The sequence below is a fragment of the Strix aluco genome, chromosome 2 (assembly GCF_031877795.1).
Source record: "Strix aluco isolate bStrAlu1 chromosome 2, bStrAlu1.hap1, whole genome shotgun sequence".
NCBI classification, from domain to species: Eukaryota; Metazoa; Chordata; class Aves; order Strigiformes; family Strigidae; genus Strix; species Strix aluco.
In genome coordinates, this window is record NC_133932.1 from 14,520,798 (window position 1) to 14,592,886 (window position 72,089).

General features: G+C 39.4%; 1 protein-coding gene across 3 annotated transcripts; it reads right to left on the reverse strand.

Moving 5' to 3' along the window:
* Positions 1 to 2,492: 2,492 nt before the first annotated feature.
* Positions 2,493 to 40,494, reverse strand: GUCA1C (guanylate cyclase activator 1C). Of its 3 annotated transcripts, none has more exons than XM_074816819.1 (4): positions 40,216 to 40,494; positions 10,151 to 10,300; positions 5,987 to 6,074; positions 2,493 to 2,913 (listed from the first exon to the last, which is right to left on the reverse strand). In XM_074816819.1, the coding sequence occupies exons 1-4, from the start codon at positions 40,417 to 40,419 to the stop codon at positions 2,783 to 2,785; spliced, it is 573 nt and encodes a 190-aa protein (XP_074672920.1). In that variant the 5' UTR covers positions 40,420 to 40,494; the 3' UTR covers positions 2,493 to 2,782. The 3 variants fall into 3 exon arrangements, with proteins under 3 accessions (XP_074672920.1, XP_074672922.1, XP_074672921.1); XM_074816821.1 differs by lacking the exon at positions 40,216 to 40,494 and adding an exon at positions 34,322 to 34,562; XM_074816820.1 differs by lacking the exon at positions 40,216 to 40,494 and adding an exon at positions 27,128 to 27,367.
* Positions 40,495 to 72,089: the final 31,595 nt, after the last annotated feature.

Below are 72,089 nucleotides of genomic sequence, written 5' to 3' on the forward strand. Positions count from 1 at the left end.
GTTATTTATAAAGTAAGGTTGAGTTGGTTTTAGCCTAGTTTCCTAAGAAAATGAGGCATATGTGATCATGCCATCTGCAAATGCTTTCCCTGCACTCCTAACAACTACCACCTTCAGAGACAATTGCAACCCAGTTTGAAAGAAGGTAGAAGTCTCAAAGAGACTAAATTGCTAAAAGCTTTCAGCCAGGTATCTGGGCAGGGAAAAGATACCAAAATTAGTACTCCCTGCCAGGGAAAGGCAGGAAGAATTCAGCTGTTAAACAGTCTGTTTGGCAGAAGCCAGCAGTCCCATCAGCAGGGATGAGTCACGATACCTCTTACCTTTTGTCTCACGCAGCTATGGCAAAGAGCGAAGTGAAAACAAATTGCTTTGAAAAGGAGGACATACAAGTCAAAGGACACAGATCTCTGTGAAATCAGAGTGCTTTAAATGATTTGGTTTTAGCTATTCTTTGAACTTCTAATTTTACTCTACATAGATAAAAATTTCAGCACTTCTATAAAAGGTTAATTCGAAAGAACAGTAGCTGAACCCTGCCAAAACCAACAAAATATCGCATTATTTTAATTTACAGATGTAATAAAACCAGGAGTGGTAGACAGCTTGTTAAGGAGCATGCACAGGAATATTATGATGACTGAGGTGTTCCCCAGAGAATTTACTCCAATTCTAAGTACTGATTAGAGCAAATGTTAGGTTAATGCAAACCAGGCTTCATTCTTAACTAATCCAGATAGAACCTGATCCTCCCTAGAAATTTATGTCCACACTTTAGATAGTAGATTAGAGAGCCCACACAGTATGAGTGTAGGTATAGAGAGCCAGAAGACAGAGACTCGGAGAACGACACCCCCACAGTCCAGGAGGAGACAGTCAGTGACCTACTGCATCACATAGACATACACAATTCTATGGGACTGGATGGGATACGCCCAAGGGTGCTGAAGGAGCTGGCTGGGGTGCTCGCCAAGCCGCTTTCCATCATTTACCAGCAGTCCTGGCTGACCGGCGAGGTCCCGACAGATTGGAAATTGGCCAGTGTGATGCCCATATATAAGAAGGGTCGGAAGGATGATCTGGGAAATTACAGGTCTGTCAGCTTGACGTCGGTGCCCGGGAAGCTGATGGAGCAGCTCATCCTGAGTGCCATCACACAACACATGTGGGACAACCACAACCAGATGATCAGGCCCAGTCAGCATGAGTTTATGAAAGGCAGATCCTGCTTGACAAACTTGTTCTCCTTCTACGACAGGGCGACCTGCTTATTGGATGAGGGAAAGGCTGTGGATGTTGTTTACCTTGACTTTAGTAAGGCCTTTGACACCATTTCCCACAACATTCTCCTGGCGAAACTGGCTGCTTGAGGCTTGGATGGGCACACGCTTTGCTGGGTAAAAAACTGGCTGGATGGCCGAGGCCAAAGAGTGGTGGTGAACGGAGTTAACTCCCGTTGGCGGCCGGTCACGAGTGGTGTCCCCCAGGGCTCGGTTTTGGGGCCACTCCTGTTTAACATCTTTATTGATGATCTAGACGAGGGGATCGAGTGCACCCTCAGTAAGTTTGCAGATGACACCAAGTTGGGTGGGAGTGTTGATCTGCTCGAGGGTAGGGAGGCTCTGCAGAGAGACCTGGACAGGCTGGAGCGATGGGCTGAGGCCAACTGTAGGAGTTTCAATAAGGCCAAATGCCGGGTGCTGCACTTGGGCCACAACAACCCCCAGCAGCGCTACAGGCTTGGGGAGGAGTGGCTGGAGAGCTGCCAGTCAGAGAGGGACCTGGGGGTGTTGATTGACAGCCGGCTGAACATGAGCCAGCAATGTGCCCAGGTGGCCAAAAAGGCCAATGGCATCCTGACTTGTATCAGCAATAGCGTGGCCAGCAGGGACAGGGAAGGGATCTTACCCCTGTACTCGGCACTGGTGAGGCCGCACCTCGATGACTGTGTTCAGTTTTGGGCCCCTCACTACAAAAAGGACATTGAATGACTCGAGCGTGTCCAGTGAAGGGCGATGAAGCTGATGAAGGGTCTGGAGCACAGGTCGTACGAGGAGCGGCTAAGGGAACTGGGGGTGTTTAGTCTGGAGAAGAGGAGGCTGAGGGGAGACCTCATCGCCCTCTACAACTACCTGAAAGGAGGTTGCAAAGAACTGGGGATGAGTCTCTTTAACCAAGTAACAAGCGATAGGACAAGAGGTAATGGCCTCAAGTTGCGCCAGGGAAGGTTTAGACTGGACATTAAGAAGTATTTCTTTACAGAACGTGTTGTTGGGCATTGGAATGGGCTGCCCAGGGAGGTGGTGGAGTCCCCATCCCTGGAGGTGTTTAAGAGTCGGGTCGACATAGCGCTGAGGGATATGGTGTAGTTGGGAACCGTCAATGTTAGGTTAATGGTTGGACTGGATGATCTTCAAGGTCTTATCCAACTTAGATGATTCTGTGATTCTGTGAAGAAATTTATTAACTCCGTGTCTTCTAGAAAGGTTGCATTTTGCGATATTTTCATTATTTTATTGATTAGTCTGAACAGTGTTCATAGAGACCAAATAAGTTATTTCTAGTGCATCAGATAGTTTTTCTATTATATGTGGGCAAAGGTTTGTGGTCAGTGCCTGCCACAGTCATTAGCAAGGGAAAGAATAAAGGAAAGTAAAAGAGAGATATGGAGTCAAGAGCAAAAATTGTTACTCCTGGAGCAGATACTTCAGATACTCTGAATGTATCAAATATTATCTTTCTTGAAATGATACCACAGATGCCACATCCATCATGGGATCCTTCAGATGCTGTGTCTCCTGCCGCTCTGTATGACTTTGAGTACGTTGGAAAGGTCGAAAGTTTTCGTAATCAATTCCATTAGGCCCTCGTCTTTTTCCACACCAGTGATAAACTCTTCTAAACTCAGTTGCCCTAAAAGAAAGTCAGATACTCCTTAGGAACTGAGAAACCCAGCAACCACTCTCAATCCAACACAAGGCCATTCATGCCAGATTGAATCCCGCAGGAAGCTTCCCAATTCTGTGATGACAGGCAAATGCAAGAAGAGTGTTTGCTAGTGTTTTCCCACTTTGCATCAGATCCTAGAACTCAGACTCATTTTTTTTTCTGTTAAAACAGATCAAACATAGCTTTCACTGAAAGTTCTAAGACAGCTATGAGTCCTTAGTATCTATGGTGACTTAAATGTGCGAAAAGATGCTCATGAAGCCTGTATCAAGGCTGAATTTAGATATATGGACCAATTTTCACTGAGCTAACTGGAATTTATCTTACAGCTATTTTTAACAGAGATTAGGGTGTGATTTGTTGAGGATTACCGGGCATACTCCCCGTGTTGACTACTAGGATTATTTAGACATGATAAGATGTAGTAAAAAAAAATCGGTTAAGTGGTTTGATTAGATAAATTCTTCCAAGCAACTGAAATGGTCATTTAGAGTGTGATTTTTTGGGCTCATGTCAAAATCAGATAATACCTTGGAAGCTGAAAAACTACTATAACATCTCTTTTATTGAGGAGCAGGAATATCATTTAACATTATTCCTCTTTTCCTCCTCTCTTCCCTGTCAGCAGAGGCAAAGGCCAGGCCTAGGCATGTGTGTCTGCTTGCATAGTACACAGGAGCGTTCACAATTCTCTGGTTAGATGTTACTCCAGTGATACTGTTTTTCTCTGAGGGGAAACAGACCTTGTTTTAATAGGAAGAGCTTGATCCTTTCCTCTGAGAATGGTTTAAAGTTTCTTGTTAAAATCACAACAATGACTGGTTTCTCACTGAAATAAGAAATGACAAGAGACCAGGCAAAGAGGAAAATAGCTGGATGACTTTGGGCCCCAGGGTGCAGGGGAGTAGCAATTTAACTTGCATGCACTTCTGGTGAATACTTAGCTAGGTGCCTTTTGGCTATTTTCAGATTTAAGTACTCCCCAGAGGTTTTTTTGTGTTTTGTTTTTTGTTCATGGCAACCTTGGAAACTTCATCTGATGTGAAAAAGGAAAATGATCAGCATTTGAAAAATGTGAAAACCCCTTTCTACCCATGGGCAGTAAAGGCTGATTCCTCTTTAGTCATATGGGTCCTCGCTGCACTGGTGAGCAGGCTCCTATACATACCATTAGAGTGGAAAGATGTCATTCGACAGAAGTCCTGGTTCTTAGGCTTCAGTGAGAGGAGTAAGATCCTGTCCAGGGCCTGGTGTGCAGTGCCCTGCGGATGCTCGTGCCTCCTCTTTCAACCCTCGCACCCCCTTCCATCCCGGAAGCAGAGACAGAGCACACCGTCTCTGTACACTTGTCTGCGTCCTCCTGCTTTGCCACTCATCCACTCGCTTCCTTCGATCTCTCCTATCCCAGGCACCTCTCTTACTTCCCATCCCCTTCCCTCTGTATTGCCTTTGACTGAGGTCTTTGAGTGGGTGGGGTTCCTGGACTCGTCAGATGGACATGCTGCATCATTTTCCTGCTTATGCAGGGCAATTGGTCTTGAATTCCCTCCTCTTGATCCCAGGCTGTATATTTCAAAGTATGAATACCAGCATGCAAGCATACCAAAACCACTGCAGTTACCACTGAGATGTGGTTACACTGACATGTCCACACTCACTGCAACCCTGACAGGTCTCAGATTTCCTTGAGATAATGAAAATTGCAAAGACATCAGGAGATTTGTTTTAAGAATTGTTCCTTACAACCATGGGATTATTTCTTGTATTTTAACATGAGAAAGGACATTGAAACTTATTTGTCTATCTGCCCTTTTCTGTAATAAGAAGCTACAAGGAGGTACCATAGCTTAAGCTAAACTTGGTAAAATTTGTCCCATTCCTCAGGTGGAGCTAGTCCTGCTGCTTTGCAGCTATTCAAAAAAACAACTAACTATGGAAGGCAGTTTGAAATGGGAGTATTATGAAGATAATTCTGAATAATTCATGTTCTGGCATTTCAGTGCTAAAACGTAAGACGCAAAAGTTATTTTTTCAGCTGAGGGTCTAGCTCAGATACCATTATTACTTGCAGTAAACATGGTCAAAGCAGGGGCCAAGGTACGAATAATCATAGAATTTGATTTAGATTCTAGAATATGACTATGTGTTATTTGGAGTCCTTTGGTTTGCCTTCACCCAAAAGATAGGCCAAGCAGGTGGTGAAAAAATCCTCTATGAGTTATTCACATGCATCACGAGATCACTGTTTATGCTCTGATTATGTATCGCAAACAGCTTTTTTAAAAAGTAACCTTAATACACCAAATAAGACCAGAAAAATGAGCAAAACAAATGCCCACAATTCTGGACTGGCACCTGATTTTGCTCTGCAATGCTTTCTCAATATTCCTAATTTGTCAGTGATTGCAGTAATTGATGTAAAACATAATTGCCAGTGGAAGGAGGATCTTCATGATTAGAAGCGTGAGGGAAGACATTCACATGTGACAAGTTTTCTACTGGAAACAATTCTGAAGCAGTGAATTAAAGTTTTAGTTTCCAAATGCAAGTCCCAGTTGGCTTAATCTACCTATCTTGAGAAAAAACAGTAGCATATGTTTTAGCATGTGTTAACAATCAGCCTTTAAGGACATCCAATATGCTGTCCAATCTTTACAACATGCTAGAGCATGTGCAAACATGCATCTTAATTGGTTTTCTTATCCATTTTAGGTAGATTAAACCAACACAAATATAGTAAGAAAACCCCCTCGGTCACACTTTTATTTTTCTGTGCAACCAGAGCACTGACATTTTGGATGAACAGTGCAAGACCTCCATGCTTTAGCCCCTACTGCATGTAATTTCCAGGTCAGCTTAAGCAACTCTTTACACTTCACAGTAAAGCTGAAGTAGTATGGGTAAAGAAGAACAGATTCAGGCTTTCTGTTAATCTAAACCAGTCAGTTCTTCAGTAGTGTGTTCAACTCCCCTCTTGATCCCATGCTTCTTCATGGAGGAAAATCCCTGCCAATGACAAGAAAACCTGGATTCTTACCGTCATTGTTCACATCTACCTTCTGAAATACCATGTCTGTGAACTCTTCAGGAGACGTGCTGGTGTAGCCATTAATAGCCTGGATAGCCTGAATGCAGAAATGCAGAAAGTTCTTTCAGACTTTTTTCCATCAAGCTGTGAAAACAATACACTGACAACTGCAGTAATTGCAATGCAGCTCTTTAGTTCACCAACATTTTCAAAAAAATCTCTAAATAAATAGCTATTTCAAGTAAATCTTCAGTAATGAGGATTGGAAATTTAATTAACATAACACAGCCTGAAGATTACAGACTAATTTACATATCTCTGAAGGTCTTCTGAAACCATGTGACACCTCTGCTCTGCAATACACTTTAGATTCCACACCAGCATTTTTATCTGGCCCTTGAGAGTTCTGTGTCTTCAGAGAGTGCCCTATGGTCTGTGTGATTTAAATATAGTATAGTTTTTCACAGCTGAAAGCACATGACAAGAAAGCCTAAGTCATTTTCCTATTAAGACATGTTTAATTTAGTAATCACAAATAAAGTCAGACCAGCAGTCCTGGAAGTTGGCAGAATTTACTCATCCTTCAAAGAAATTAAGAAAACCAGAAGTCTCCCCTCTACTTTTTCTGTGCCAAAAGGACCCAATATTTGGAGTAAAGGTATAAATGAATATTTTTTCAAAATTATATCCCATTCACTGGGACACTAATTTTTGCATTATGGTCATCATTTGGGTTAATAAAATAGGAGCCTAAATTTAATAGCCAGTGTCTCAGATGCAACAAGCATGTGTTTACAGAGTTGGATTCAAACTCAAGATCCCACTTAGTAAGTGACTGGGAAAATACGTGCATATATATTTATAAATACACATACATGCATGTTCTGTAATGGGCATACTATAGAATTTGTTTTTCTGCACCTGAATTATCTTGAGATGAACTGTGTTGTGTACGATAATTCACCATATGTGCCCGTTGTTTCTTTCAGTGTTCCTGATACTATATTAGAACTCATTATATTTAAAGAAAGTGTTAAGTTCAGCTGTTCAGCACTGATGTGGAATTCTTGACCATCACTGTCTTTATCTTACTTTACACAAATGAGTTCCAAAAGGCACCAAGAATTTTACAAAAATAGGTGCATAAACTTGTTTGTATTACTAATTCATACTTTAGAAACTTTTGATGTTTTATATGTCTGACCTTGATGCAGTCTTCATAAGAAAGTTGTACCTCTGCCACAGTTAAATTTGTCATAGTGCTAAGAGTAACGCAGTGGTTCCTGAAGTACTTGAATCACTGACTACCACAGAATCACCTTAAATATTAACATAAAATAACTGGGCTGTTAAAAGGCATTGAGAGGGTGTGTGGTTTTCTGGAAGGAGTTTTGATGGTTCATTATGATCTGCTGAGCCAAAGTTTGCATAGCTGTAGGGACAGATGAAGTTTTAATAGGACTTCCGTGATTTAAATTAAAAGTCATATAATTTAAAAAAAGTCATATCATTAAAAGTCAATGGACAACCAGGGGATCAGGCATAGCCAGCATGTGTTTATGAAAGGCAGGTCTTGCCTGACAAACCTGATCTCCTTCTATGACAAAATGACCTGACTATTGGATGAGGGAAGAGCTGTGGATATTGTCTACCTGGATTTTCAAAAAACATTCGACACAGTTCCCCATAGAATTCTCGTAGAAAAACTGGCTGCCCATGGCCTGGATGAGCAAACAGTCTGTTGGATCAAGCACTGGCTGACTGGATGGTCCCAGAGAGTGGTGGTCAATGGAGCTAATTCCAGCTGGCAGCCGGTCACAAGTGTGTTCCTCAGGGCTTGGTGTTGGGACCATTTCTGTTTAACATCTTTATTGATGATCTTGATAAGGACATAGAGTGTATCATCAGTAAGTTTGCAGATGACACCAAGTTAAGCGGGAGTGTCAATCTGCATGAGGATAGGGAGGCACTACAGAGGGACTTGGATAGGTTGGATCGGTGGCCAACGTCAACAGGATGAGCTTCAACAAGGCCAAGTTCCAGGTCCTGCACTTGGGCCACAACAACCCCCTGCATGGCTACAGGCTTGGGGAGGTGTGACTGGAGAGCTGTGTGGAAGAGAAAGATCTGGGGGTTCTAATTGACAAGCAGCTGAACATGAGCCGGCAGTGTGCCCAGGTGGCCAAGAAAGCCAACGGCATCCTGGCTTGTATTAGAAATAGTGTGACCAGCAGAAGTAGGGAGGTGATAGTCCCCCTGTGCTCTGCACTGGTGAGGCCACACCTGGAGTATTGTGTCCAGTTTTGGGCACCTCAATACAAGAGAGATATTGAGGTGCTGGAGCAAGTGCAGAGGAGGGTAACGAAGCTGGTGAAGGGCCTGGAGAACAAATCCTATGAGGAGAGATTGAGGGAGCTGGGACTGTTCAGTTTGAGGAAGAGAAGGCTGAGGGGAGACCTCATCACTCTCTACAGCTACCTGAAAGGACATTGTAGAGAGGTTGGTGCTGGTCTCTTCTCACAGGTGATTAGTGACAGAACAAGGGGGAATGGCTTTGAACTCCAACAGGGGAGGTTCAGACTGGACATTAGGAAAAAATGTTTCACAGAAAGAGTGGTCAGACAGTGGAATAGGCTGCCCAGGGAGGGGGTGGAGTCACCATCCCTGGATGTGTTTAAGGGTCGTTTAGATGAGAAGTTGGGGGATATGGTGTAGGGGAGAACTTTGCAGAGTAGCGCTGATGGTTGGACTCGATGATCCAAAGGGTCTTTTCCAACCTGAATGATTCTGTGATTCTGTGATTCTGTAAATTAATGTCTCAGTTATGATGTATCTTTTTGGACAAGACCTTGTTTACTGATGCTTAGTATAAGCAGGGCCCCTAATAGCTGTGAGCCTGTATTTTTATTTTTGTTTAGAGCCCAGCAATTTTAATATAGACTAGGTCAAATTACTTATGTGGGTTTGAGTTAAAGCTCTTGTACTCCAAAAGAGAAGAAAACACATGGAGGTTTAAACTGGTTTTAAAACCAGTTAAGTTGAAAAAGAAATCTTTACATTAAAAGGATTTTAATTCTCTGTTCAGATAAAGCCCAAGAGAAAACACAGTCACCTGGGTGAAAAATGATGGAGAATATCTGCAAAAGAAAGATGTCATTAGTCTTAAATGAGAGAAATCTGGGAGATGCAGCCTCTCCTTCTACCTGTAGAAAGCTGCTCTTTAGAAGGTGATGCATCTTCTTTATTGGTTTGACCCTGTGACTCCATCTGGTACCAGTTCCTTTTAATTTGGGCAGCAGCTCTTGAAAGTCTCTAACAGTTACTAGCCAGGCACCAGCAGTAATACAGAATCCAGGAAAAGTGTATTCCTTGTTTATTATGGCATTAAATCCCTGCTTAGATTTTATGCTCCCTGCAGCAAAATCTTAATCTGTAGCGAGTCCTGTACATTTAGGGAGCAGTGTTAAGTCATTCATATTTGCAAAGAAACTTATAATGCCTGAGTGCAAAATATTATTTCACTAGAGCAAGTTGAAAAATACAGAAGTCATTTTAAAGAAAGAATTGTACTGCTTTGGCTTTATGGGTTTGAAATGGACCCATTTTCTGCAAAATTTTCTACAATATTTGTATCCAAATGTCACTGCATGATTTAATGGTAAAATTAAATTTTCCCACTTTAATTTTAAAATAGGGGTAATGGCATTTGTAGTAAACAAAGCTGAAAGCCTTTAAAAAAATTAAAATATTGGAATATTTTGATGACATCTAGATTGTTTCTTGCAGCAAGTTCAGTTTGAGAAGCCAGTTTTCCACAATAGACTGGCACAAACACTTGTAACCAGCTGGTTTATTCATTATGTTGCTTCAGTTCTACCCTGCCTTATAGTGTAGTTTATCACAATAATGTCTCTACTGTTTCTACAGTTCTTCACTTTCAGTAAAGCATTATATCTGTAGAACTATGGTTAAAGTAAAATACTACTTAGTTATGTTTACTTCAATAAGCAAGAAACTAATGGCAGGAGTGTCACTAGCCAGAACAATTCTGGTTTTACAACTGTAAAACATTAGGTAAAGTACAGACAATCCATTTACAACACATGATGAACCGCTGTTTCAGGGGCAATGCACTATGTCAGATTCTCTTGCTGTTGGTCATAACTTGCTTACCGTGAATATGTTTAATAGTTCTTTTTTGTCAATACATCCGTTTCCATCAGCATCGTATAGCTTAAAATACCATTTCAATTTTTGGTCAATTTTCCCTCGTATAACCAAGTTTATTGCAGCTATGAACTCCAAGAAGTCTATAAATCCATCCTAAGAGAGAGAGAGAGAAAAAAAACTCTTTAACAATGTTGATTTTCTGTTCATTCTGGCGATTTCACGGAAACAGGTCATCGAATTCACTGTAATACACAATGATTTATAAAGCACCTTAACATAGAAATCTCCTGTGGTGTTTAAAAAGGATGCACTCATCTGAAAGCACTATAGGAAAGGGCGTTAGCACAGACAGTTTTGTTCTCTCCTGAAAGCTGTAGGCAGTGGGGGGCAAATCTCTTCTGAGCAATTGTTACTGACATTTTTTGAGAAGAGAAACAGTTTTGTGGTAGACTTCCACATGCAAAAAAGGGGAGTCTGGGATATCTGCTTTGGTACTAATGAGATGTCGACAGTGGAATCGCTTATATTCATGTGGGTACTGCAGAACTACGGGTGATTTCCAGTGCAGTAGAGCTGTTCCAGGCATTCTTCATCTGAGAGATCATGTAGTAAGTGTTGTACATGGTAACCAGTGACCTGGCATGAACTCCAGCTACTGTAGTTTGTCTGTATAAACATCAGGTCTCTCTGACTAATACATTTTGCATGGGATATAAAGCCTTCAAGTCATTAACTAGTTTCTAAATAGTGAGGATTGAGGGATATTCATAGGGAAAGAGCATTTCAGATCGATTTAATTCCATATTTTCTGCTTCCTTCTCTGAAGCTGTTGATGGAAACCTGTCAAGGACAGGCCTTCATGGTCAGGTGGTCTAAGCACTGTGACAGTTCCTCTGTTTCTGTAAAAAATGTGGTGAGGATGGAAGAAACAGTTGCTGAATTTGGAGTGTACTTGCTCCAACTGTTTCTCATGTGCATATAGAAAGAATTAACAGCTGGGAAGTTTAATCTTGTGATCTTTACGTTGGTCAGAATCCAATTGCTTGGAAAACCTTGGAAATGCTGTCATCAGTTTCAGATGGCCTGTGATTTCAGAAGAGAAGGTTGTATGAGTATCCAGTAGGTATAGCATGTTACTTATTTTTATTGTCATATGTCAACACACATCTTTCCAGTTGGTTTTTGCAATCAGCAGGCATGAATCTGTCCTTGAGACTGTACTAGACTAAAGGAAAAGAAGTCTTGTAAAGGTACGGTGCGACTCATTGCCATATTTGTGGTGCTTGTTTTGATTTCTGTGCAAGGCTGTTCGGCAGAGACCTGAGAGGTAAATCCAATGTTTCAAACACACTGAATTCAGTGTACTTGTAGAAACGGTGCATGCATAACTTGTGCAGACTGACCATTGCTTCACAGACTCTGTGCAGGTTCTGTTGGGGTTTCTGGACTTACTCTAGTTGCAATCACAGCAAATGCAGCAAAGGCAAAGACACTATTCAACCACTGTTTAGGATTAAATGAAGTTTGGCAGTAACTACATGTAGTTTTCAAAGCAGATTAGGTCCAGGATTAAAAGCAGATGCATTACAAAGAAAAGATACATCATGTACCACAAACTTTATGCTTCTTTTTGGCACACCAACTTGAATTTCCATTTTGCAAGTATTATTTCAAGAAGTGTCTCATCAGGAGTCTTTCTGGAGGGCAGAATTTATTTTGCTGATTACATTTCCATTATCTGATTTGATAGATCTGTTAAGAATGTGGTTAGATGCATTTCACATTGCTGCTTTTTTATTGCATTTCATACTACTTACTGAAACTACAGATTAATTTTAGACTTGCTGGATGTCCGTGACCAGATTAATTTTCTTCTCTCTCCCTTAGATTTCACTTTGGATTTTGGAAAATAGTATTTTGCTTGCTTTGTTGCTATGCCTTGGTGTCAGTGTTGTTGCTCTGACAAAATATCAGAAGTTTGGACAACATAATAATCATCCTAATGTGTCTGGGTATGTAATTCTGATCTGGTGGATCGTTTGACCTGTCCCACGCAGGAAGGCACTGAAGGCCAAGGTCAGAAATGTCCCACCTCTGAAAAACAGCTGAGAGAAACTGTAGTTGCTAGGAAAGGCCCATCCCCGTTCTGGAGAGATGCAAAGATCACTGGTGACACGTTAACCTCAGCAGCCAGTGCATGAGGAATAAACATACTTAGAAGGCAGATGTGATTATCTCCGTGATGTGGAACCAGAAGCATTGCACAGAAACATTGATGAGAAATGTACTCATTTTCCTTCCTACATCAAAACATACATTGTAGGTAGAAAAGAAAACATTGATGTGATGCAGAAGGCTATGGTGATCTTGTTACATATATACAGAGCTTTCCCAGAGAAAGAGAAATACTGTGCTTTTTACAGTAGCATCCAAGAGCCTCAGAATAGTACATTAAATAATGAAAAAAATCTTAACAGTAATCTATGTACATCATCCTGTGGTTTTGTGAGTACAACAAATAATACAATAAAAGTGTTATGATGTTATTAAAAGAATACTGCTGTGCTGATTTATCTATCTGCTGCTCTATAACCATTCACAATACAAGTATCTAGGTAGGTCCTTACGCATTTCCAGGCTCTGGAAAACTTCACTCTGTGTAGCGTGCACAGTAAAGTGTCTGATACTTATGAGGATGTCAGTAATTCACAAGCAAAGGGCTACCGTAAAAATAATAAATAATAATAAAATAAAATTATAAAAAGACCCCCAACAACATAATAAGCAGACCTGATTACCAGTGGTGGAAGATATAAATAATGTACTTCTGGTGCTTTACTCTGTTATTCCAAAGGGGAAATTTCTAATATTTTTATTAAATGGACTTAATGCTGGTGAAGCCTGCTTATTTGGCAGCTTAGGGTACTGGACAGATTTGGATGACAAATGCATTTCTTGTGTGTGAAGGCTTATTTTCCGTGTCTGTACGGCACTGTCCCTGCCTTCCTTGGCTACAGTACATTACACTGGGAAACCATGGGCATCTGGAGGGCCAGTGAAGTCCTGCACCCTTCCTTGCTGGAATGGGCAGAGCCAGCTGGGGTAAGCTCACAGGATACCCGCTCTGGGTATGGTGTGAAATAGTAGGGCAGAAATCTCCTAATGTGGTTCTGAGGAGTGGGCCAGAGAGACACCAAAAAAATGGGTTCAAAACTTCTTTTACATGCCTCAAAGTCTTCTGGACTTTCTGCTTAAGATAGTAGACTTAATAAAAATATATACTTTTTTTTCAGTCTCTTAACTGCTTGACCAGATGAACTAGAAGCTTAAGGACACATTATGGTTGTACATGTGTTTGTGCCCTTTGATGCTGTGTTTTTGTAGCTTGTTTTGCTTTCACTGATGAGTGATTCTTTAAGTCACTCGGAACTGTTTGATTCACAAAACAAAGACAAAAGAAGGGTCCAAAACTGGAAGGAGAATTTACTGATGATGTAAAATTGGTCATCACAACCCTGAGGGCATCACCAGTCCTGGCTGCCCCTGCCCAGGGCCCAGGCCCCATTTCAGTTGTTCATTAGTTACTGAATCTCCTGAGGAGAAAGCAATTTAATTTTATCTTTTTATGAGATGTTTTTGCTTCAGAATGTCAGCCTATGTGCAGTTGCTGGAGGCTGCTCACTTTTGTTCAGTGAGTATGGGGATGTGTGTCCTGTGGGGGCAAAGGCGGGCAGTGGGGGACCATAGAGTTACACAACAGCAATTAATACCCCAGCCCCGGAGCTGTAGGAGGGCATTATCCTTTGGTTCCCAGAATAGCGTTGCTAATCTTCACAGATCCTTAAAAAACTCTCACAGCTTCAAACTATTTGAATACAGATTAAAAATAATTGACTTGTCCGCTATGAATACGCAGCTGATCTTAAACAGCACGGTAGTTCAAGGTTGGGCCGCAATGATCTGAAGTTGGCCTTTTGGCTGGCTGCCTAGCTCTTACCTGAGAGTGATTTTCTAGCAGCGTTGATGCAGTGCTACTGGGATTGCCATCCATCTCCTGCCACACACCATGGCTATGCATGTGGGAAGGGACAGTTTCCATCCCTGCAAAACCCTACAATGAGTGAACTCATTGTCTTTGAACACTAAGGACTCTACTAAGAGTCTACACACAATAAGCAGTGTCTTGTTTACAACATTTGCTCCTGAAAAATCTCTAAACTCAACCTGACACCAGGAGAATAGCTCAACAGGCTTTATCAGGATTAACAAGTGTGCAAATACAGATGGTCTAGGTATTTCGAACCTTCCCTCCCACCCCCTGTCTTTCAGTATACTACTTAAACCTCATAAGGCAGAGGGAGGAGGCACAGGTTAAGCAGCAGATTACAACAGCTCAGAATAATTGTGAAATTTATAGCTAATTGTATGTGCTTCTCTTTCTCTCTAGAACCCATTTCAAATATAGTGATGCTTTCTCTGCCCTCAGAAACCTAAAGGAGGATTGTTTTCACTCCATTTCATCTTCCCCCATTTCCTTACTTTCTTTTTGCTTCTGAAGGCATTCATCTGTTCCTCAAAGGTTACATATGCATTACTGAAGAAATAACAGAGCTACTTATGACTCTATTACTTTGACACATGCCTAAGGTCTGATATTAGAGTTTGGGGCTTGGAGAGAGCTACAGATCCCCCACAGGCTATGGCCAGAATCACCGGTTTCCTGAGTAGATAAAGCTGGCAATTGTCATGGAGTGGGAGGAGACTCTTGGCAAGGAAAGGCTATTAGATAAGGATGAAGAACAAAGCAGAGAATTAGGAGCTGTAGATCCTTAAGTGGTTTTGTGATAGTTGAATACCCACTGTTATATAAAGAGAGGAGGCTGTATTGACCAGACCGTTACACAAGGTTCTGCTTTGTCCAGACGAAGTGGACCTGTGGTATTTGGGGACTTAGAAAATACCAGGACGTTTGTGTTAGAGGAGTTGGAAACGCAGAGCCAGCTATGTGTCTTGGCTCTCAGGCTTGTAGGCTACCCTGGTGAAATCCAAAATGTTAAGATGGCAATTTTATTTCTTTAAAATTAACAACTACTCCCCAACTCTTTGCCATCACTCACAACTTTCTTTCAAGGTTACTGGAGAAGCCAGGAGACAGGGAAATCACCAAGGCATCGGGCTGTGTCCGGCGCTCAGCCTGCAGCACGGCACAGCAGTGTCCAGGAGGGCTGTATCGAAGGAAGGCATGTACTCAAGGACCTAACGCTCTGCCAGCTTCTCCTGGATGGTGGGGTTCAGCTTTCTGCATGCCTAATTTTGAGCCTCTGCCTGTGCTTTTAGAAGCATCTTCCCCAACAGAACAAAGCAGTGGGCAAGAGAGAAAACTGAAAAATGCAGCCATGACCACATAATACATTTTCCAGCAAATTTCTTGCTGACAATTGAAGCAAATTTTTCTTGTTTGACACACCCAAGAATGTGGCAGGGCAAACCTCCAGGAAAAGCACTTTGAAGATATATGTGTCTTCTAGTGACAAAGATGCTCTATTTGGCAGTTTATCTTGGGTGCTCCTAGATAATATTTTTAGGAATTAATGTCTCAAGGGATGTATGCAAGAAGGCTCATAAAAGTTAAACACATATGCTATAAGTCCCTAATCTACTTGGTATTATGTGGTTAAGGACTTCAGGGAGGAAAAAGTTAATACTCTACCTTCTTTACCTAATAACATTTTTTATTGCTGTAAAAAATGGGAGATTATAGATCATGTTTTGTCACAAGAAAGCAGCTACCAATTTAGTGTCATTACATGAGTTTGCAGCCAAGTTAGTTAAAACAGATCACCCAATTTCTGCTGCATTTTTTTTTCAGTTATTATTTCCAAATCATGGTTTACCAGCACTGTCACCAGCAAATGTGTGATTCATGATTGCATATTTTTGAATGTTTCAAAGCAAGACTTAAACAATCTCAAGGGGAAAAAGGAAATGTAAACCTGGAGTAGCTCTAACTTCTCTATTAGTAATTAATAAGGAAATAAATAGAAAAAAAAGACAGTTGCACTTTTAAAAAATACTTGATAAACAAAAGAAGCAAATTCCTGAACTGTTTCTCATTAAAATTACTTTCTCCTTTATCTACGTCATAATTTAACAAGTAGTATTTAAAAGTAATTATGATTAATCGTACAGTTAACCTTCATTGCCTATTCACATAATGCGACAAAATTACAGTGTTAGCTGGTAATGGTAGTAATATGCTCCAAGTGCTTTTTAAGCTCAGTGAAAGCTGCAGAGTACATGCTAATTTGTTTACACTTAAATGAAAATTTCAAAGAAACCCTGCACATGTTGTTAGAAAAGTGTAATTGCTTCAGTTTGATGTGTAATTTTGGTCACTGAGTCACTGCAGAGTAAACAACTCTAAACCCTTTCTTTTGTTTTAAAAAGAGTCAGGCAGTGTAAGAACTCAGGTAACACAACTCAATGGGAGACTGTGTAGATGATGAAGATTATTTTTAAATAAAACTGAACTTCATCATTCTTTCATATTCCTCCCTTTCTATACTGACTCACATTGAGTTTTGCTACATTTGCTTCTGCAGAACATTCATTAAAAATGTATGTGACACAAATTTAATCTGTGTTAAAGAAAACAACAAGGAAAAAATGTTAAGCTAAAGAATCACTTGAGCAAACCTCCAAGTGCTTGATTTTTATTGTCAGTACTTTTTGCCACTGATTTCTCTGTATCCAGTGCAGTGATTTATTTTCTCTATGTCTCTTGTGCAACGTCGTTGGCAGTACAGCTTCATACAGGACCCATGGGCTGGGCTATCTTAACCTGTGTGTCTCGGGTGCTGGGCCCTGGTGTGGAAGGGGGCTGCTGCCAGCCAGCTGCCAAAGCCTTGGTGGAGGTGGTACATCTGGCCTTGCACCATGCACAAACCGTGCCTTCGACCCGACTGTGATCTACAGCGTGATGGACCTACTGCCCAAGCACAGCAGATCTCTACTGCAAACACAATGAGCCTGGACATGCTGTGCACAGATCCAAGGAAGGGGCTCTTCAGTGAGGGGGGAGACTCCGTGGTGTGCACTGTGAGTACCCCTGCCCCATCGTGTAGCTTAATCCAATCTAGCTAAGCGTCAAGGCTGCAATTCAAGGAACATTCAACTGAAATATTACTTAATAGCACTTGCCTACGTGAATATTTTGAAATTTTGTTTTTAAAGAGAAAATTTCTTGGACGTTCAGATTATTGTTTTTGAAATGCAAACAAAAGCCGCTGAATTCTGCAATGCTGTAATAGAAATCTGAGACAGATCTCACTTTATTATCCCATGTAGAGAATCGAGCTTTCCACGCTTGATGGTGCTGTGCCACTACTGAGGAATTACCTCTGGTCCAAAACTTTTAGATCATAACTCATACCATCAAATCCTATAGTCAAGAATTCAACTGTACTGACATTAAGCAAGTGATGATTTTAATGATAATGCTAATGTAGGCTTTTAGCTGGTAATGACACATGATTATAGCATGTTAGTACTATCACAGCAGTAAGTCCTTTGCCAAACCACTAGAAAATAAAATTAAGATTGTGAAATTGCACCAGTAATTGTGGGAAGTCTTTACAAAGTAATAGATTCCTTTTTGGAATCAATATATAAAATTGGATGTAAAAAAATTCTGGAGGTAGTTAAGAAGTAGAACAAAGACATTCTTTAAGACAGTCTATAATTAAATGGAGTAGTGTTTCATGGAATCAGGTGAAATATTCATAGAACATTGTTTCTATTCCATAGAATTTTTTATAAGAGTACAGTATCTTTCAAAGGCACTTAAGCGTGCTGACAACAATGATGTAACTATGAACACAGCAAAGCATAATTTAACCTTCTCATTATTTACAGTAATCAGGCTAGTTATTTTACATTTGAGATAATTTTATGCAACATTACTCCAGATTAAGGAGAAACAAATGGTTTGGCTTTGTTCTTTTTGTTGCTTTTCTTGGATTGTGTCCACAATTAATGGGGAAAGCGTTTGTACATGTACATGTCAACTCTAAAAAGCCCAAATATTTCAGGAAGTAAGAGCTGTAGGTTTTTGTTAGTTCTGACAGAAGAATTCTTTCTGGCTAAGAGATATCTAGATTCTTATTTTATTCTAGCCCTTGGCTTAGAAGCTGATTAATTTTTTGACACACAGGCTTTTATTGCTGACTCTACAATATGATAGCTTTAACTGTCATGAAAATAAAGTAAATTTTCTAAATATTTCTTGTAGTGGAGACTAATTAGAGGCAATTGTGAGATTGAAAGAGGGTTCAATACCAGAAAAATCAAGAGTTAGACTTCTATGAGCAAAGTGGTAGTGCTATCCACATGTGTTGGGCCAGCACATGAACCATGGAAAAGGACTAGCATAAAACATAACATGTCTTTCCAACCATAATACCAGTTTATATAGCTCTAGGCCCCATAGTGTAGTATGTAATGCAGATGTTGCTGCTGCAACCTTACTGCCTGGGTTAAGCTAGCTGGTTAGAGTAAGCTAAGAAAAGTGTACTTGTCCAGAGAGTCAATTCAGCTTGGAGACATCCCTAAAATTATGTGTGCAGCTGAACTTATGTTTGCACAACTACTTGAAGACTTAGGATACACAAGAGGAAAGTTGTTCAGGAAAGTTTGGGAAAATATTTCCTTAATTATCACCCTCTCTTACCCTGCTTTGGATAACTATTAACTATTAACTGTGTCTAAATTGGAGAGACATGGATTTGATGGATGGACCACTTGGTGAATAAGGAATTGGCTGGATGGTCACACTCGAAATGTTGCGGTCAACGGCTCAATGTCCAAGTGGAGAGCAGTGAGGAGTACTGTTCCTCGGGGGTCGGTGTTGGGGCCAGTGCTGTTTAACATCTTTGTTGGCAACATGGACAGTAGGACTGAATGCACCCTCAGCAGTTTACTGATGACACCAAGACGTGTGGTGCAGTCAACACGGAGGGAAGGGATGTCACCCAGAGGGACCTGGCCAGGCTGGAGAGGTGGGACTGTGCAAACCTCATGGAGTTCAACAAGGCCAAGTGCAAGGTCCTGCACATGGGTCAGTGCAATCCCACGCACAAATACAGGCTGGGTGAGGAGTGGATTGAGAGCAGCCCTGAGGAGAAGGACTTGGGGGTATTGGTGGATGGAAAATGGACTATGAGCCAGCAATGTGCTCTCACAGCCCAGAAAGCGAACTGTATCCTGGGTTGCACCAAGAGAAGTGTGGCCAGCAGGTCAAGGGAGGGGATTCTGTCCCTCTACTCCGCTCTCGTAACACCCCACCTGGAGTGTTGTGTCCAGCTCTGGGCCCCCAATGTAAGAAGGTCATGGACCTGCTCAAGCAGGTCCAGAGGAGGCCATGAAGATGATCAGGGGGGCTGGAGGACCTCATCTATGAGGACAGACTGAGAGAGTTGGGGTTGTTCAGCCCAGAGAAGGCTCTGGGGAGACCTTATAGTGGCCTTTCAGTACCTAAAGGGGGCCTGCAGGAAAGGTGGGGAGGGACCCTTTATCAAGGAGTGTAGGGATAGGACAAGGGGTAACAATTTTAAAATGAAAAAGAGTAGATTTAGATTAGAGATAAGGAAGAAATTCTTTCCTGTGAGGGTGGTGAGACACTGGCACAGGTTGCCCAGAGAAGCTGTGGCTGCCCCCTCCCTGGCAGTGTTCAAGGCCAGGTTGGACGGGGCTTTGAGCAACCTGGTCTAGTGGAAGGTGTCCCTGCCCATGGCAGGGGGGTTGGAACTAGATGGTCTTTAAGGTCCCTTTCAACCCAAACCATTCTATGGTTCTATGATTGCACCCAATTCTATTGTGTCAACTTTGGTAATGCCTGCAAACGTGTAAGGATGCAGCAAACAGTGTAGTCAGCTCCGTAGGCAGCCTGGCAATTCATATCACAGCAGCTATTCCTGGTCCTGAGGACATATCAGAGCAAGACAATCTGAGAAAGGAAGCCCAACTGAAGATCACATTTTCCAGCAAAGGAGAGTTAGCAAAGATGCCCCGAGCCATTATAATTAATCCCACAAGAAGTGGAAACATTCAATATTTACGTTCCAGGTAATGTTTGAAATATTGCTCACTAGGAGTAATTTTATTCCATCTTTTAAGAGCTCTTCATGCCTTCAATAAGAATGTGGAAGGCAGCTATCACATAGCGCTAAGTAACCGTTGCATAGTTGAGCCATGTCAATCTTTAACAAAATAATGTCTTCAGTAGAATCTCTAGCACTAATTGCCTCATATATATGTAAATAATATTTCTCTGTCCCTCAATTCTTAAGAAGGGAGAGAAAGTTGAGGTAGAAAACAACTGAAAGTCAAATGAAGAATGAGTTACTTTAATCATCAAAACATCTCTGAAAAATATTACATCTTTCTGTGAACATTTGCATGTTTTTCTTGGAGTGTGAGGTGCCAACCACTGCTTTCAAAGAGAATTTCATGGCCAAATGATTCGCATTTTGTATTACTACAATACCTGAGAAGATATACTTGGCTAATCCCATTCATGTCCCTATAACCAGAGAGGATAACATCTATATATAGCCAGAACACAGAATCAGATGATGAAAAGTCTACCTAAAAATTGTAACTATAAAGACACAGCAGGATAGTGGGGAAGGAGCTAGGGTGAGGAAAAAAGGAATGGTGGTCTGCCTCCCAACAGTTGTCAGCATTGTGCAAAGTATGAGTGAAGGGAAACTCTCATTCTTCAAGGGAAAAAAAAAAAAAGAAGTTACAGTTTGAGATTTAGTTTACATTGCTGTGTAGTCATTGCAACACTCAACAAAGTTCTATTGAAGTAACACATTTTTGCATTTCTTATTATCTGTTCTACATTGAACATCCTGTTTTAACTTTCTTCTTTAGATTTTAAAATGGATTCCTTTTAAAATCTTTTTTATAGTTCTAATCTGCATAATGATGTCAGATGAACTCTAGTTTATCACAGAACTACTTTAAATTTTAAATGAAAAAGCACAAACTAGAAAGACGATTAAAGATTGACGGTGGCTCCTTATCTAAAGATTTCTTAAACTCTTTGCTGTGGAGTGTCCATTTTTCTACATCTACCAGCTTTATCTCTGCATAAGAAGTGTAGCAGAAAATACTGTTCACTGTTGAGGACTATCCAATGCTTTATAAAATGTTAACAGAAAATCCTTGAACTTGCATAATTTTCCTTTGGTGCCACATAATTTTCTTTTCTTTTCACAGTATATCCTATCTTTTAAAATACGATTTTCTTACAAAGCAACAGACACTTATTCCTGTAGCTAGTTTCAATTAATGCCCAAATAAGCAATAAGGGAACTACAATAGCAACATCCCATTTTCGGTGCATTGCTTCACACGTTAAATGTCTAGACAAACTTTGTCCTTCACAGGTCATAAGAACCCAATCAATCAATCCTTACAGTGTTCAGTTTTTATTTGTAGTGGTGGCAAAACCTATCTGTAAGCCAGTGGAAGTGGATGACAATGATCTGGGTTTCTGATTTAAAGAAAGAAGATTTTTTAAAATAAGTGTTAAATAGCAGTGCTGACTATAGAATGTTTCCTTAGTTCTGTTTACGAGCAAGGAACACTTCCAATATATTATGGAGACAGCAGACATTATTTTTCTAGATATGCACTCTCCTTCAAAATTGATTTAAGCTCATTTTGAAGAATATAATCTCTCTGAAATATGATACATATTCTCACAGAAAACCAAATATACATCAGTATACTTGGCAACTACTGAAGTATTTTAGATAAACATAACAGTTTCCTCTCTAAAATTTGTCAGTAGGCTGCATGAACTAGGTCTGCATGACAGTTATGTGTGGACTGAAATGCAGAGGGAATAAAAAAGGAGAAATTCAGCTTACTTGTATGTGGTTGCAGCTTTTTCATTTTGTATTACAAATAGCTTAAGGGTGAAGAAGACTGAGTCAATTTTTCCCTAAAATGACCCAATAAATGGAATCTTAAAAAATGAACTCTGTTGCACTTGTATTTTAATAAAAACATTATTGTTGAAGGTTTTCATTGGAAAGCTGTGGCAAAAGATAAACCCACCATTTATTATACTTGCAATGCCATTGTATAAATAATTCTTGCAAGTATTAATGTATGAGTCATGAATAAAATGTTTGCTTAAATGCTACCTCCTGCACTCCTCGTGATAATCTCAAGGAAAGTTAACTTTGCAATTACAGTTCTGAATGTTCAGCATCTTTATTTTTCACTGGAGCTAGGAATGATGAAAAACAACTTTCAAACTTCACTAGCATATTTATTTATTTGTTTGTTTATTTTAATTATTAACAAAGCATCCCATAGAGGTCAAGGAAAGGATGAAAGTCTTGACATAGAACCCCTGTTTTTAAGAAACATGGAAAAATTAAAGACATCTGCATACTTGGTGTAAAAGGTCATTTAATTATGAAACAGCTGGTGGTCTGCACAAGAGACACACCAGAAATGGTTAGCATTTATTTAGTATGTTCCTGAGAATAAGGCTTTTAGGACGTAGCCTATGTCACTAATCTCCAGTATAAACAGTCACTGACTAGAAACAGCTTTTATATATTGAACTCTGTGGAGGCAGAGGCGTGAATACCTGTACAGTACTATGCTCTGCCATGTATAAACATGCCAGATAACGGAGTCCAAGAAGCCATACAGCCACAGTAGCATTGCCTCTTTGGTTAGTGCTTACTCTGAGCTTACATGGTCTGCCTGCTGCCAAGACCTGAGGGAACCTCAATCTCTACAGGACATTGAATTGTGCTGTGAAGATGTACCCCTCGCTGTTGTACATCCACTGGCCACAGTCATTTCCATGAGTGGGGACTGAACTCCTCCAACCGAAGGAAATGCAGGGGTTTGGCTTGAAACTGAACTCCTGTTGGTATTTGTATGGATGACTTGAGCGAAACAAGCTTCGACTGGGCTTTCAGTCTATCACAAATTGTCAAAAAACCTGCCACGCTGCCATAATTCCTCTTAACTGTTTCCAGTTTGCTGGCAAGTTGTTTTTTTAAAATGGAAATCCTAAGTCGGAGAAGGATGTCTGTAACAAACTTCAGCTGGAAGCAGCAAGGCTAACAAGGAGGTGAAATGCAATTTGCAGCTGTAATTATTGCTCCCTGCCCCAAGTCCCATTGGCATCCTATGAGGTTAATATTCCACACTGGCTTTACATGGTAGAGGTTTTAAACTGGGCATATGTGGAACACAGAGAAGAAAGTCTATGCACCTTTTAAGAGTGTTTTGTCATCTTATAGACAGAGTACCTCCAAGCATGGATGACCCCAAGTTAACTCAAGGAGCATTAGGCTGCTGTAATTGGAATTCTAGATTGATCTCAGGCCTAACACTTTAGCACAGCTTTCTGAGCAGATTTGTGAGAAAACAGAAGCCTACATGGGAAAAATACATTTAATGATGAGACTAGAAGTCCTTAATAAATAACTTAAATTTTCCAGAATGTATTTCTTTAGATATAGATAAACTGTAAGCTAGTCCCCAAACTATATGCTTTTATATATAAGCTTCAGCAATAGAAGTCATAACAATTTTAAACTGTAAAAGCCCCACTATTAAACCATGATATTTTCTGGCCACAAAAAGTTAGATAAGGAAAAAAACAGGTCATATATCTATAAGAGTCAGCTGGGGGAAGCATGGGAGAAGGTTTAAGTTTGCTAGCTGTCTAGCTAAATAGCACTTCTATATAAAGGGTACTATTAAGAGAAAGGAAATAATTTCTATCAAAAAGTTTTGTATACTTCACCACTCACTCAGATTTATTAGAAAGCAAAAACCAGACAAAAAGAAGTTGCTATGGTACTGAGGGAAACTGAATGTAAGCAAAAACTCAAATGACCAAATTCTTTCTGAATTCATGCATTATGCACACAACCACTTGCATCCATTAACTTCTGTGGCTTGGAGAGGAAAGATTATCATCTGTGTAATATTGCACAGTGCCTAAATGTTCTACATAAAGTCCTGGAAGGATAATGACCCCATATTTGTACACTCATAGCTGCCATTTCAGAGCCCACAGTGTGATGCTCCCAGTCAGTCATCCACAGGGTACTCTTCGTGCATCGGTACTTAACTGAAAGCACTTTCCAGGATCAAAGCCTACATTTCTGCTAAAAACCCCGGGGAGGAGAAAAAGCTGTAGAAAGGTTATAGGACAAAAAGTGGACATATGGAATAAGGAGATTCTCTTATTTTACTTCATCAATAACATAAAACATTCCTTTCTTCTGCCCTGAGAGCCTGGTCTGTTGTCACTTTATTCCCAATTTAACCCCATAAAAAGCATCGCAGCCATGTACTTGAAAAATGTTTGATTGATGCTTGTTATTTCTAAAAGTAAACCTTAAAAATAGTTGTCATTAGTCTTGGTAATAAAGGAAAAATCATAATTAATCTTATGAAAACACAGTGCTGTTAACAATGTTAGAAAAAGAAACAAAGGCTGTATGGTAACAGAAATTCAGTTATGCTGAATAGAGATTAAAATACAACAAATCTGTAAAGCTCTGTTGAAAGTTGTCATGGGCTCAGGATATAAATCTTACGTCTTAAATTGTTTCTTTCCATTTTTAGTCTGAATAAAAATCTCTGCTGGTCTCAAATATGCCAGATTTAGTTTTGTTTGCCTGACAACCTTCCCTAGCAAGGCTGATCCTCTCAATACCTTACATGCCTTTACAAATGCTCACAGGCTAGTGATCAGCATAGATTTCTGAGCTTTGCTGCACTCTAGCTTGGTTCCCAGCTGTTGTATTGTTTAATACCCATTCCTCTACCTTGTTTTTTCTGTTGTTTTTTGTTCCTCATTTTTCTTTTAGCTTGGAAGCTAATCTACAGGTTGGGATCTCCTCGCTGTAACCTTATCTCAACCCCACATTACAGAGAGAGCTGACATTTTCAGCAAACCTAGGTACGAAACACCTGAAAAAAAAAAGGATATCTATAGGGACAAGGATCTATGTGGTCAAGGATCACAATCTCTGTCAATGGTCATGCATGTGATAGTTTGGAAAAGTCCTTAGCTGTGAAGGCTGGCAAATGCATAGATTTGCTCTACTTGAGTGGCCCAGTCCTTGTTTGGCAGATGGTGAGGTGCTGGTGCTGGACACACGTGGCCCTCTCTGGTGGAGGGACCACTGTTCCAACCTGCCCAGTTTGCTGTAATCAAGCAGGCCTGTCCTTGTTGGTCTGCTGTCTGTGACCCCGAGCATTACAAAATAGAGACATGGGAGAAAACAGTAGGGAGAAATGCTTTCTCTTGTGTTGACTATACAGCCAAGGATGTGTTCCTGAAAGGTGTGATGGTTAGAAATATGATGGGTGATGAAACAATATTTGTGTGAGACTGAATTCCTGGTCATTACCCTGTTTTTCCATCCTTTAGCCTTGATTGATCTTGGTTCATCTGAGGAAGATGAGGATAAAGACAATGATAAGGTAAAGTTCAGAAAGATGCAGCAAGAAAGTTCCTGGTAGAAGAGAGAGTTCAGTCAAACAGATGAAGCAGCTGAGATCTTTCAGGATGGTGATCCTGTAAGCCATGCTGAAAAGACAGCATGTTCTCCAGCTGACAATCCTGGTGCAGCTCCTCCTGCCTCTCTGTCCTTCATGTTATACATACTGTCCCTCTATGTTTAAAACATTTGTATTAAGTCCCCCCTAAAGCATCTGCCCTCTACTTCTTACAGGAAAAGTTGCTTTACTACCTGGCAACTTGACTGCTTCATATATGAGAGTGATGACAGCCTGCAGAGCAGGGTGACACAACTCTGCAACACCAGATAGGGAAACAACAATTAGCAGAGGATTCTCATTTTGTTTTGAGTGTGTTTGGCTACTGCCACAGCAACTAGAAGTGATCAAATGCTCTTTCTGAAACCTGCTTTTATTCTACTCTCCTCACTTTTACATTAATTCAGAATCCGAAGGGCTCAGAAATCTGAGGGTTTCACAATTCTGCAGAGCTTGAGCTGGCAGGCAGTGTCCTGGGACACTCCAGCATTGCACTGAGCGGAGGGCTGGAGGTGGCCAGCTCCAGGACCTTATGAGCACATCCAGCACTCAAGACAGACCTAGAAAACAGCCCACACTTGTCTGCCACTCTGTCAGTTGCTAGATCCCCTGATGTCTTCTGCCCTCTCCCTCCACAACCACATGGTCTTAGGTCTTCTAGTAAAAGGTGCTACACACAACTACCAGATGACCATGGCTTTGGCCTTGTCTGTACACCTAAGGAAAAGATATATTGTCTGTCAGGGAGCCAGCTACATCACAGAGAGCTGACTGCAATCACAAGCAGTTATTGCAGTAGCAGAGAGGGTAGATCAGAAATATAGCCTGGAGAAGACGCTTGACCTCTTCATTCGGTAGTCTCTTTGGTCTTATAACTTAGGCACTGCGTGTGATTCCCCTCATCTGAGTTACATTTCCTCTGTGCCACAGGTTCAATACAGTACTTTGGGCAAATCTGTTTATCTACGCTGCACTTCGCCATTGGTTAAGTGCAGACCATATTTTCCCGACTGTCTAACACTGTTGTAAAAACTCATTAAGTTTGTATTTGAGCATATCAATATTTTCATATGCTTATATACAAGCACAGGATAAGCAAAGGATAGAAGAATAATCAGTGAACTGAAAATTACATCTCATTTTCAGACATTTTTTTCACTGACATTTTTAAGTGCCCCTGGAACGTACTAATGAGTCCTACTTAAAGCCCTCAAAGCACAGTTCCACTTCCTTGTGCACCATAATGGCAACCCTGTCCACAATAGCAGTTCTGTGAGCAGAGCACAGAGAAGAGCCTGCAGGCTACAACTCACAAACAAAGCAATAGTATGAGGTTAAAGAAATAAAGAAAAGAAGGTTTACCTGGTTCAGATCAAAGATATCAAACACTCGTTTAATATACATATCACCCTGTGGGTCCAGCCCTTGCAGATCCAGGAGTTTCTTGAATTCGTGCAGACTAAGCTGCCCAGATGGGCATTCTCTCATAAATTTGCTGTAATAATGGTGCATCTCTGGGGCAGGGCCATCACCTGTTAATGATTCTTTAGCGCCCATGTTATTACGCAGAAAGTGTCTCTTTTCTTTCTGTTCACATTTATGCTTTTCAGGTTCAGAGTCTTGCTCATGACCAGAACTCAGACAAATACTGCATTTAAATGGCCACGGTAAACCTCTTACAGCGTAAGTTTCTATTTTTATTTAGTGACTATCTATACTCATGTGAGATTACCTTTAATGCCCAGTTCTAAACCAGATGGGATTTCAGAATGTGGCTAAAGTAGAAGTAAAGATAGCCGTGCTTAAATTATAGTTCATGAAAATCCAGACTCTCCCACTGACTACAAGCATGCATATTAGAAAAAGGAAAATGAGGGGATCCTCAGAGTGGTTGGCACTGAATTATATGCAAACCATTAGCAACACATAAAAGTAATCCTGGATTGACTGTAAGAAGTATCTACAATTTTTGCTGTAAATAAGGATGGAAAAGGTTAAGAGTGCAAACAGACATGCCCGTTATTACATTCTCTCTGTTGTAGGTGGATTAAGCCTTTCTAAAACCAGAGCCCACTGGACTTCTTGAGGCACTTCTTATCATGAATATTCTGTGTGGCATCTTTTATTTGTGTGCAATTGCACCCTATTTGCTCCCTATCAGCATGGATGCCCAGATAAAACACACAATTTTGGTAACCAACCTCATGACAGAACTTGAACGGAAGAGGAATCTTTTATAGTAACTTCTTTAACAAGAATCAACTTGGTCTCATAATTGAATTAAATGCAAGTTTCCATGCTGTTGGTCAGTGCTGTAGTCCTGCTTTTTATTTTACAGCTTTCAGGAGCTGAATTCCTTCTTCCTCTGTAGGGTCAGGGAAGGGGTTAGGTATCAATAGTACTTCTGTACTGATTAGCTTCTATACAAGGACATGAGCGGCTCAGGAGCTTTACTACAGCACAGACAAATTTGGAGCTATAAATACTAGTGTAAAACTACAGGATGTTAGAACTGCAGGAATAAGACATTCCCACTCACTTAGCCTTTTCATTTATGATCACACGGTGAAGATAAAGAGCACTGTCCTGTGAGGTGCTGAGCACCTCATGAAAAACAGCAACCTCTCTCCAGCCAGACTTAAGCCAGAGAGCAATCAGTATCTTCCAGGATCAGGTCAGTTTTTGAGGAGTCCCATACTCTTAATGGGCTGTGCTACAGCTCTCTCCACCAGGACATAATTAAATTTAGTATCATATACTTCAAAATGTGGCATACAAATAAGAAAGCTTGAACACTCCTCAAGTGCCCGTGAACTTTTGAAGATTAAACAGGAAGATACAGACACCCATTGGTTTAGCCAAAACTGGTTCAGTAGGCAAAGAACATACAGCAAACTGGGTAATCGATGTGTTGTGTTTCCCCAGATACCATCTCTGGATAGAGCTGCTGCGTGATCCCAATGACTGAGGGAGAGGGGGGACACATCTCATGTGGGAATCTTGTCTGCAGGCGAGTGCCGGCTGGAGCAGTGAGGGTGAGTGAAAAGGCAGTGAGGACAAGGGATGTGAAAGGAAATAAGCAGACAAAACTCTTGGGTATGCACAGTCTGACAAAAATCCTGAATTATCTTCTTTAGCCATCATGACCTGCTCTTAAAGCAATGACCACTCATTGTGCCATCCACCAGAGACAGACAGGGCACTAGGAACACAACTTAAGCTGGCTACAAACTTTACATGATATGATTAGGTTAAGAACTGTCCCTCAGTAACTCACCCAGTGCTAGGCATCCTTCCTCTTTTATCTCTTCCTCTTGGACAATGACAGCTGTCTCGCATCTCTTCACATGACCCTGTGCAAACACTGTTCACAGGATCCCACGTAGGCATAGAGAACTTGGGAGTTGCTCACATCTACTGATCCCTCTCCCCTCTGTCCTATTTTCTTCCCCTGAAAAACTACACTTGTTTCCAAATAGCAAGTCTTGGGGAAGTGTACCCATGGTGACTGAGGCACATGAGAGACACCACTGCACTGACTAAAAGATGGGGTCTTAGAAGTCAGATTTTTGTCAGATTTAGTACATTCTGGTAAAAAACTTACAAGAGAATGTTAAATTAAAATTGGAATAATTTTAAAGTAATAGCTGTTTTCAGGATCCCTTTAAGTTTAATAGCAATAACTAAAATACCTGTAAAAGACAGCAAAAATGCCAGGGGAAAAAGTGATCTGATTTATAGTTCAGTCTCACGACATCCCTCACCCCTAGTAGGGGACTGGCACTGATAGCTGATATTACACCTGACAAAAAAGAAAGCTGAGTTTTATGGGGCACAAAAAGGCTAAAATTTATCACCTGCTGCATAGTTTGACAGCACTTAATAAACTTGCAAAGCATGTGCTGAAATAGAAATTTTATAGAAATCACCTGTTCCAGAAGCCAGTGACAATGAAACATTTCTACTTTTATAAATAAAAATAGAAAAATTCATAACAATGTGGAGCTGAACTAAAGAAATTAATATAGCAAAGCCATTTCAAAGAACACCGAAACAATGGGTAGAGAGACTTGTTTGTGTATAAGAAGCTCAGTGAAGCAGTTCCAAATGAGCTATCTGTAGCAAGCTGAACTGATGCTAAAAGGTGAAGATAAAATTACAGTAGCTATTGAGATCTACATTAGAGATGCCAAGAAGCTTTCTGGAGTCTGTACAATATTCTGGGAATTAAGAAAAAGGTACAAACAGGCAACAGTGGGACTATGTACTTGCACTGAAGATGACAGTCCTGTAATAAAGAAGATTGCTGGTTCAAGGACAGACTGTTGCTAAACTACAAGAATATGGGGCACACAGAAAATGCACACTACAGGTAAAGCAAAACTGTCTCTGTAGGGAAACATGAGAAAAAAATCAGATTCATTAGTCCTGCTCTGAAAATGGGATAAAATCTCATCAGTTTTGGAAGGGATGATGTAATTTAGATTTCTTTACAAGTGAAACAGAGGTAGTCTTTTGACAGAGTTTGAGAACAGCGGTTGCTCCTTTTTAAAAAAAAAAAAATCCAAACCAATTTCAGAGCAGGATGATCAGGAATGACCTTGATATGAAAAATGGCAGAAAAAAAAAAAATAAAGATGGCATTCCCTTTCTCTTGGGTATTGTGAAAGCAGTGGTAACTCAGCTGTAGGCAGCAGATACTAAATCCCTGTGTTGTGAAAAAAGGAGGTCACACATCTTTCCACTCTGATAGATTCAGCTGAATGCTACCTGTTTGAAGTGTGAGCCAAATAAGACAACTGCCAGTGCTTGAAGTGGCAAATGCCAAGTTTTAAATGCATTTGAATAAAAAGCTTATCTACAAATTTTTATCTAAATTTGTGTCACCTTTGCCAATTAACTTTTTGTCTTTTCCTCTTGATTTTTTAATTCATTCCTGCTCACTCCAGCCCCACTCGCTTTATTCCTTCCTTGGCAATTTCTACCTGCTGTTTGCTCTGGAAAATACCATTTCTCTCTCCTGCGTGACTCAGCTCGTGCCTATGGGCTTTGCCTCGTCTCTCTCTTCTTCTATCCCCTTTCTTCCCTGCACTCCATTGCTATCAGAGGCTGGATCCTACAGGTGTTAAGTGCATACAGAGATCTGCCACTGCTCATTTCAGTTGCAGAGAGGAGCTGCATGGGTGGGACCAGAGAAAGCACCACTGAGGGCTTTCCCATGTCCCTGTCTAGTCAGCTGACTTAAGAACATCCTGCCATTTCCCTCTATTAACTTAATTGCCAGCTCCCCACAGGCACATGGCTACTGCTCATCTCTAGCCAGCTTCTGAGTCCGTTTGTGTCTCTTAAGGTAGATGCAACCTACCTCCCAGCTCAAGCAGACCTGGGTGAGGGGTTTTCAGAGGGACTACCTAGGCTGCCCAAATGAGAATCATGTGGACAAGATACAAAATTGTAGAAAGAGGAGGTTATCCTCCAGGAAGAGCTGGAATGGCCTACCCTGGTCAGAAAATTTACCCTATGAAGGCTTTAACCTTTTTTTTTAAGTCCCAAACTGTGAGGTCCCAAACATCACCATCTTCTTCCTATTGCCCACCCTACACTTTTCTAACTATTTGAATGAGTGTTTAGCTTCTAAATTCTGCTTTCCTCCTCCTGTGCATGTTACAAGGAGGAGGACTGAGCTAGCCTTTCCTTCATCAGAATGCTTATAAGGAGTGCTTTCCTCTCCTTCATAAACCAGGAAGCTTTTGCTCCAATAAGGCAAGTTTCTAGTAGGACGCAACCTCTAATCTCCCTGTCTGAGAGGAGAGAACTCACCAAATTCTTGCTAACTCAAGCACAGGGATGAGGATAAGAGAGTTCATCGCTACTTTGTACGGCATTTTAACCATGGCATACACAGCAAAGTGTGTGGGAACATACACACAATTGCTTAGTTATTCTCTCACTGATCAAGCACTGGCACAACTTTGGAGTTCACAGTCACAGTCCTGGTGTGCCTGCTACTATATTTCTACGAACAATGATCTCCTTGGGTTTGTGTATGGATTTAAAACTGAAACAGAAGTCAGTGACAATTTAAAAATAAGTCTGTAGTCATGTTTTTTTCTGTACCACTGCTTCGTTATTCCTGACGTGGAGATTGTGAGTGTCACACAATGATACATGTCCTGGTGATGAGATAAACGATTATGCTTACCTTAGTTGTGCACAGTCTAGCCTAGGTTGTTGGGGGTTTTTTTTTGTCATTAAACTAACCATTTACAGATGTGATTTTTTGGGGGGTGTTAGCCACACATGCTACAGCACACCTGTATCTGTAAATAACCAGCAGACGGTGCATAATGAAGTAACAAGTGTTATACTTCCCACAGAACCATTTGTAGTGCAGTTGCCTTCATTTTAACGATTATGAGAAGTGCTCTGAGATACCGACTTTATGTTTTCCATTTGGAGTTAAAGACTTAACACAGTGAGGGCCCACTCCTCAAGCTGTTCATCAAGGTTTCTAGCTGCCAAAGAGATGCATCCTCCTTTGTCAGGAGGATAAGGTCAGGAATACTTTCTTTTGTAGCTATTGCAAATTCACTGATTTTCCTGAACTCAGGGTTGGCAAGAGCTTGGTCTGGGCCTTGCCTTGTGGGCATCAGGGAACTGCAAGGGGGACTAACAACCTCTGATTAAGGACAGAGATGCAGCATAATGACTGTTCAACTGTTACTTTTAAGTGGTCTTATTAGAAATGAAGGGAAAGAGTCCACTCATCCAGGGAAAATCTGAGGCCAATGAAATGTCCCATCTTCAACTGGGAGAAATAAAAAGAAAAGAAATCCCTGAACTTTTAGATGCTGATAATCTAGGGAGGAAGGAGGGAGAAAAAAAAACCATTAGTTTAAATTTATAAAAAGTAATTTAAGTTAATAAATTCTTGTTTCAAAAGTCCCTACAATCTTTGTGTTAAGGGTAATATCTCTGAATTAACTCCCACCCCAAAATCATTTTGATGACACAGGCTGTTTTCATGAAGGATTTCAGTTTAGACAAATTGTATTTTTCCAGTTAATAACGTTACATATAGATCCTTAAAGACTCTTAAATCCGAGCTTCCTGTTTTTATCAGCCTAAGCAGCACAGCTATTTGGAAGAACTTTGAATATTAAAGCATCTTTAATTTTCTTTTTCCCCACCAGCAATAAAATCCACTGAGTTAAGCATTTTGGAAAAGGGAAAACCAAGCCAATAAGAGAGAGACATCAGAAAACATTTAATTAAAAGGAGAGGCTGTCTTCCCTAATTAGGTACCGTTGTTTTAGTTGGCAATGTTCTCCTCCTTGGTGCTTGCAGACTTTCTCAGACCGAGCAGACGCTGAGCAACTTGCATCTCCTAGTGGCTCCAGTCAGCAAGGCAAGGGGTTGTTGTGGTAAAGAGAGCGGTGATATTTGTGTCTAGTAATCCCCGTCCAAGTGTTTTTCTGGGCCAGTGGGGAAACAGGCCCTGTGGAGAAACACCCGAGGGGCTGGATGTTGTGGCTGCCATTGCCAGCCTCTTCTCCTTCTGACTGCAGCTGAGCAAACGACCACATTTATTCCAGTACATTGTTTGTGTCCAAATGTCAGCTCTGTTTCTGATGGAGAATGACTCTCTCGTTAAGATTTTAACTACCTTTTCAACACTTTTTCTCCACAGCTTGCACTTCAGTTCCACAAGTGTTTCAATTAACGTATGAAGGGATGAGACACTATTTCCTCCTTCCACTCTTTGAACATTTATTTCCATCTCTTTATAATTGTGCCTTAATTTTGTTAATTTTTTGTTTGTTTGTTAGTTCAACATTTCACTTCTTCCCTCTCCTGGAAAGCTGATATCTTATTCCAGCCTATTCCTGTCTTTTGACTGTACTTTTTCCACTGCATTTCTTGATTCTTTCCATTTATCTTTTAGAAGGAGTAACACAGTTTTCTGATTTCTGATCTATGCAATAATTCAAGTCTACCTTCCCTCCACTGCTCAGCTTTAAAAGTTACTTTTTTAAGGGGTGAGTAGGGAAGTAAAATGGCTATATTACTCTACAAACTTTCCAAATAAGAATAAAAATGGTGATAATAAAATAAAGAAAAGAACCATTCATTGTAACTGTCCAAAAATGCAGCTCAATAGATCTGAACAGACTTCGCTTTGGAAATGGTGGGGAAAATAATTTTTGAAAAGGAAAGTGAAGACAAAAATATTTACACAACCTTCCGTTAGTAAAAGGAGGAAACATGAAGGTTTTAAGACTCTCATCCAGACCCACCTACAAGGAATCAAACTTTTTTAGTAGATTTTTGAAGAGCTCTTCTCTTAAACAACCTAAATAACATTGAAGAGAGTCCCACAAATCCAGTTTTCTCAGTTTAAGTAATGCTGCACAACTGCTAGAAATTAATGAGGAAAAAAAAAACCCAATTCCCAGTTATCTACTGCTTCCTATGGATATCATTAGGCCAAAGTTCTCTACTGTTCATGCTAACACATACATTTCATAACAAAAATAGTTCAAGAAAATTTCTTACCTCATTCAAGTCAAAGATGTGAAACACCCGCTCAACATACATGTTTGCCTGAGGGCTCATATCACGTAAACCCAGTATTGTCTTAAACTCATAGAGAGACAGTTGCCCAGAGGGGCATTGGTTCATAAATTTCTGGTACCATTGACTGTTATCCATTGCAGCAAAATCATCAGATGATTCCCCGGCTCCCATAGCACCCTCCAGCTTTCCTCTCTGTGCACGCTGCGCTGTTTGCCTTAGTACAGTGCTCCTATGTTCCCTAGCTCACCTCCAGTGAGAATTCAACCACAAACCCAGAGCTGTAAAACTACCGTAAACCTCTTAAAGATCCATGCAGGTCTGGATTAGGTAAAAATAGAAACTCCACGGGATCATCCTTCATGACCTGTTTGAATACAAGTAGGCTTGTCAATAGGTGGGTCCTTCTCTCTGGCCGGAGCTATCGTGATGTGTTCCCAGGGCTCAACCTGCTTCTACAGGGGCTCTCTTAAAGACAAAACATGACATTTGGGCTCATGTTGTGTAAGATCCTATGTCAGGTTTGCAGCCTTGGTAGTCTTATTAAACTTGCAAGGCTTTGCACTAAAATGCTAAGATGACTTTGAATGCTTCCCAAACTGTGAAATGGTGTTGCTGTGCTTTGTTTGGAGGGCTTTGCATGCAGCTCTTCGGAAAAGAAGGGGAATCATAAATCCTGCAAAATACTAATGTGTATGGTGACTCTGGTGTATGCCAGTAAGTGTTCATCCAGCTGAAGGAAGATAAACAGACCATACAGCATTGTAACATTAGCATTGAAAACAAACGTCCTGATACTCTCTCACAGGAAACATCAGTTTATTTAAATACAAAACCTGGTGAGATTCACACACCAAAACCTGAAGAAAGGACATAAATGAGAACTAGTGAAATTCAGGAAGGGAACTGTTTAACTGAAGGCAGTGTCTTCATGACTCTCCCATTAACACTACATACTTTGGATTTGACTTAACATCCCATCTAAACCAAGCACGTGATAAATACTTTTCATATAATCTTAAGGTAAAAAGAACTAGGAACATGTCCTTAGGTATATAATTCTGAAACAGTAAGAGTGTGGGGAGACACTAAAAAGTAATCATATTGCTTAATTTGCATAATCCGCTTAACACACACATTCTGTTCACATAGTCTCAGTGATGGGTTTTCAGATAATACAGTGATAGAAATTTGAATACTTCAAGCATGTCACTTTCAGTATCATAGAGTCTGGAAGCTGATAGAGGCACCTTCAGCAATTTCAGGTTCAGGGAGAAACTTGCAGCACACCAAAGTCTGTTGTTTGCTTGGAATCTCACTTCCTAAATGCCAAATGCATGCTGCAAGAGATTAGATCCCAAATTCTTTTCCTCATCCAGTAATGTCAAAGATCTGGCAGCGATTTTTACCATCATGGCAGTAGACAAAATCAGATCCTCTAACAGAAGAAAAACAACATATAGACTTCAGGGAAAAAAAACAACAAAAAAAGAAAACTACTCCTACAGTTTTCAACTTTGAAATATAATTGCACTGCAGAGGGCAAGACAGTCTGAACAATAATGATTCTCTACATCTCTAAATGTTATGCAACTTCAGAACCTTGACTTTGTGTAGTTTCTTTCACAAACTGATAAAATATATCTGCTTATTCTGTTAAGAAAGAGTTAAATAGTTTCTACTGACCAAATCAGGTAGGTTGTTATTTCACTGAAGTATGAGGGAGGGCAGAGAGACTTCGTTCATCTAACTTGCAAAAAGCTGAGTCATCTTGAAATAAGATCCTTTGGCTCTGCTAAGCATAGAAAGAGTCTTCAGCTGGATTTCTGTATTAAGGCCAGGATCCAGAAGAAAATGTTTTTTGATTGTACTACCCATAAGTCATGCTCTTGTTAGAGAAGTGTCGATATGGTCAGAATGATCAAGAACAGTATGAGGATACTGTTACTGAGAAAGCCCGTGCCAAGCTATAAAAATCCCATATGTGTTACTCTTGGCAAGCTGGTATGCCAACAGCTCATTCTTCTTCTTACGTAAATTGTTACCCTAAGCCAGCCTGAAGCCCCATAGAATGACTTCACAGGAAATGTACATTGCAGCAGATAAATATACACATCATATCAAACTAAACAGATGTGGTGTGAATCCCAAAGGGGAAGTTTATGAAATCTTGGCATGTGGCTTGAGAGGTCCTGGTCCTCGTGTGCCACAGGCTTTTCAGTGAGGCTCTTGCAAGACTTTATTCAAGGCAAGAGAAAAATAACACTGAGCTAGAGCTTATCTAGATGTTATGTGTTGTATCTGAACCTTGTAGTTATACTGTTGCCTTTTCATTAAAAATTATACTGTTGTTATTTCATAAAAAATATTATTTTTTTCTATTATTAAAAAGTAAAAAGCAAAACTTTCAGGTAAAACATGATGATTCACTTGATTCATTTCACTAAGTGTTTAAGCCTTTCCAGCTACTAAATTATACAAATAGATTGGACAAGGAGAAAAACTTGCCAGCCTTTTATCTGGGAGTAGATGCCACATTCTTCATATTATTTCCAGCTGCAAAAGGATACAGACAATACAATCTCATGTATATGACTATTCCAAATGTGCCATTCCAGTCCTGCCTTCTAAATAACTTTCCCTGGGCCTTTTGCTGCCACAGCTCAATTAAGAAAATATACAATAAAATCTATGCCTCAGATTACAGTAGCTAATGGAGGATCGTTACAACATCTTGCAGAACTGGAAATGAATATCAGATCTTTAGCAGGAGCTCATTATTAAATAATGAAGTTATAAGCCTAGCATAAGCAGTTTTATAGTGGATTTTATGAAGCCCTAAAGGCCAAATCATTGTTAAATTTCATTAAAATCGGGGGAAGACTTCCAAACAGATAAAACATTGAAACATCTTTTTCTTTCTAACATGGAACATTAATTAAACAAGCTCTTCTGGGAACAGCAAAACAAAAGCCTAGATTTGTACAGACTCTGTCTTTTGTCCCGTAAATCTCTCCACCCTGGTACCCCAGCTCCACCCTGTATCCTGACCAGGCAAAAGGAAACAAGTGCCTGATTGTTTTGCTGGCCAGTTTTTGCCTTAAACAATGAATAAAAGCTGAATTCTGCATGAGTGGGGCATTCATTCTGTGTGTGTCTCTGCTACCCAGCTGCCAATTTTTATGAAAACTTTAGGAAATAATTGGCTGAAATGCTTACTCTTTGAAATTTCACTGAAATATGCCAATTTATTAAAAAGTTATGGGGAAACAGGAGAAGGGGATCACAGATAGGATTATGTAACAGTTAAACTCTGATGTGCATATAACATGACAAGTTTAAGGCAAATGTCTTAATATTCATCAGATAACTTGAGCAAGCTACTCCCTGGGTGCTAAGCTATTTGTACTGGGAGGAAGGCCCTGTGATTACTAACTTGTGACAAAACAACCAACAAAAAGATAACACCACTCCCCACCCCCACCCCAGAAAAAAACCCCAAAAAGCTCCCCACCTTTTTGGTTTGGAGCTCTCTCCCTGTTTAGACAGGTCTCAGGTTCACATAAGGCTTGTCTTAATACGGAACGACTAGCTACTTTTGCAAAATATTTTTTCCTTACAGAAAGACACTCTAAATAAACTAGATATGGAAAAGTATCCTTCACAAGTATATAAAACGCAAACACCAGCATCTATATGCACATTCTCAATACTGTAAGCAATTTAAACAAGTAAAGAAAAGTGATAGTTTTAATTACAATTAGTATTACAAGGACTACAAATGGTAAAGAAAGCTGAATGGAATAAGGTGCTAAAGAGCAACTGTACCCTAAAAGTTTGTATCTGATTTATTCCGCACTCTCTGCTAATACTGGATTCACCATTTCCTGAGTACAATAGATATTTTCAAAGGTATAGGTCAATACCAATAGTAATGGCAAGTTCTCCTAGGCGATACTGTTGATGCAAAACTATTTGAAGGGTATTTTCTTCTTCCCTCTTCCCACCCTCAGTTATCTCATGACAAACACTCAATTTCCCCATGCCAGTGGTTGCTCCTGCGCTGGTATGTTATCATCTTGACAGAAACCTGATTTTCAAGAAGTGTTCATTTCACATGCCAGTTTTCTGAAAAGTAACTAAAAAAAGCTGCATGCTCAATTTTCTGAAACATCCTCAAGTCACTAGTTGCTTTAAAAGTATTTGTTTAAAATAAATTTTGAAAATTTTTCCAAATATCTCTCAATAGCACTGAGATGTGAAGGGCTTTTTGCAGTACACATTAAAGCTAAACTGAAAAAGCTCTTAGATGAGCTCAAACATTGTCCATGTGCATTACTCAAGAAAGTTAGCACTGATAAAAGCTTTACTGGGGAACATAATGCCTTAATTTATTAATTGAAAAGAACACAGTAAGCTGACAATTTCTGCCAGTCAGATTTCATGTTGATAGACTTGAAGTTTGCTCAGCAACTGTAATTAGCACATTTATTGAGTTAGGTGATTCTACTTAGTCAAATTCCATTATATTTAACATGTGTTAATTGGCAGGGGGAAAGAAAAGAGCATGTGATAAGCATGATCTTATAGGAATAGTACTTGAAGACTATGTAAGAAAGAGAATTGCATAATACCAAAAAAGCCAGCTGAGTTGGGAGTGGAGGTGTGTGTAGAAATAAGTGTAACAAGAAAATGGTGGAACTGACTCTGGGAATTCTTAGTCGACTGGGCACCATACAAGGAATTAAAGATTGGATGTAAGAACACACAAGGTACCTTATACTCTCAGCATTTTCTGAAGCAAATATAATTAATTTCATAATAAAGAACAGAAAGGCCATTTCTGGAAATTGAACTGTCTGGAGAAGTTCTGGCTGCAATTTGGACCAGTTTTAACCTGCCACTAAAGTCATTCATGTAATGTAATAACACATTTTTCATTACATCTCTGAATTCATTGAGAGCAACGACGTGGGTAGAGAACACTAATGCTTTTTTTTTTTTTTTTCTTAAATAAGTTTTTATACCATGATTAGCCCATCTGTTCTATTAGCTGGAGGCAGACTTTGATCGTGTAGTATTGACAATTCAGCCTAAACCTTATTTCAGTCAAGGACAAACACTTTTGTAGGAATTAGAGATGACTCTCCACCTCTTTTGTAGCATTTGATAGAAAGTGTTTTTCTGGCTTAGGGGGAAAATAACAAGGCATAGTCTTCTGGATGGGTCTCATGGCTAGAAGGAACCTTTATGAACACCAAGTTGGAAGAACATGAGAGAGCAATGCAACTAACAGCTGCTGGATGCCTTTGGGATGACCTAGGTTGTTAAGCAGTAAAATTGGGATGATGAATCAAAAGCAGACAGATGTGTCTTTGGAAAAGGGGATTGACTGATACCAAACTAAGCCACAGAAGGTGCTCAGAAAGAATCCAGCAATATTTTATTTGGTGACAGAGGAATCATATTGTCTCTGTGTTGCATATTCTTAAAGCATTAATACCTATGGACCCAGCCAAACACTTACTGCTTTAAAATATATTTTTTCAAGCAGAGTTATATAAATAAAACTTCCAATTATTAACACACACTGAAAATAATAATAAAAATCCAGGTTTCAAATATGAGAAACTATTCAACACGTATTAGAATGACTGTACGCAATTTTCAAACTGGCAAAATGTATCGGGAACAGAGCATTCAAAATTGTTTGCCTGCCACTCATGTTTATTTGCCCGTAGTTTTCTATTGAATCACCTCTGAATTACTTCCATTACCTCTGAAAAGTCAGCACTGCCAGCCCTTTGAGACATGTTGCTGAATGCATCAAATGATATAGCCATAAGAAAGCCAGCAAGTTAAGAATGAATTCTTACCTTATTCATGTCAAACGTGTGAAAAACTTGTTCAACATAGCTGTTAGCTTCTGGAGTAAGCCCCTGTAGATCCAGGACTTGTTTAAATTCATGCAGACAAAGTTGTCCAGATGGGCACTCCTTCATAAATTTTGTGTACCATTGGTGAATTTCCATAGCATTAATGTCATCTGCTGATCCAGAAGCACCCATAGCATCAAACATACCAGGTAACCTTTTTCAGTATTTATGCATCCAAATGTTCATTCTTGTTTCCCAACCCCAATCATTTAAACACCAATTCTGCCTTTGAGAGCTACTTTAAACCTCTTACAGATCACTACCAATATAGACTAAGTAAATATAGCACCCTAGCAAGATTACTAGCTCCCACTTTTAGTGCACCGTGGTTTTATCAGCTGATTACAGCCTTTGTGCACAGTCAGTTGCAGAGCCTCAGCAGGACATGAGGAATGATTATGCTGATTCTCATCTTACATTGGCATCTGTGGTGCTAAATCTATGTAAACTGGATGAATATTGAATAAGTAACACATAGGGACTTTGAGACTAGTTTCTAAACCTTTGTTTTAATAATTCATGGGGTTTTAAACCTTCAGTCCCATTTTAATATTTGGATACTTTTTGTGCAGCTGCCTTGTAGCAACTGACTTTTCATTTTTATTGCTTCTTTATATACTGTGGTCCAAATCTTAATTTATATGCCAAAACTGCAACATGATTCGACTTGGATAACCTGAAAAAAAATGAAAGCAGCTATACACTAAGCACAAAAAACTTGCCATTTTCTTTAGATAGCAGTTCTACAAGCATCTGAGTCTTGCATAAGCCAATGTTGTCCTAAAAAGTGCTCCCCCACTGCCACTGCTTATTCAATCCCAAGCTTTCCCTTCCCTTAGGCCAGCATGAATGTTTGTGGTTGCACTTGGGAACAACTGTAAGAACAGATCCAGGCAAAAGCTTGCAATAAAATCAAATACTAATAAATATAGTTAGCTTTAGACAACATTATTTAAATTTTGCATTGCCCGGTCTCACAAAACATTGGGTTGTACAAGAGAACAGATTAAGTATGGATGGAAAAGGATGTCCAGCAGTAGAGGGAGCACAGGACTGCTTCTTTTGCCAATGTAAATTATTTGTGGAAACTTGTAGAGTATTGTCACAATGTCTGTGCTGTACAGCAGGACTTAGCAGTTTGCTGTTTTACAGTACTTAAGCCTTACAGTATATACTATGGCATACAGTAGTTAAACACTAAACTGTTGGAATGTAAAAATACAATTGTTACACTTACGCCTACCGTAAAGGTGTTGTCTCACCAACAGGACTCTAGTGGTGTCTCACAAGAGGGAAGGTGAGCACTACCCGAGCAGCATTTCTGCTTCACTCTGCAGAGCAGACCGCAGCCTGGCTGCCCCTGGAGCGCCGTACAGCTGCATGAGATGAATTTTGCTCTGGGCCAAGGTTCAGGCTGGTTCAGTTGCAAAAGCAATATCAACAGCCATGAGAGGCAAAGAAACTGAAGCTACTGTTGGACACGTCACAAAACCTCGTTTTCTGGTGACACGAGGGATGAGCGGCGCTGCATCTGTTGGGTGCGCACAGTGAGGGTGGCATAACCCAGTCCGGGTAAGCTGCCTCTGCAGCAGAAGGTTTAGGGCAGGCTTTGTGTCACAACATACAGGATCATGTAGTCAGTCCAGTATTTTGAACTCTGTTTATTTCTTTAGACAAATAAAGAGCTGGAACACAATTACCGCATAAAATTAGAATTGAAAATATTTCTCAAATAGGTACAGGCCTTTACTGCAAAAGGTGACAGGGGTGGAACAAGCTGGGCTGTGACTGGAACAGGCTTTTAGCACGTATTTATAACTACATTGCATAAACCAGAGTCTGCAGTCAGTCAGGGCAAGGCTGCTGAGGGGGGAGAGAAGGGGAAAAAAACCACACCTGGATGCCTGGAGGACTTCAATAATGACATATACTGTAGCTATCATTAAAAGGTGATTTTTCTAATCTCTAGTCTTTCCTTGCACTGCTTTCAACAGTCTCCCCAGAGCAACAATAGCTGTCCACTAACATACTGTCAGTTATAGGATCAAGGCCGTCAATACTGAGGAGCAGCAGGGATTACCACTGTGAAATACTGAATAAAACCAGAATAAATCTGAAACATGTGAAGTGGTATTTGGAAATACTCCACTTGAAAATATCATTAGCAGGCAAAGAATGCTGTATTTGTAATAAACAAGAGCAGCAAGCAAAAGAAAGGTAGCTTGAATTAACAATCTTCATATCTTTGTTCATCAAATCTAAATTTTCAATAGCTAGCAATTACAAATGCCAACACAGAATTTTCCAAAGCATATAGGTAGGTATATACCTACCGAGATTCTTGTTCAACAAAAAGAGGAGGTGTTTTAAAACTCAAATGTTACTCAGACTTCCTTTTTTCAGAAATAACAGCAGTATTCAAAGGAAAAAAACCAAAGGTTTCAATCTCAGAAGCCAGAGACAATTAGTTTTTTTTTGTAAATATGGGAGTCTAGAATAATTTTTTGTAGATTTTAATTTTCAAATGTGCTTTTGAAAAAAGTGACAGCATAAATGTGAGTATCAAAGACTAAGCCATCTCAGTCTTTGAAAACATGCATATTTCTTTCATATGGCATGGAAGAATCTCCTAACTCTGTTGTGTTTGTCCTTACAGAAGACAAGGTTAAACTGCTAGAGAAATCCATATTTTATTTAAGTAGCTCTTCAAGATAATCATCAAGCTGTTCTAAATTATCTGGTTGAGGAATCTGAAAAAAACTTTAATTTTACACTGCAACATTTGACAAAATAAGCATATGAGCAAGCACGACATGCTTATCTGCAATGGTCATAAATAACGAAGAAATAAGAGAGAACATCCAGAAAACTGGAAGAAGCAGTGCAATAGCCCAGAATAAAAGGGAAACACAGAAGCTAGAATTAAGTGCAAGTGGAAGAAACTGCTTTTAAAGGAGCTCTTGTAGGCCATGTCCCTGTTAGATAGCTTTACTGGGGTATTATAGTGATGAAGTGCATGCAGATTAGAAGGGCTATGCTGGCAACACTGTTCTTAGCAATTTAATACTATCCTCACTTTCACTCTGGGGAAAAGATACTTCTCTAGTTAAAGCACAATTTTCTCAGACTTATTGTATCTGCACATTCAGGTTAGTTGGGGATTATACTTCTTCATGTGTATGACCCTACAAAGCAAATTCCAGAAGTGGAATGAGGGAGAATGCAGAAGTCATGAAGAACTTGCATTGTAGGTCTGCAGGCAATATAATATAAAAGGGAGGGAAAGGAGCTAGAAGAGAAAAAGAAACACATAGCAGAGACTGACAGGACTTAGAGAATGTAAGGCACTTCAAGAAAGGATGAAAAAGAATATATAAAATTCTGCCATAAAAGAGTGTGAGGCCTGGAAAGAAGAAGCTGAATTTATACATCAGAGTGAAACCCAAAATTTAATTCCAAAGACTTAAATCCAGCATTAGCAGTCATACATAGAAACCTATTGCCTGAGTAGTGCCTGTATGAAATATATACCATGTGCTTAGTTTCCTCTGAACATGATTGGAAAAAAACCCCAGGTCACCTGGAGTCTCTCAGCACTGTACCAGATGGCACCTGCGCTTAGACCTTCATATGTAGTGGAAGTGACTCAAGGCTACTCACACAGCTTATGAAATAAAGGCCCTTGGGGCTCTGATAAACTGTACCTAGGAAATTTCAAGTTTCCTATGCATGATGCTATGAAATATAGGGGGAAAATGTAATGAAGCATTTGAAACATAAAAATCACAGACAATGAGGACAACAATATGAGAACAGAGAAATCAACAGCTATTTTATGGAGAAGCTTCAAGGGACTGAACTTTGACCCCAGCATTTTCCCCATAGCAAAATTCTCACTAAGTATCTCTCAGTGTTATATATTAGCACCATCAGTCTCTGCAATCCACAGGAATAAGATGCTTGGACTTTAAGGACATAGGAAGACAGCGCCATTTAGAATTTTTATCTGATCCCTTTGCTACGGTGACAGGCAACAATCTTAACTGTGGCCATAAAAATTGCAGGTCACTGAGCTGAAAAGTCTTATTTTCCTTTAACCTCAAGACAGCCTTTCTGTAATTCTTTGAAAAATTCCTTGCAAAATAATTTGAGAAAGGGTTTCTCAGATTTCTTCAAAAAAGCAAAAAGAACGTTTGTGTAATTGTACGGTGGAACTGATTACCACAAGGTGGTATGGAGGCTAAGAGTAAATATGAGTTCAAAAAGCAATTAGACAGTTTAATGGAGGAAAAGCCCACTAAACACATGTATTGAACTTGCTATTTGATTGAGTGGCCACAGGCTGCTGGAAGCAGATAGGGTGACTGAGGGGTACCCATTCCCTAGGCACATGCTCCTGGCTATTGCCAGAGACAGGAGAGTGGACTAGAAGTACTTGTGGCCTGACTAGTGAAGTATGGCTATTTTTATATACCAGACGTGCTCTAAAGAGTGTTTAGTTGGCTTATCTTTATCCAGCTAGTGGTCAGACTGAATGAACGAAGAACAATCGTTTTGGAAAAAATGACACTATTTCGAAGGTCCTACCTTAGATGGATGTCTGGGTACAATGCAGGCAAACCCAGTTCACTTGTAATTTGCACATTTATCATAAAAGCATTGATGTAAATTATTTTTTCTGTACAGTTTCTATTTGTATCTTCCCATCATTTTTTCACACAGGCTTAGTGCTTCTTTGTTAGGACCATTTCTGTTTTCATTTGCCTGTAAGCTTCTCAGGGTGCTTCTATGTGAAAATATGCAACTCTGAATAATCAGTAATAAACCTGTAAATCAGTAGCTTATTATCATGTTATGTCTTATATCTGTTTTCTTAAGTGACAGCCAATACATATACAGAAATCTGGCTGCTACCAAAGTCATGATACATACAGGGACAAAACAGGGTTTTACTGATATTAGCTAATAAGAGAACAAATATCAGAAAGAGTTGTGACAGTTTACACTGAGGAGATGACTAGGTGGCAATTAACCTGTAATTCTTCCTCTTCTATTGTTTTTATTATGATTCATTAATTTGCAGTGGGTCTCATAAGCTTTATTAGATGCTTCTTAAAACCAGTTTTGTAAGTTGTTTCTAAACTGTTGGTAAGGTTACTTAAGTAATATTCTAATGCTACTAAAGCCCTTTATAAAGTATTAAGGTGACATCATGTCTTTCTGGGACTCTTATACAACACAGACACTATTTTATCTTAAAAAAAAAAAAAAAAGGCAACCGTCTCCTTCCCCCCACCCTAAGTGGATAAAGGAGATAGGATAAATAAAAGTTATTCCTCTTTCAGAAGGATATGAAATATCATAAAGTTCACCAAAAGGTATTAATAGAACAATTTAACAATTAATATTTGTAAAGTGATTATACAAATTTAAGTTGAAGAATGTACGTAACATGCTTAACACCACTAGCCTTGAAAAAACATCTTGCATTTAATAAATCATAATTTGATTTGACAGCAGTAATTGCATCTAATCTGTCAGTCCTTGCTGTGGTAGAGTCTGGGATTATCTAAGCAGCCAGATTAGTGCTACGTGAATGGGCACAGGAACTCACAGCACATGAAGCATCACGCGACCTCTGAGCACCTGGGTGCAGAGGGACTTGGTGGGAAACGGGAGCAGATTCAGCTCCAGTGCACCAGGGCATGGCTCCCAGGCTACAAGTAATCCACAGATGGACATCTATGCCATCGATACGCATCTGTGCTTATAGATGGACATGCAACTAACTTTGGAAGACCAGGACAGGCCACATTTTTATTCTTTTGTTCAATAACTAGAAATACTTGAAATTAAATGTAATTTACCCCGTGAAGGCACTTTAATAATTCTGCTGTCTTTCCCCTCAGTCTAATAAATTTTCCTTGAACATCTGTGTTTGCAGCTCACAGCTTTGCTGCAGTTTGCTAGCGTGCTCTGCTTTGTAGATGCAGCAACTAAGGGACAGAATTTTTTTCTCTTTTTAAACATTTTTAAACAGAATGAAATAGTCTTTCAAATCTAAAGAGATTGTTTTGGTTTATATCCTGGATAAAGGCAACCCTTCACTCCCTTTAAAATGTATTTCTACTGAGAAGTCCTATAGATATTCATCTGCACGTAGAGAATTACTAGGTGGTAACCCATCATGGCTAGTGACTGATAACAGAGGACATGCAAACGATGGCCTGTAAGGTATATCTGTGGTTCATGTCTGGTCAACAGCAACTGACACAGCATGGACTCAGATGATTATAGTAACTTAATTTATAGCATTTCCAAAAAGTTTTGTCTGAATCTTTACCAGCCTGTTGGCAGCCACAATGTCAGTTTTTTACATTATTGAGGTCAGACTGAAAAACCTTGTAAACTTTGTTTTCTCCCTCCTCTTTTTGCATCAGAATGACCCCAAATAGTTGAGAGCAAGATCTGTTAATAGGATAGACAAAGAAAATGAACAAAAACATGATAAGTTTTTACCTTACTATCAGCATTTGGCATTACATCCTGAGAGGCAATACACAAAAATAAAACCAGCATGGAATTGAATTTAAAAGAAAGATGTGGGAAAATCTTTCAACCTTCTCCAGTTTATATTCCTCAAGAGGAATTTCATCACCACTGTGCTATGCAGCACTGGCTGTGCTGCAAAGTTGTCTCACACCACCACAGCAATCTCAAAGATAGTGCCTGACTGCTGTAATTCTTGACAAATTTTAAGATATGAAAAAATATCAGTAGGCACATCATTTATTCAATTTTTTCTCTGAGTATTGACAAAGAGTATTCCTCTGTGTTTCTGTCTGAAAAACTGACAAAAATACATGCTACAGAATTTACTCTTCACTAAGAAGTTGCACTCTAATAGTAGGAAGGCACGACTTTGGTGCTTTTAGAAGAGGAATGTATGTGCTTAATCAGCACGTGCAATTAAAATAAAGGCACAGGAAATCTGGTAGGGTTTAGAAAGTAACGATCACTGTTTCCAGACAATTCTGCTGATGTATTACAGATTTCTTTTTTTGCATTTTTAAAGTATTTTCATCATCATGTAATAGGTCAGCATATCAGCATTCACTCTTAAAACACTTGAACTTTAAACTCTGAAAAACTGGATTCAGACTTGCAATCAAAATTTGAAAAGAGACAAAGAGGGAAAAAGTGATTGGGATTCCAAAGCTGTTTGAAGGTTTAATTTCATGAAAAAGTGCTCTCTAACACTTTTTGAAATTGGAGGTTACATATTCCGTTTGTGGAACCAAGTAGGTTCCTCTCAGCTATTGTACTCAGGTGGAAATAGAGACCTCAACTGATCTTCCAGTTTCATGCGATGATATTTTAAGAAAGTCTCTAATCTGTTCCAAATGTCCATTTTCTTAGAGAATACAGTATATACTGAACTGGTAGAAAGTCCCAGGAAGATATGAGGTCACAGGAAAAAATTCTCTTTCCTTAAAAATCACATGTTCAGCATGCAACAGCAAGTATGAAGATTTTACTAAATTCTTTTCCGTAGCGGATGCAAAAGGGGAAAAATATTCTAAGAACTCCAAGTTAATTTACTTACTAAAGCAGGCCTTGTCCTTGAAAAGCACATCACAGTGAACTATGTGAACTGTTCTTGACAGCAAGTGCTGTTTGCCTGAACCTGGAAAACTGACCTTTAATAGACTAATATTGCTTCTCTCACAGTTCTTAAAAATCACCACGTTGATGTGATTTGTCTAAGACACAAGATACACCTCCTAGAGAAATTCCTCTAACTCTGAAGACTCAAAGACAACCACCATGATTTTGCACTAAGTTTGAGACCAAACTTTCCAGCCCATTTTCAAAGAAATTAATGTATTCACACACACCCCAAATTCACAAAAAACATTTAAGTGAACTAAATTCTTTCTGTATTAATCTTTTGATAGTCTTGACTGCCACAATATCTTGCAACAATAACTGAAAGCTAAAGCTGAGCTCAGGTTTTCTGAATTAAGCTTAACCTTTTTGTCTACCTCACATAATTTAAGAAGGCTCTCTGGAGTATTAAACATACATAAATTCAAGAATATAAATCGAAGAAATGCTCTTTTCCTTGGAAAGTTGCATCCACGAAGAATAATTACACTTATCTAGCGGCACATCATCTTGGAATACAAATGAATTTTAGATAATATTTTTTACCTGAATGCAGCATGATTCTGACTTCTTTAATTGTTCATGAGGGGTTTCTGGTTATTGTTACTTGGAAAGAAAAATAATTAGCATTTACATTCAGGAGGTGAGTATTGTGTGTATGTATAAAAACAGTCAAGAGAAGCTTGTAAAGGAACAACTGGACAAAAGCAAATAGAGGAAAGAGAGAACACCAATTAAATTCTGGAGGGTATGGGAGCCCTAGATGAACAAACTAACTCTTCACCAGCAGCTGGTGAATAATGACATTTTCACAGCTGAGTTACCCTTCTATGTCTTAAAGGTGACATTGGAGTATTTTAAAATAATAAGTCTACAGTACTGGAGAAAAAGGCCAGGACAACTGATAAACCTGCCCTCTGATACTCTGATAAGTTTCAAATCCTTTGATCTAAAATGAAGCTCACCAGAAGAACCATAACAGACTGTTTAATTCTGCAGATCAGTTCCTGGAAAAACTGAAGTTTGTTGCTGCGACAAAGCTCAGAAAATGTGAACATGCACTTTGGACAACCAACCACTGGCATCTTCCAGTAACACAACCCCCCAGTAAACATGCATAGGTAGTAAAATCTCCTGATGCTGCAAGACAGCGTAGGACAAAATATGAAAACATTCCTGAAAACAAATCTGTGTTTCTTGGGTCCTTGATGGGGAAGCAATTCAAACACTGCATGAAAATATCTGATCTTAGCCTTTCACCTTAAAGGTATCTGGAAGCTCTTCCCTTTCTAAATTGCGTTAGCAATATACAGAAGCTGGAGGAAAGCAGCTTATTAATGGGAGCACAGTGAGCTTCAGCTTCTCTGAGTGGTGGTGCAGTCCTGTCTTTTGAGTTCATTGTACATCAGCAAAGTTTTAGAAACAAGTGGGTAACAATTTGTCCACAGAGGCAAAACAGCAGCTAAGCACATGTAATGTGGATTGGTAAAAATAGTCAAGCTGAGCAGCTGTACTTACCAAGGGTGATTCCTACAGCATACCAACTTCTGTTGTAAATGATTGTGGTGGGTTGACTGTGGCCGTCTGCCAGATGCCCACCCAGCTGCTCTCTCATTCCGCCTCCTCAGAAGGATGAGGGAGAAAATAAGATGAAAAAAGTCATGGGTTGAGATAAAGACAGGGAGATCACTTACCAATTACTGTCATGAGCAAAACAGACTTGAATTAGAGAAAATTAAATTATTTCCAATTAGAGTACCATGCTGAGAAAGAAAGACAAACAAACCCAACACCCCCACAGCCCCCTTTTTCCATGCTCAACTTCACTCTCTCATTCCCAACTCCTCTACCTCCTCCCCATTGAGCAGTGCAGGGAATGGGGAATGGGGGCTGTGGTAAATCCATAACAGCTCCTCTTTGCCTCTTCTTCCTCGGCACTCTTTTCCCCTTCTCCAGTGTGGCTCCTTCCCATGGGCTGCAGTCCTTAAGGATAAATCTGCTGCGGCATGGGCTGTCCATGCTCCTTGAGGGCATGTCTACCTGCTCCAGTGTGGTTCTCCCCACGGGCTGAAGTGTGGACACCTGCTCCAGTGTTCCTCACAGAGGCCACCCCTGCAGCCCCCCTGCTGCCAGCACATTGACACCTGCACCCTGTAGGTGGCTTCAACCAAAATTTCAGTGCAGCTGAGGATGGGGATAAAAGCAGACACTGCCCACACTGAAAAACAGGAGAGGCCAATCACTTCCCTTACAAAACTCATTGGAAAAATTGTGTCACTTCACGCCTTGATACCAATTCTGTAATTTCTTCACACATCTATGTGTCAGTCAGTGTCACTGCAATTTCCAGTGAAATAGGAACTCTGTCTGCATCTGTATGTCAGAAGTGCTTAAGAGAGCAGGATATTCCCCCTATTTAGAAAGCATCATTTTTAAAAATTATACCAGTGTGGACCTTTTATAGTGGAACATACTCTAATTCTGAGTGAATATAATCAGGCAGCTGTAGGTTCCCATACTGTAAATGTAGATGTAAGATCCCCTATAGGTGTGCAGGCAAGCTGTTCTCTTGATAGCTTACATCTGGCAAAAAAACTACAGCAGGACTCTAAGAAGTTAAATGACAATAAAAGCAAATTCACATCAGTGATGAAGACTTCTAAAGAATCAAGGCCAGGAAAGTCACATCCTGGTTGCTCAGTCAGGGCATCTTTACTAAGGACCATGGCTTGTAGTGAAGCTCTTCTCCGGTACAGTGGAGGGAGGGAAACAAGCTGTGTGCAGCAAATGAAACTATGCTTTTAAACACTGCAAAGCTTTAACTTCTTGTAGCTCAGTCAGAGCTTTTATGAAGAAAGATTAATATTATACACACAAAGTGTGCTTACAAGACTTCAGTGCATGCCATTCCATTAGAAGAACTAGCAGAAAATTTACTTAATGGGCAGTTTCCAATTTAGTACACTTTTAAGTAGCAGAAAACTTCTCAATTTTATGAAAATTAATTCTATTTTCCAACCAGCTGTATAAGATGATACTAGACCATCTGGCACACATAGTATGTAATTTGCTGTGTTTAAAATTAAAGAACTGGACTGCAGGCCAACTATCTGTGCTATCCAATGCGTCTTCACTATGTGTCTGTGGTATCTGATGCCATCAATGTGTCTTCCACGCAGTGCCAAGCAGAAGAACAGAAAGCTTTTATAATTTTAATTTTACATCAGTGACGAAAAAACTCCATGTTTTACAAAACACTTGCTTGTATTTCAGATAAGAAGCTGCAGCACAGAAAGTGATTTGTCTCTGCACAGCAGTGAAACCATGCTGGGGTCAGAAATAGCACGTGCAGATCTGACACCTGACTTAGTCACTTGGCATTTCAGGGATGAGGTTCCCTCCCACTCCACTTGCTCTGTCCTTGGTAGAGGTGCAGAAGAGCTGCCTTCTGCTGCGGGGATGCAACAGCTTCCACTGACCAATGTACGGTGTATTTACTCACGTCACTGCATGCACAGGCGTTGTGAGTTCGGTAAGGAGGGTAAGAGTAGCAACAGAGAAAGGGGGTGAAGGAGGACCTTCTTTCAGACAGAATATTCATGTTGCTTAGTCTGCATTGCCTAATAAGTCTGCTTGAATTATTGAATGCCTTAAGATGATGCAAATCAATTGTGGATTCCATGTCAATAAATGAAGTGCAACCCAAATCACAGAGAGAGGCTTAACACACCTGGAAACTGTACTGCAAGCTTGTGTGAGGCCCCACCTTATACATTCAATTGCTGTGTCACTGCACTTAGAGAGTAAGGGAAGCCAGCTTCTTACAAGCTTAATTTTTCCTGCAAGGTCTGACTGTAAAGGCTCACACTGGTGGCATTTCAGATGCCTGTACTTTTGGCCTTAAGGCAGTCATGTTTTCCCACAGAACAGTGTTGAAAGGCTGGGTTTAATGCACTTCTCCCTTTTAGCAGAAAAGTCACCTTAGGGAACCGCTGGTACTTCTGGCAATTTTACTGGACATCTGCTCAGTTTCAGGCACATAATAATAATAAGGTTTATAACACACATTTGAAGAGACTGTTTAATGCATGGACCAAAATCTGACAGTTCAACTGCAATGTGCTCATACTCTTTTACAAACTACATCTACTAAATCAAAGAATAACAAAACAGCAGTTTTTCCTCTGTCAAAGTTATTAAAAGGTTTTTGAGTGATTTCAACATTTCTTCTAATTTAGGAATTGTTTTTTTCCTCTGAGAAAATGACTTAGAGCAATTATATTAACAATCTTAATGATGTAGCTGACCACAGCAACTATATTCACTAAAAGAGAAATGTCATAATTTTGCTAACAAATAAATTTAAGGCTTCTTCATATCTCTACTTTTTAATTTCAGAACTTGATATCCTTAAATAAGAAGCCTGATTAAGTTTGTCTGTTTAATCTTAGTTCCTGCCTATATTTTTAAATTTCGTTTCGGAAGAATCTACTAAGCTATGCTTTGTCCAGTGGTTGTTCAATGTAAAAGACTCCTGGAGAGCAGAAGCCTGCTAGGGGACCAGGTGCTCTTTACACCTGACCTAGAGCTTCTTAGTTTTAATGATTGGTGTAACAGGAATATGGAATATGTCCCTAATTCTGTCATTTGCTTAGTATGTTACTCCTTTTTGTTTCAGGAGATAAATTGTCTGAAAATACCTAAAACGTTTTGCTTCTGTCTTCAGAACCTCACATAACACTTTGGTTTTTAGTACAAGGCAGGCTATCTCAGAAGCTGAATCTGCAAGTGAATTGGTTTGGTATTTTACTCCCTATGTGAAACACATAGTGCATGATGAGCCAAATTAAAAGTGCAGTAAAAAGTGAAAGAGAGTTGCAAAGACAGCTTAGATAGCACTGCTGCCACAATGCATCTTGTTTAAATTCTAAGCACAGTGTTTCAAAGTTATACTCCCAAACCCCCCATTCCTCCTCCAAATCTGCCAAAAAGTTACGTAATCAATTTAAGCAATTTCCTGAGCACTGAATTCAGCACTAAACCAAAAGTTTCCTCCCTCCCTCATCCAAGGACAAGCTACTTGCAGCTTCACTTTTAATTCAATTCACTGTCCAGAAGAAGGAACAGTCTGTCACTCCCTGAAAAACAGTCCTTAACACCTGCAGGGAGCGTGGTTATTACTGCCTTCAGAGAGAGACATAAGAGGTAGTAAGAGATGAAAATCCTTATTTCACCCTGCTAAATCCACCATTACACCATGGTGATGTGACAGGAGAAGAGCCAATACTTGCCACTTTCAACCCGCTGAAGTGCTGAAACCAGTATTAGAGTTACACAATGTCGCAAAACGGGAATTCAGCTTGAGAAGGGAGGAATACCTCAGTTCCCTTCCTTATTAAAACTGCTGCTGATGCAGCTGAATAGCATTGCCCCAACATGAACAAACAACACAGAGAAGCCAAGTCCTCAAAACTGTAACTTTCACCCAAGCGTAGTCTTACAAGAGCATACTCCAGGTGATCTATGTACACCTGAAAATTTTTGCCTAGAGCAAAACTGCAGAGCACATGTTCTAGACTGGTGAAACCTTGATCAGATGTTTATTATGTTCTGGGTGTTCTGTACAGTGCTCAAACTTTGTTTATATTTCTGCTTAAGGCTCTGAAGCACAGACTAAAATTGAGTTCAAAGCTGCCTGTGTGCAAGATGAGCACAGCAGGATTGCTCAGGTATGCACCGTAGGAAAGCTTACCTTAAATGAGAGGTTGGCATTTCCCATGTCCTCCACACTCACACACAGGGAAGATCCTGTGAATATTTTCGCTGCACCAGCTTCCCATCTAATGGTTCAGACTTCTTCAGGACACTAAATAAGCAGAGAACAGAATAAACTTAAAGGAAGCCAGAAGTATCCTTCCTATCACCTTCTTAAGAGTTAACATGTTAAAGCTGCCACAGTAAGTGTCAAACTAAAACTTGAAATCAGGGAGACCACACCATCCTTATTTTTGAGTCAAGGTTGTGGAAGCAGGTAAAACCTCCGCTGAGCCGAGGGCACTGGCCCCAGGGCTCTCTGGATTGGGGAACTCCAGTTTTCTCCAACCCTGCAGCACAATCCTAAAGTCCTCTTGGTCCTGAAAGCAGGGAGTAAAGGATGGCTGCACCAGCCTCTTCAGCTAGGAAGCAGAAAAAGTGCATTTAAAGTTGTAAGAGCAAAGTGAAAGCAAAGGGCTGACAGAAAAGCTTGCAAATAGAGTCAAGTAGGTCTGAGCCCTTCCAAATTATGGCAGTACCAATGCCTCTCAGGAAGAGACACGGCTGGAAGAGTTTGGAAGTGGAGTGAAAGCAGCTCAGGTACTAAACATCTGCTTTTGCTTTGGGAACAAGAGTATATTTTAATTGGAAAAGCATGGTCTCCTTCACAGCCTGGCTGTGTAGGGTACAGTGCGGTACACATAGTGTAAGCCAGGAAAATACTGATTAAATCAACTGTTTTGCCAGATGGAGTTCAATAACATCAGACAGGGATGAACAGAAGGCATCCTTCAACCTATTCTTTCATCCAAGAGGAGACAGTTACTTTTGTACTAGGAAGACAAGTGAATTAGAGTTGTAAATTTTACTAAAGAGCAAATAAAAAGTCATTGGTGGAGTGACACCTTAGAACTTAATTAGCTTAAATGTGCAAAATCAAACGAGTAACAGGTGAATAGGTACTTTTGCAAAGAAATAAGGAAGATGGGAAACAGACTAAATCTTTTAAGAAACAACTAATGTTATATATTTTGGATTTTTTAAAAATGTTGGATATTTTACACTAAAATATCTAGTATTTCAGTACTGACAAGCCAATATTCTGACTGTTGCCTTCTCTACAAATATTAAATTACTTTGAGAAATCTGCTAAAAATAAGGCTTTATTCAGTAAAAATTCAATGCAACAGTTCCCAGTTATGATACATGTTGTAAAGGACAGAAATTGATACCTCACACAGCAGCAATCCAAGATACCACATAAAGATAAATGATTGAGGCACTGCAGAAAAAATCATTGTCCAGATACTACCTTATTCTGATATAACATTATTTTAAGACCTGCATTAGTGTTACCGAAGTGCCTTTTCCATTTATCTTACCTCTGCACAGCAACACTCTACACATGTCTTTAAACTCATTCATCCAAGACAGAGCCAAGACAGTTAGCTGAATGCTGCGTTGCATTTAACCATCCTGACAAGACTAGAGTCAGGAATCCAACAACCCCATCCTAGGGAGTCTTATTATAGCAAATTTATGAGAGCAGATGTTTCTCCAAGCCTTGCAAGACTACGTGTTGTGTTTGGCACACTGGAGTTAAGCAGCTACAGTGGTACATATATTTCCTCACAGCTGCATAAAGTAGTAATTATATTGGTCTAACTACATGCTAAAAATGTACAACTGAATCAAAGCTAGCATCATTAAGGGATCTGAAACCTTGGATAAGTCCTTGACTTTAATATACTGGGTGAACAGCAGGGTCTTAGAAGAATCTTTTCTGTTTTTTTGGCAGTTTAAGGAATAGGAGTTTAATCACTGCTTTTAAAGTCTTCTTTCTGAAAATAATTGAGCTTGTGTTTTCATCAAAAATGTCAGCTTTATTGTGTTAACCCTATATTTATCAAATAAAGTACCAAGAAATTAAGAACAAGAATTCTATAGATATAATTTACATCAAGAGGTGTTTATTTACAGAAAAATGTCACATGTAAAGTTATTATTAGTTTCTCAGAATTGACTGGAATTATGACTTAAATCTTTAAAAGAGTAAAAGAATCATTTCAATGGGTATGGAAGGCAAGATTTCATACATAAGACTCAAGATGACATTCCAAGCTAGGAAGAGGTTGCTAGCAAAGAGAACAGTTTCTGTTACTTTAGGTAAAAGGAGAGACTGCTGATCATCTGCTGCACTAAAAGATGGATCTTAACTGGCTTATCAACAGAGTTGTATGACAGTTGCCTCTGGGATGAGGAGGTCAGAAACTGTCTCAGGAGGATACTCTTGGTCATGTAATCCTCAGATAATACTAATACTCTAATATTTATATTATATAAATTAAATAGACTGAAGATGGTCCCAATTCACCAGTGTACCTATTGACTGAAAAAAGCCTCCAGTCTGAAATGTTTTTGGAAAGCAGGACATTTTTAGCAATTGGTTCCGTGTATAAGATCAAAGAAATAGATTTAATGGTTATGCAGTCACCAGAAATAAAGCATAAATACAAGACATCAGACATAATTCTCCAGGGAAGATCTCATCACTGAACCTGAGGGGATCATTAGCCCCAGTTTTTAACTCACTCTTTTATATAGAACAGTCAGTGTTATGCATTGCATTATGTTTTGTATCATTAGCTGCAGCTGTTCCAAATAGCATGGTTACTCTTCTTGCCTGTCTGGTTTAGAAGCAGCAAGCTACTTCCCTTTTCTTCCCCATCAAATACATGTTTGTACATTATAACATTTTCACTGCTCTCAAGTCTACAGACATGACCAAGAACATCAGCTGAATTATTTGAAAATGGTATCTTTAAAGAACTTTTAGACATGTCTACCTTTAGTAAGGGTGCACATGCTTATTATTTTAAAAATACTAGCAATGATTTCTTTAAAAAAGCATACACAGAAGAATCATAGTGCTCTGTATTGAGTGCAAACAGAACAAAAGGCTCTTCAGGATGACTTTTCTTTCAGGTAAATATTCTGTAACAGGCAGATGGCATTCAAATTGGATAGTTGCCGTTCCCCATGACATACTAGTAAAATAAGGTTTTAGTCCTGTGTTTTGTTAAAAAACACTCAAAAGCAGTAAAATCTCACAAATGCAAATTAAAGCTCAGAGCAGCTATTTTTTCCCTACCATAAATAAAGCCTATTCATAACTTTCCTTGTGCCAAAGTAAGTCTTCAGTCTCACCTTGAAGCAAAGTTTATAAAATGTCACTTACAATAAAGACAAGTTTTCTATGTGTTAATCTACCTAACTTTTGATAAAAACATGGATATAGGTAACAAGAGTCAGATGGTATTGGTTCATCAGGTACAATTGCATCCTACTTTACCTTGGCTTTTATTTTCATCAGAAATAAGTTCACTGATGTTAGTGGGTTCAAAACAGCAGAGCTGAGCTATATCTCCTTGCTAGCTGTTTCCTATTTCAATGCAACAGATTTTTGGACACCAGCTCATCATTATTATGAAACAGATTATGAAACTGTCTTTATCTTGAACCACATTTTTTTCTCAGTTTTGCTCTTCCCATTCTCTCCCCCATCTCCTGGGGAATGAAGGTGGGTGTGGGTGTGAGCAAGTGGCTGGTGGGTACTCAGTTTCTGGCCACAATATAGAACAAAGAAATATGTGTGCACATGAAAAGCATTTTACTAGAGTTGGTGAAAAAGATAAAGCTTTTTGCAAGCTGTTTGATTGACTTAATTATCTTAAATGTGTCTATATCTTGACAGTTACTAAGTAATGTCATAAGCAGATATGCAGACCTTTAAGAGAAGCGTTGGAGCTGATGCTAGTGGAAGAACCCCGTTAACAGCTGATGTGAAAAGTTGAGTGAAAGAGCTCAAACCTCCCACCCAGCAGCCCAAGGCAGCAGCAGGTCAGCCTCTTCATTCATTCTGTCCTTCTACATGCAAAGTCTAAAAGGAAGAAGCAGAAGCAAGACTGGTTTTGCAGGGAAAGCTCTCAGCTGGATGCAGGCTGTCTATTGGAGACAGAAACTGAATCCCCTGAGATTCATACCAGCCTACAATTTCCTGTCATTTATATATAGCGCATAACTTCTTCAACTGCCCTGTTTTATTGCCTACTAAAAAGTGAGTGGGTAATTTCACACTTGGCCTTGGATATTAGGTTTATTATACCAAGCTTTATCTTAGAGTATACTTTGAGAACTGTTATATATTTTGGAAGAGCAGGGATTTGTAACAGAGCTAGCAGCGGGCTTTTATTATAGAGGTGATAGGAGTTCCCACCTGAGAATAGTAGAGGCTTTTTCACAGAATAATTGACATTGATTATCTTCCATCCATGTGCACTGTCACTTATCAGAACAGATGCCCTGGAAAGATGGTTTTACGAAGTGTCCATGTACAGTACTGTAACTTTCTTTGTGGAAAAACAAGTTGATTATCACCTACAATCAAATCAGACCAGCCACAAATAATCACAGGTCTAGATGTCCGGTATAGAATTCATGGAAAGTCAAGAATTATTAACTCACAAAAGGAGACAGGCAGACTTCTAGCTTAAAGGAGAAAAAAACCCATCCCAAACCCCCCAGAATTAAAGAATATGTAAGAAAAGAAAACAAATAGTCCCTGAAGTTCAGGGTGCTGTTAATGGATCAGAGGGGACAGTGGGAGGAACAGCGTTAAGTGCTCTTGTTCATCGTTTGTGGCCACAGTAAATACTCAAGTCACCGTAGACAAGCATTAGCTATGCCATTTCCCTGAAGTGTGTTGACACAGCTAATAACAACAGGCCCACAGATGATTAAAGAGATGAGGAAAGGAAGCGACATCATGATTTCCAAGGAAAGAAAGGATCAAGACAGATGTAACTTACTCCAGTTCTTAACATCACATTCCTACAAATAGAAAGCAATATTGAAGCTATTATTGTCACCATTCAGGCATGATGAGAAGTGTTAAAAATAATGAACTACCTGTCTGAACACATAAAAATGAGGTAAAGCATGGTATAATGTATGATTATCAGACATTTCAGCTAGCCCTGAAACAGGGATAATATGTGTTCTGCAAACTATCCATCAAACCTATCCTACATTATTCCATCTGACAGTCTGATCTTCAGTGCGTGTAAAATTGCCAGATATCCAGCAACTTAAGAAGACCCAGACCAGTTTTCACAAACAAAGACCTTGAGCCTAGTAGTAATTAAAATTATTACCTTCTTTTATTCTGCCAAAGTGCCAAATGCATGGTTTGGAGCATAAAAATGAGAGGAAGACTGTGTGCAGGTAACTAAGCAAAGAAAGTGGGGTTAAGATGAACAAAAGCAGGTTGAAAACTGCCAGCTTTAGGGTAACAGAAGCTGCTGAGGGAACACAAGACAACTAAATCTTACGTTAATTTTCTAGCACAGAACAGCATAATTGAAAAGCAATTAAAGGTACATGAGGTAGTGATCAGCTGACCTAATTGTTCACCAACAAACTGAGACTAGATTGTCAGTTGTGATCATGTAGTTGTGGTTTAGGTATGACATAGTGTAAGACATATGTAAATATATTTTAAACAAATTGATATAGTGACATAAGGGCTAAAAGAAACTCACAAAGAATCAGCAAAGATAATCATCATGGTGGGTGACATACCTGAAGAGAATTATGCAGTAATTTTGAAAAGTTAATGTTTCAAGCATAACCATTTGTAGGGAGTTTATAGCTATTCATTGTTTATAGGACAACCAGAATAGTATCTAAGCAGTAATTAAAGACAGATTAGGATAATATGATACAGAGTAGGTAGAACTTCTTGGTCAATAAAATAAAAATTTCAGTGTAACACGAAAAGGAGTCCTCACAAGATGTAATTGGCTTAGCAGCATTAAGTACTGTGTATGGGCTCACTGTTTGCACATCAGCAGCACAGGACTTTTGTTACAGAGAGGAAACAGCTAACAGGCATTTTCATTTGTGTCATGACTTGATAAGACCTATGAACTCAGGCCAGATGATACTAACTTATATTCCAGCTCTATCACATATGCTGCCTCTTAAAATTGACTTTATTTGCATATAGACAGGTATTTATTTGCTGGAAAAACATGGAATGCAATGTAAGTGAAAGCAACACAACTATGGTTCATCTTGACCAAAAGGACTGCAACCTAAACAGCTTCCTGCGATACCACCCCAAAATGGATGAGTTCCAAGGTCTGATAAATGACACACACCTTTAGTGCCTTGCTCAGTGCCAGACTTCGTATCCCGTATGAGAAACAGTTGTGTGCTATAAGCACTCAAAACTTTACTGACATTTAGTTTAATGGAAGGAAATTACATTACTTTCAATCAGCTCAGGAATATCCTTCTCTTAAATTGACTGCTAATTTCTAATGCAAGCCTACTATCCATCCATACTGCTATTACAGAAACTACTCATTGATTTGAAAGTCCCTCTCTTTCTCCACCAAAGGTGTCATAAATTGGTGCAGATTTCTTTTGTTCAACTACAAATGACAACATTTTTTTTTGTACTCTGTACTCTAAACTGCCCATTCTGTGCTGCAAAGAAGTGCTACAACAAATTCATGAAAATAACCTACTAATACCTTCTAAACTTTGCCTGATTTATCTCTTCTGCTTATACTTTACCCTCTTGATTCTGGGGTGTTCAAATTCACACTCTTTTCAGGAAATTACTTTTCCTGTATTTCTTTATAATTTTGCAAATTAGCCTCTGGCTGTCCAATTTCCATTTCTGAAAGTTAATACATAATAGATGTCTTCACCAGCTATATAATATATTGGTGGGGTTTCTTTTCTTTTTTTCTTTCTGAGAGGGAGAGAGAGAGGGAAAGATAAACCTACTATTTAGAGGGTTTGATATTATTCTAGCTTGGTTATATTTGTGTAACTAAGTATAAGGAAGTATTGAACTTATCTAACAGGTTTGTAGGTTGACTTTCACTGCGTCACCAACGTTATATTTTCAAGAACAAGTCAGCACTTTAAGACAGATGATCCACAAGTAATTAAGGCAAATGATATCACAAGCCAGAGATTTAGAGTGCTCAGTCACCATGTTAAGAGTATTACTGTCTTTAAGACATTGAAAGCCCATCCATACTAGAGCTCATCCATGCTACTTTTTCTGCCACAGCATTGTCTTTTATCATGGTTTACAAGAAAAACTGCTTTCAATCCTCAATGATAGTACAATATTGTAGGGCACCAGTTTTAAAAATGTTTTTTAAGCAGCAGGAGGTTTCAAATCACCCCTGTGTTCAATTTTTTTATGATTTGTTCTCATAGAACAGCTTTGGTGCTTTAAAGAAAGTCATCACACAGATAATTTCACAGAATCACAGAATCATCTAGGTTGGAAAGGACCTTGAAGATCGTCCAGTCCAACCATCAACCCAACATTAACAGTTCCCAACTACACCAGATCCCTCAGCGCTATGTCGACCCAACTCTTAAACACCTCCAGGGATGGGGACTCCACCACCTCCCTGGGCAGCCCATTCCAACACCTAACAACCCGTTCTGTAAAGAAATACTTCCTAATATCCAGTCTAAACCTTCCCTGGTGCAACTTGAGGCCATTCCCTCTTGTCCTATCGCTTGTTCCTTGGTTAAAGAGACTCATCCCCAGCTCTCTGCAACCTCCTTTCAGGTAGTTGTAGAGGGTGATGAGGTCTCCCCTCAGCCTCCTCTTCTCCAGACTAAACACCCCCAGTTCCCTCAGCCGCTCCTCGTACGACCTGTGCTCCAGACCCTTCACCAGCTTCGTTGCCCTTCTCTGGACACGCTCGAGTCATTCAATGTCCTTTTTGTAGTGAGGGGCCCAAAACTGAACACAGTCATCGAGGTGCGGCCTCACCAGTGCCGAGTACAGGGGTGAGATCCCTTCCCTGTCCCTGTGGCCACACTATTGCTGATGCAAGCCAATTTCTGGATCACAGTCTTTCACATCAATTTTAACAGCATCCTTGGTTCACAAAACAGTTGTTTTCCTTTAGATTGGGAAGGGATACCTGCAAAAATATTTGGGAAATAGGTAGGCTGGAGGTATTTTTAGCATAACAGCATGCATGTTGAATGCCTTTGCAGTCTGAAATCATTCCCTGGGATGTTTCCTTCTGTGTCACACTGCACAATATGTTTCTTTCTTAAAAGGTCTTGAGTTTGTTATGAGATGTTCCAGATGTGACTTACACCTCTATGCCTGGGGTGCGTGGAAGAGATGTTTCATGGCCCTTTCTGGACTGTGTACTGTACCACTGCCTGTATCTGAACAGGGCCATGGAGACACAGAGCTGCCTCATGCCTATTTAGCAGCACAAAGATTAATCTATCTAGAAGGATATCATTAAGTGGCCTTACAAGCCACTGCTATCATAGAGTAAGTTACAAGAACGTAAGATATATTGTTAAATCACATTTCTGGGGAACATAGCACCGTGCTAAAACATCCTGGTTCCCAGTTCTGATTTTAGGGCCAAATTTTCAAGAAAGTGGCCTCTATCTTTAAAGCACCATTTTCTTTGCAACATCCTGCTTGCAGTTTTTGTAGAAAAATGTGGGTGAAACGGAATGCTTTTACCTTTCTGTGATTGACTGTCATAGAAAATAACAGGTTTTCAATTAACAGCTATTGGCTGACAACCTTTTATCTTGCTGATAGCACTTATCTTAATGACAGGTTAATCTTCTGAAGACTGAGATCTGACACACCTTTTTCAGGAAATCGGAAAACAAATAAGATTCTAATCAGTTCACATGTGGCCACATAATTCCTCACTACTGCTTGCTGCAAATATGAACAGGAATTATTTTATTAGATTAAACCAATATTTCATGTAATCTTCAGCAGGAGTCAACAACAGGGAAAAGCAAATAAACCAGGATGCAAACAATCAACACACTCAACAAACTTTCAGTGAAAGGAGGAAGAATGGGCTGCGAGGGGATAAATTTTTTTCGAGCCTTTTTGAGTGATTGATGTGCATCCTGAAGCAGGAAGATTGACAGCACCAGTAAGTTTTTATCTCAGGCAGTTTAACTATAAGCATTACTCATGCCATGCCTTATAATTTAGACTCGTATTAACATACAGCTTTATTTACTGCTCTCTGATATCCTATTTCTTCTAGCACAACACAGAAATGTTGGGCAAGTTGAATTATAGAAGCTATAACACTACAATGTTATTTTTCCAATTGTATATACATTAACATTCTGATCCCTTTCTTTTGGGAATGAAATCTGTAGTGCTAGAGGCCTGGTCTCTATCCAAGGCAAAGCCATTTATTTAGTTCACTTCCCTGCCCTGCCCCACTTTAATCTTTGAAGATATATGTGGGGGTGGAATTTTCAGCCATCTGAAATAAAAGTGGTTCTGTCTTTTTGACGCTTGAGGGGATGTGAGAACAATCTAATTCAAGAACAGTTACTTTTTTGTTGTGAATAAAAAATTGTAGCAAAGTACTCTGAGGTAACTGAAAAATGGCTTAGGAATTCTAATTCTAATGAAAAAAGCATAAATATAAACAAACCTTCACAGGAGCAGTGTAATTAGTCCTCTTGTCAAAGACATGACCTGCAATATCACAGTATAAGAGGATATCGTCAAATCCAAGAAGCATTAATCTTTAGTTGATCGGATCACTGTAACAAAATTACCAACACAGAAGATGAGCTTCATCATCATTCATGAGCTAAAAGATGAGTGGAAATATTTGTGGTTCAGCACACAAACGTCCTTTTCCGAAGAGCTTTTAAACTGTACTCTATACACCAAACGTGCTTCTCAACCTGGTATTTCATACAGCCAGTGTCAGGGGCAGTAAAAAAAAAAATCATCATCTTGCTGTGAACTGATACACTGGTTTCAAAATGAAGATGTTAAAACCTGTAGTCAGTATCTATAACGACAAGGAAACTTTTCACTGAGAAATGAGATGTGGTAAAATTTAATCAGCATATTTACAATTCTAAAACCCCACGCAGGGTAAAGGTCTTAGGAGAGCAACTTTTTAATAGAGACACCAACTTCTATATGCTTGAGGGAAAAATATTAGGAGTTCCCTGAATCACCACCATGAGCTAACCATATATTTATGTTTTGCTGTGCAGTAAATGTGAGTCAAACAAATGGAGAGTTACATGAAAATAGGTGTGTAACAACAGCAAGAGTACATATTGCTAGCGGACTTGGAGATTGTTCCAGAAAAGCTAGTACCCACTGTAATGCTAAGTAATGCTATCATTTATGCATTAGCCCCTAACCAAACCAGCTTAACATTAAATATGTTAATTCTAATTCCTGTACAATGAAATGCCACTCAGGGTGTACACAAGTTTCTGTAACTGCCTTACACCTTAGGCTGCTCTTTGCTTGATCTCATTTTTTGAGTCTTCCTTGTGTGGTATTTAACAGAACAGATAATTTTACCATGTCCCCTCTTCCATGTGCCTCTGGCTGTCAAATGACAAAAGGAAAACTTGTGTTTCAGTGACACTGTGGCTTGTGCACACAAATGCAGATAACCTGGGGGAAATCGTTGATTCCTTACTTAGTTAAAAACTGCCTCAGAACCTGAAATAAGGTTTCTCATGTTGTCAGAAAGAAAGACACAAATCATTTACTATACAACAGCATTTTAAGGCCATTTTTTGGGGGGCAAGGACTCTTTTAAAAATATCGAGAACAATCCCTCCCTCAAGAAATTTACTCTCTAATGTGTCTAAAGCAAGCAAGATTCAATACTTTCTGTTCCCTCACATCAGCCTCTGCTAGATAACAAACTTCTTTTTGAGTTTTGTCTTACCTTTATCTCTTGGCATTTAGTCTGCAGAGCTTTAGTGAAGAAACTGGTTGCTGCCATGGGCTGCAGCAGCTAGTCACTAGAGAGCTAGTCACTAGGCAGCTGCATAAAAACACAACTCAAATGGCAGCACAGGGGACAGCTGAGGCTGCTGCGTGGACACTTGTGTGATTCTCACCTACACACGCACTCCCACTGGATGTATGTGCTAGCCATCACACAGAGGCAACAGAGCTCACAAAGAAAGGATAAATGTTTTACTTCAAATTAGGTCTGGTGAATCACTTTTGATAGTGTTTGCACAATATTTAATGTTTCTGAAAGCACATTTGAAATTGCTTTGTTACAAAATAAGCAACCACAGAGCTAACGTAAGGAGGAAAATGAGGGACTGCAATACTGTACCTCAGGAGCATGGGGATGCTCCCCATGGTTCAAAAAGGAAAGAAAGTATGTTTGTCGTCTAGGTGATCGAGTTTTCTTTGGGGTTGGAAGTCTCTGTCCTGAAGTACAGCACCTTTTAGAACCTGCTTTTTGCATGTGGCCTTTTTTTTCCTACAGTTGGCTAGGCACAGAACAGCAGAACTGGTGCCTCAAGGAAAATTAGTTTTGGTCCACTCTTTTGTGACCATTCACTTGCTCCCTAGAGAAAGGAAGAGGCCTGCTATGCTGAAAGCTGCACTTCTCCTGCTTTGCTTAGTCCATTTAAGAACTGTCTGTGTTTGATTTTACAGTGTGACTCATGAATAAGTGTAAAGTTTGACCTTTTCTAGTTCCCCGCTAACGCTAAATGGGTATCCAGTCAGGTAGACTTACTCCGTATGATGAAACATGACTTTTTCTGGGGGCAAGCTTCTATGTTGCATGATATAAAGCCAAAAGCTGACTGTGTGCATGGAGTATTTTCATTCTTATTCTAGGACTGTTTTGTGGGTGTTTGTCAGAAAGCATGAAACCAAACAATGAAATACATTTGTTCCTGGGGCTTTGCTGCCTCTAGAACAAAGAGCTGTTGGTGGTCCTAATGAAAAAGCCCTTTAGGAAAAAGGTGCAGAAAATTTAGGCAGTTCATTATATATGCCCGTCATTAAATTGTAAAGGCTTGCTGAATGAATGTTCAAAAGGTTAGAAACTGACATTTTAAGTTAATGCTTAGATTCAGTATGCCCCCTGATGTAGTGGCACAAAGAAACAACTACAGAAAAAAATAAACTGCAAACCCCTTTCAAAATGACTTATAACTACCCTTACAAGCCTGTGGAGAAAAAAGATCACTTCAGCTATGGACACCTGCTCTTTCCAAGATGATGTATCCTGGCCATATTCAGGTGACATCATGTCAACTCTTCTCACCCCCCATGCAAGGCGACCATACAAACTGCATGCATATAATTTCTACACTTATTGACAATTCAGGATAGCATTAATGGGCATTACCTAACACCTGAACTCTGTATTTTCTGGTTTTAGGAAATTCAAGAAATGAGATTATGAAATGACCCTTAAATTTTGCTTCTCAAAGGTCTTGAGGTTGGGTGCTACCTAGACTCTCCAGAAGCCTGCAAGATAAGCAGAATGCAAATTATTTAAAAAAAAAATCGTTATCAAAAATGGGAATATGTTTTAATATGAGCAGTTTGCATAATAAATTATTATAGAGAACACTAGTTCAACATCTAAATTATAGTTCACCTTGTGATTCTTTAAGAGCTATACTGTATACATTTTCAACACATATAAAACATGTTATGTGCAGAAATTATTTACATAAAACTCTTTGCACAAGGAATGTGGGCTTTGTAAGAGAGGTCACTCAGCATAAAATTATGTTTGGACCTTCTTGATGGAATAAATGGATGTATCAATTTCATAAATGTGAGGCCAAAATACTACAGATAAGTTGGTGACCTGGTTCAGCCCAAGGGCCCATCTCACCGCCTATTCTGTTCCCAGAAGTGCTATAAGAAAATGATGAGGGAGAACATGAATAGGGCCAGCCATATGTAGTGCTTCTGCAACAGCTTTCAGCTACTTCCAGCTGAATTTTTTTACATGAAATATTTGTACATTTTCTATGAATAGCTGAAGTATGTTTATGCATGAAAACAAATACAAATTTTCAAAAATATGAAAGCATTTATACTTCCTTCCTGGAAAAAGTGTTAGTATCACTTAAACAGTGTGTAACAATGTTTATTCTCTCTTTCTTTCTTTCTTTCTTTCTTTCTTTCTTTCTTTCTTTCTTTCTTTCTTTCTTTCTTTCTTTCTTTCTTAAAAAGAATAAAGGTTTGTACTGCATTTTGAAAAGTATATATTATGCATCCCTTTTCTGCATTGTGCTAGCACTAGATTTTATGAATTCATTTATTATTCTTTGATAGGTGACTTAAGTTCAAGAAGCATCCAGAAAGAGCTTAACCCCTCTTCACCTGAAAATCCTCAAAAGATTCTGTAGTTTGAGTGAAAATTTTGAATAAATGGACTTCAGTGATACCAATGATGCTTTACTTGAAAAGACTGATGTATAAAGAGGTAGTATAAAGCTGCCACAATAAAATGTGTACATTTTTCAAAATGCCATAGGATCCATGAACAACTGAGGTGTTATTCCATATTCATGTGGACAGTGGAAAGAACATTTATCTTACCTGCAAGAGTCCTTTGAAGGTATTACCACCAAGATAAAGGCAAATTCAGAGGATGTAGTTATTTTTAGATTTTTCAAAAGTACTTGGCAAGGTATTTCAATCAAAGAAACAGAAGGTACAATAGAATATGGAATAAAAAAGCTGTCTGAAGAACAAAAGGAAAAGCTGCATAGCTGGAAGCTTTTCAGTTTGCCAGAGACGACCCCAATGCCTGCACTCTTTCTACCCTCTGGAGGGGCAGTTCTAGGAGCTAGTCAGAGATTGCCCACAGATGAAAAGCCAATAGTTTAGATAAACGAGAGACATTATAAGAAACAAATAGCCAATAAGGTAGTAACACAAGTGTATCAAATTAAATTTCAAAGTAAAATTTCCGCATTTCTGTGATGGCTGATGCATGGTGACTCATGAAATCTTTATGTGCCCCATTTATGAACCATAAATGAATTCATATATTCTATATGTTCTAAACTCTTAACTTTATCAAATTCTTGTCTCATATTCCTTTTGGGAGAAATAGCTACTTAGCATAAATGGAGCAGGATTAAATAAGAACTGCAAGCACTGAACTAAATAGAACCCAGAGATTATGTTTTCAGGCAATTAAATACCAAGATAAAGAAGATATACAGAAGATAAGCAAGCGTAACCAAAGATAAACAAGCATAACCAATGCTGGAATAGACAAGCTTCAGAAAACAAAGAGAACTAGATGAAGACAAGAGTAATGCAATTGGTTAACTTGCTGAGAAGCAAATTCCCAGAAGAAATTTTAAGAAAATAATATTAAGAACAGAAGAGGTGTGAATTTGTCAAACTAAAGGAGAAATGCTGAATCAGAAAGAACTTAACTTTTAACTTAATTTAGTGGTAATTTCTGATCAATTTATCAGCTATTTAGGGAGTCATAATTTGTTCTAGAAAAGAAAGAAATATGAAAAGAAAATTTGATGCTTGATGTTAAGGAACTTCTTGGAACTTCTTTGTAAATCTCTAAGGAAGAAAGGAAACCAGATCAAAACCAGTAGATGAGCTGAAGGGAAAAAAAGTGGAGTATTACCAACCTTGCAAAGAACATCACAAGAGGTAGGGGTGATGTGTTTTCCTGCAGTTGAAGTGATTTCAGTTTTGCTATTAAAAACAGATTTCAAAAAATCCACCCAACTACTGACCATCGTTGTGTGATCATACTTCTGGCTGGTAGCTCTTGCAAGACTTGAGATGTGTCCAAGCATCTGATTCTTATATAATTCTGTGATCAGAAATCCTTAATAAACCAGATATTGCCCAGAGCACAGTGGTGAAACCCCAAACAAAACTAACTTCCCCAAAATGTAATGACTTGAATGGAAAATCCAATAAAGCAACAGATAAACAGATGTCAGTACAGAGATACAAAGCACATCAGCTGGGAAACAGAAGAGAGGAAAAAAAAGAGAGAATTTTAAAAATCAGGATCAGTCAAAGATGCAGTTAACAGCAAGACAGAGAGGAGACTCTGTGATGTAGAAGAAAAGCCTCATCTTCTGAAGTGATACATAATGGAGTGAATAGAGTTGGGAAAGAAAATGTCTGTGTGAAGACATCAAACCGTACCCTGCAGAACACCTGCAAGCAGTGAGGGAACCATGGCAGGATGGTGCACTGTTTAATTCCCACTTCATCAAATTGCTGGAAAGAAAGCAAACATTTTAGAAATCCTCTGCAAAATCTGTCTTCTTCAACTATCACATGTGTCCAGAGAGAAGAAGCACAAAGGAGCCCCAGCAATGGAATAGGACTCTTGAAAAGAGAAACCTGAGGGTGGAAGAGGTCCCGCTTTCCAAAGGAAACTTGAATGGATGGCCTTGTGTCCCAGAGCACGCCGGGATGCCAGAGACCCATACTCATGGAGGCGTAGCCCTGTGCAACTGGAGAGCAGGAGGTCCCACAGCACAAACCTGAACATCGCAGCATGGTCCAGCTGCTGGGGGAGGGGCAGAAGGGTACATGGGCTGCGATGCAGCGCAGCCTCTGAGCGAACAGTACAATGGACTTACGAGAACTGATTTAATGAGAATTACAGAAATCAACTTAATATACACTTGTGATGATATAAAGGCAAATAAAACGTGAAACAATTTCCTGTCCTTTTATCACTATACAGCAAAGTGTAGAAATTACAACATGTGAGGCACTGTGTCTTTATCTCTGATTATTAATAATAACTCTATCAAACCCCTTCTTGGAAAGTAGTAGAACAATTTGATAAAGAGCATGATGTGACAGAAAGATGGAATGAGGTATTCTAAAAATGAACATGCTAAGTAATTTTTAGAACTATGTTACTACTGCAAATCTAGTTGATAAGGAAACTTTCGATTTTTAAGGCAGCAATTAGACATTAAATATATTTCGGGAAAGTCTTATGATTTTTTTTTTCCCTCGAGACAAGACAGAATTAGAAATCAGGATGAAAAGAATGATATTACTTTGATAACTTGACCAAACAGTAATTTTCCGTTCCTTAATATGGCAGAAACAATCAGATGTCCTTGTTCACAGTATTAGAAGTTTGTTTCTGAGAACAAGGACTTTGTCATCTGAAGAAGCATTATACCATACAGTTTTGTGATGCAAATTCCTGCCAACACCAGATGTTTATTTACTCCCTGCCCCTTGATCTAATGCAACAATTCTTGATGCAAGATTTCTCCTTGGAAACCAAATGTTGAGCTTGGGCTCAGACTCAAGATCCTGAAAGACTTACTTGCATTTACACTTCTTCTGACCACTATTTCCATGGACTGAGGAAGGTAATTCCTTAAGAGCATTTATCAAAGAACTTGCCAGCAAACTACTGATACATCCTATTCCAGGTATAAGAGGAGGAAGGTCTACATTTTTCAAACTGATCACTCTCTGTTTCATTCCCAGCAAACTTGGTGTTTAGCGAAAATGTGTAATTATTTCGGGTGTTATTAACTTCTACATTGCATTTGGATAAGAGGTTACAGCAGCTGATTGCAGAATCCTAATGCTTATTTGAAAAACCCTGAGTCAAGACAAACTTGAAAAAACACTCATACCTTAAACATAACACGACTGTTTTAATGCCTTTACAGTCAAAATATTTTATTTCAAAAATAAACCAATTCAGAGAATTTTATTGGTTTGTTTTTTATGATTTTTTATAAAGCTGGTTCAAACAAACAGTCTTTAACTAGGCAATGGTAACTAGGCCACCACGGGACAAGCACCACGTGGCCCACAACCCCTTTAACCACACTGCTTTTTTATCTATTCTTGCCAGGAGATAGGGAGGGAAGGGAGCCCAGGAAACAAACAAGCAAACCCTGGTGTTTAGTTCTCAAATCCAGACTGAGTTCAGCAGAACTTTTCAAAGACAAACCACAGATGACCCAAAAGCTGGGTAATCTTCAAGTAACAGCTCACCTGGGACTGCAGATTTTCGAGTTGCTTTTGATGTCTCTCAGTTGACCCTCTACGGTGATTCCTTTTGTCATTTGACAAATGTAGTAGTTTCTTCAAAGTGCTCAGAGGAATAGAGGGTAAGCACCCTGGTCTATCACACCTATGGTATAGGACCGATCAATACATGAGAAAGAAGCAGCAAGAGAGCAATATTATGTGCTATCATTATCTTGCATTGCCTGGCAAGAAGTTTTCTTTAATGATTTACAATACAGCACTGTTCTCATATGGGGTTGGTCTCCAGAGTGACTACAAGAAAGGCTTTGTTTTATACAATAGATCCTTCTCTGAATGTATTCTGTATCATTCTTGTTAACAACAAATGACAAAATAGGCATTTTTAATTTTAGCTGTTAGCTCTAGGAAGAATGTGCTGCTCGGAGAAAGGCATTGGATGTACACTAGCATTGCTTACCAGATCTGCAAAAAAGGCTTGCTGTTAGTTGCACTGAAGACAGGTAAAAGCCACTTTCTTGTAAAGACTATGCTAAAGTCATACAGCCAGAGCAAAGCACTAATGTGAAGAGTCTGGCTGAGCATCAGAGGGACAGCAGCTTTTCCCTGTCACTTAATTTATTTTAGTAGAACAACCAGAAGCAAGGTTTCATCTGAAATTGTTTTTACAGTTAATTTTCAGAGTAGAACTGCACCTGGCATGCAGGTCCCTGACATAGTTTTTTATGCTCTGCCAAAAGAAAAGGGTCCCCAACTCCCTCCATGGACATCAAACCAGGATATTATGTCCTCGCTGCTTCCCACACAGAACAGTTTTTTGTTAAGATCCCATTGCTGCCTGGCTCTCAGTCACATACCTGTTTGCTCTCACCAGGATGAGGCCCTGGGAACTGAAACCATGAACATGATAGAAAGTGGGGTGACTCAAAAGTTGAGTTCACTATTAGGCTGGGTTCAATAGAAGCATACAATCCATGTTTAGTGTATGTTTGCAGAGGTGGAACAAAACCATGCACTATTATTAGATCATGAGAGTGAACTTATGCTAGGGAACTAGCTGTCAGCTGTGGCTTGCAAAACAACGCTAAATATTTTATTCTCTATAGCTACATATATACCTATATAACAATATATTTACACAATAACAGACCAAATCACACACACAAAAAGTCATTCAACATTTGCTTCCTAGATGTACTTTTACTGGGTGTGATTTATTACTGTAGCAACACTGAAGGTGGCTCATGGAGGAACAACTATGTCAAAAGGACTCGACTGATGAATTGAAAGGTTAATTTCCTCCCAAGCCCTAGGGATTTTTGCACAAGTCCTTAGACCCTCTACTTTCGACAGTAGAGCAATATGTTTGAACTCTCCATGTAAGGCATATATCTGGGGGCATTCCAGAGAGAGCAAACCAAAGCAATTAACAAATCATGGTAAATGTGGGACCTGATGTCTAACCCTGTGTCACATTTTTTCATTTCTTCTGGAT

Coding starts and splice junctions, on each gene's coding strand:
- GUCA1C (XM_074816819.1), bottom strand. CDS start 40,419: ATGTTTGATGCTATGGGTGCTTCTGGATCAGCAGATGACATTAATGCT. Junction 10,301..40,215: donor ACACGTTTGACATGAATAAG/GTAAGAATTCAT, acceptor TCTCTCTCTTAG/GATGGATTTATAGACTTCTT. Junction 6,075..10,150: donor AACTATTAAACATATTCACG/GTAAGCAAGTTA, acceptor TTCTGCATTCAG/GCTATCCAGGCTATTAATGG.